The sequence below is a fragment of the Hibiscus syriacus genome, unplaced genomic scaffold (genome assembly GCF_006381635.1).
Source record: "Hibiscus syriacus cultivar Baekdansim isolate YM2019G1 unplaced genomic scaffold, ASM638163v2 tig00110730_pilon, whole genome shotgun sequence".
NCBI classification, from domain to species: domain Eukaryota; kingdom Viridiplantae; phylum Streptophyta; class Magnoliopsida; order Malvales; family Malvaceae; genus Hibiscus; species Hibiscus syriacus.
The window spans coordinates 530,629-602,717 of NW_024062844.1; the positions used below are offsets into that span (position 1 = coordinate 530,629).

The 72,089-nt window shown below is 34.2% G+C and overlaps 3 protein-coding genes and 3 pseudogenes across 3 annotated transcripts in view; 4 read left to right on the forward strand and 2 right to left on the reverse strand.

Annotated features, from left to right (window-relative positions):
- The first annotated feature begins 29,188 nt into the window (after positions 1-29,188).
- LOC120139214 (EEF1A lysine methyltransferase 2-like) lies at positions 29,189-34,023 on the forward strand. Its single transcript, XM_039154522.1, has 7 exons — positions 29,189-29,533; positions 30,357-30,482; positions 30,724-30,924; positions 32,107-32,203; positions 32,842-32,945; positions 33,212-33,263; positions 33,645-34,023. Exons 1-7 carry the CDS (start codon positions 29,292-29,294, stop codon positions 33,870-33,872), a joined length of 1,050 nt encoding a protein of 349 aa, XP_039010453.1. The 5' UTR covers positions 29,189-29,291; the 3' UTR covers positions 33,873-34,023.
- A 295-nt stretch (positions 34,024-34,318) lies between these two features.
- Positions 34,319-37,832, reverse strand: LOC120139194 (annotated as a pseudogene).
- A 2,424-nt stretch (positions 37,833-40,256) lies between these two features.
- On the forward strand, positions 40,257-42,542 carry LOC120139198 (suppressor protein SRP40-like). The gene is made up of 5 exons (XM_039154510.1): positions 40,257-40,453; positions 40,815-41,167; positions 41,272-41,314; positions 41,935-42,384; positions 42,419-42,542. Exons 1-4 carry the CDS (start codon positions 40,327-40,329, stop codon positions 42,369-42,371), a joined length of 960 nt encoding a protein of 319 aa, XP_039010441.1. The 5' UTR covers positions 40,257-40,326; the 3' UTR covers positions 42,372-42,384; positions 42,419-42,542.
- A 15,978-nt stretch (positions 42,543-58,520) lies between these two features.
- Positions 58,521-60,322, forward strand: LOC120139202 (annotated as a pseudogene).
- LOC120139208 lies at positions 60,010-60,904 on the forward strand (annotated as a pseudogene).
- A 444-nt stretch (positions 60,905-61,348) lies between these two features.
- Positions 61,349-72,089, reverse strand: part of LOC120139209 — an 18,558-nt gene continuing 7,817 nt past the window's right edge. Inside the window, exon 2 of the mRNA XM_039154518.1 lies at positions 61,349-61,665. Within this exon, the coding sequence (XP_039010449.1) occupies positions 61,349-61,665 (317 nt within the window). The remainder of the gene's footprint in view (positions 61,666-72,089) is intronic.

Genomic DNA, 72,089 nt, shown 5'->3' on the forward strand with positions numbered 1-72,089 from the left:
GTTACCCCTTTTGATGGATCACCTATAATCTCACCATCCTTGACATAGTTGTACTCTCTTGGATAAGATACTTCCCTTTCTTCAATGGTTGGATTCTCGAGGGGATCATGAGTTCCTCATCTTTCATTTCTTCCTTTGATGATGATTCTCCAACGTTATGTCTAACGTCATTTATATTTATAATCCCTACATCATCGTTAACACAAGAATCCTTCATCGGAAGGGGATTATCATCGAAAACAACATGTATAGACTCTTCTACAACTAAAGTTCTTTTATTAAATACTCGATAAGCTTTAGAATTTAAGGAATAACCCAGAAAAATTCCTTCATCACTTTTAGCATCAAATTTGCCAAGGTTTTCTTTACCGTTGTTCAAAACAAAACATTTACATCCAAAAGGATGAAAATAGCTAATATTAGGCTTTTTATTTTTGAAAATTTCATATGGAGTTTTCTTTAAAATTGGACTAATCATTACTCGATTTACAACATAACAAGCGGTATTTGTGGCTTCCGCCCAAAAATATTTTGGCAAATTATTTTCACAAAGCATGGTTCTAGCCATTTCTTCTAAAGTTCAATTTTTCCTCTCAACAACTCCATTTTGTTGAGGGGTTCTAGGTGCTGAAAAATTGTGACTAATACCATTAGAATTACAAAACTCAATAAATCCAAGATTTTCAAATTCAGTGCCATGATCACTCCTAACACTAGTTATAGAGTAACCTTTATCGTTTTGGATTACTTTTGAAAATGTGATGAATTTTTCTAATGCTTCATCTTTAGTACATAAGAATAGAACCCAAGTATATCTAGAATAGTCATCTACCAAGACAAATGCATATTGTTTTCCACCCAAGCTAGTAGTCCTAGTTGTCCCAAAAAGATCTATATGGATCAATTGTAATACTCTACTAGTTGATACGTCATTAATGGATTTAAAAGAAACTCGCTTTTTTTTTTCCTTTAGCACAAGCATCACAGATTTTATCATTATCAAATTTAAGCTTAGGCAACCCTCGAACTAAATCACCTTGAATTAGCCGTTGCAAAACACTCATACTATCATGTCCTAGTCTCCTATGCCATAACCAACTATCATGGTCATCCTTAGCAACTAGGCACAAATTAGTCATATCAATAGAATCTAAGTGCACCATGTATATGTTTCCTATTCTATGACCAACAAGCATAATCCGATTAGATGCAATGTCAATGACTTTACAACCATTAATATTAAACATGACATTGAATACCTTATCACAAAATTGACTAATACTCAATAGATTATGCTTTAATCCATTCACATATAAAAACATTCTTAATTTGTATGGAAGAGGTATTACCAATAGTACCAATACTTTCAATGTGACCTTTTGAATCATCACCAAAAATCACTTCTCCTCCATTTATGGCGTTAAGCTCAATGAACCGATTTTTGTCTCCGGTCATGTGTCTTGAGCATCCACTATCAAGGTATCATGAATTTGGATTTGTTTCCCGTGCCTTGTAGCAATGCTCCTTTTCCTACAAACATAGATTAATTTCTAATTTTTGGTACCCAAATTCTTTTGGGTCCATATTCATTAGTTTCCAAAATCCTAGTCCCCTTAGGTATCCATTTGTGTAGGATATCCTTATCTTTAGTAGTAATGAGCTCTTTAGGAACCTATATACTTCTAACGATTTTTCCATTAGAGGTTCTTTGGGGACCTCTATGATTGTAGTTTTTAAAACTTTTTCTAACAAAGTTGGATTTTGAATTTTCTCCATTTTCAAAACGTTTTGTTCCAACTTTATCAAAAGAAGTTTTAAGATCATCAATTTTCTTTTAATGATCATCATTGACCTTTGAAAGTAAATTTTGCAAATCCAAAATTTCCTTTTCAAACTCTTCTAGTTTGATTTGCAAATCGTTGATTTTACTTTCAAGATCGTTGTTGGTTTTGGATATGAGTTTATTTTCAATTTTTAATTTTGAAACATCATTTTTTTTATTTTAAAAATAATTTCTCATAATCCGTAGCCAACCCATTATATTCCTCTAATAACTCATCATAGGATTAATCATCAAAATCAGATGAGTTAGAGGTTACCTTAGAATCTTCCCCGAATGCCATCAAGCACAAGTTTGCTACTTCTTGTTCCTCTTCATCGGAACCTTCTTCATCGCTCCATGTAGCCACATGAGCCTTGTGCTTATTCTTTGATTGACCCTTTCTCTTCAGTTGTGGGCAATCATATTTGACATGCCTCGGCTTTTTGTATTCATAGCAAATGATCGGGTCCTTCTCTTTTGGTTCATTTTTGAGGCCTTCATTTCGTTTGAATTTTCTTCCTCGGTAAGGTCTCATCATTTTTCTAAACCGTTTGGCAAACAATGCCATTTCCTCGTCATCGTCATCGTCATCTTCATCCGAATCACTCTCATTTTTTGTGGATTTGAGAGAAACTCCAATATTTTTCTTCTTCTCCTTCTCCTTTGGTGTCTCTTCAATCTTATCAAGGTCCACCTCATCTTCAAGCATCATTTCATGAGTGAGGAGTGAACCGATTAGCTCTTCAAGAGTTAAGGATGTTAGATCCTTAGACTCTATGATTGCCGTCTTCTTTGATTGCCACGATTTTGGGATGGAGTAGACTAACTTCCTCACAAGCTTTTCATTTGAAATGATCTCTCCATATGATTTGAGACCATTGACAATTGTTGAGAATCTATCTGTCATAGCTTTGATATCTTCATTTGGTTTCATCCTGAAATTTTCAAAGCTATGCGTTAGAATACTAATTTTAGATTTCTTTACCTCATCGGTACCTTAATGAGTGACTTGAAGTTTGTCCCATATTTCTTTGGCGGTTGTTCAAGATGAAACTCTTCCGTATTCATCTAGTCCAAGAGCACAAAATATGATATGGATGGCTTTGGAGTTGAGCTGGAACATTTTTGTCTCTCCTTCACTCCATAATCTTGGATGAGTGAGAGGCTTGAAGTATCATTCTTCTACGACATTCCATGCTCCCATGTCACTTGCTTGAATGAAGTACTTCATCTTATTTTTCCAATAGGCATAATTAGCCCCATTAAAAAATGAGGCTTGTTGACGGGCATCGAATCGAGACCAGAGTCGAAGTTTGAAGTAGAGGCCATTGACTTTGATTATCGATATAACTATTCCCGAATCGACTCAAGAAGCGATTAAACCTTCAAATGAGTTAGGCTCTGATGCCAATTATTGAGTTAATCAATTGAAGGAATCGGCCAAGAGGGGGTGAATTGGCAATAAAAATTTCGGTGAAAGCTTTTACAGAAAATTGAAAGAAATAGCACAGCGATTTCAAGTGGTTCGACTTTCTCAACCAAAGTCTACGTCCACTACCTTAGCTATCCACACTAAGGATTTTCCACAAATTCACTAATTTGTCTTTCTTTTGAGGACAAAGAGTAACCTTACAAACCCTCAAGAATTATACCCTAAATTCTTGAGAACACTCTCTCCCAAAGAGAACAATACAAATTTGCAAACTTACAAGGAAATCCTCACAAGGTAGATTGTTTGCACAATTCTAGAACAAAGAAAAGAACACTCAAGAATGAATACAATTGAGCACAATAAGAGTTCTTGAAAACAAAATGAATATTGAATGAAAAATAGGCTTAAAAAGCTCAAACTTGAGGTTTGATGCTTTCTCTTTGATTCTCTCTTGATTCTAGTTGCTTGATGTTTCTTGTTATTGATCAATGGCTTCTAAGCTTTCTTAAATACACTTTGAATTAGTTCTGAACGTTGGGGATCATTAATGAAGATAATATAGCCGTTTTAGTGTGAAATCAATTAATAAAACAGTTTGGAGAGTGGGGGAATCGGTACCCCTTAAGGGGAATCGGTTCCCTAAGTGTAAAAGTCAAATATTTCGACCGTTAAACAGGGGGAATCGGTTCCCTCTGAGTATACTGGAATTCTCGGTGCCAAACCATTCAGGGGGAATCGGTTCCCTCTGAGCAATCTGAAATTTTTGGCTTTGAGATGGTTCAAAATATTTTGTAAAATCGTTTTGAAATTATTTTAAGATTAAAACTTAATTTTACACTTTAGTAAGGATTAAAAATGACATTTGAAAGATTTGGAGTAATATTTTGATATTCGAATAATTATATCGAATATACTTAGAAAATCGTTTTGGAAAATCTTAAAATCCATTTAACTTAATTTGTTATATTGAAATATCAAAATGTTTTCAACACTAACCAGTTCTGACACATAGCTTCCTTGCAGACTGTCTCCCTTTTCTCTCTGAGTCTTTTTGGACTATAGTCGTACCTCGGCGTTTTTTACATCTTGCATTACAACACCTTTGTCCATTAATGCAGATTATTTGTGTGTAACTAACACCTTTTTATGGATTAATGACCTCTTTTTATGATGCAAATGCTAAAAAGACAAACACGAAAGAAAAATGTTAGCAAGATAAAAATATAAATGATGAAAGTAAAAATGAAAAAACAATCTACATGGGTAAAAGAACATCCTAGGTTTTGAAATGAGGTTTCAGGGTAGGCTCTAATTCCCTGTAGTCTCCTGGTTTAAGTTCTAAAAAAAATGTACCCGAGTTCTCCTTGTCGGTGCTCCATCAGGCTTGCCAAACCCTTAGTCTTCAGCCCATTACAAGCTTATGTGGACTAAGTTAAACTCGAGAGGATACATTCCCTTATGCCCATATGGAGAATAAATTCACATGAATACATAAGGTATATGAATCTCGAAGGTTACTTGCTAGGCCCATACGGATAATAAATTCTCACGAAAGCGTCATTTTCACCGCTACTTAAAAAATGAGTTTGAAGCTCGGGTATAAAGCCTTAGATGGAAAAAAGTTTGATAAGCTAAAACCATTGAAAAAATCGTCAGTACAACTATTTATTTCAAAAGATAATCAAAAGTAAGTAATAAGGATCGAAAAAGTTACCATAAAATTTAAACTTACCCTTTTCACTTAAGAAGACAACTGAAAATTAACCTTAGCTTGACTCACTTACCTGTCCCCAGCAGAGTCGCCAAGCGGTTGCGACCGTCTTTCGCGTGGGCCCGGAATCGAGCTTCGACTTGAATAGAATGGTTAGAGTCACCACTGATCAATTTTAAAAAAACTTAGGTTGATCGGACACCATCTTACCTGATCTGCATCTTACCAAAGATATGTCAGATACGGGAGTCGGTTACAGTCAATGAAGGATAAGCACCCTTGAACTGCCCTTTCGGTACTAATTAATTTTTAGTTGTCTTAATTAAGAAAATTGAAGGTTAAATTAAAAGGTAAAAATTGATCCAAACTACTTACCTTCAATAGATTTAAAAACGTACCCTTAAAAATGTCAAGAAAAGTATTAGACAAAGCAAAATGCGAATATCAAAAGAAGATATATATATTAAATTGTTATGCTAAATACTATTTGTAAGATTAAATGTATACGATTTCTCAAATAAAGAAGTGAAATAAAAAACATAAAAAATTCCCTAAAAAAGCTAAATCATTGAAAAAATAAAAATAATAAAAGACTAATCTCAAAAAAAAGGAAAAATAAAAAAAACGAAACAAATAAAACAAAATAAGACAAAATAAAAAATAAAAATAAGGAATAAAACAAATAATGGAATTAAATAAAAACACGAACAAAAAAGAAAAAAACAATATATATAGTAAAATGTAGTATTTAATAAATAAAGTAAAAAAATAAAAAAGGAAAAACAATAACGAAAAAATACATATATATATATATATACACATAAGAATGTTAGGTAAAAAAAACAAATAAAAAAACTTTAGGAGAAAAAGATAATAAAAAGAAACCAAAAAGAGAAAATAGTAAAAAAAATAAAAAATGAAAAATGAAAAATAAATAATAATAATATAATAATAATAATAATAATAATAATAGTAAAAGGGCTAAATTATAAGAAAATCAAAATTGAAGGTCAGTTTTAAGAGGAATTCATGATTAAAATCGATTTTGGGGCCAAATGAAAGTTTTAAAAAATGGGGGATCGAAACTGTAATTCCCCCTTGTTTCACAAAAACACGCGGATCCTAGAGGGGGGTCGGATCAGGTCTCACGGGTTTGGAATAAATACTAAAAACCTATAATACATTTCATTTTTCCCCTTAGCCTCAAAACCGATCAAAATGAGCCCTAGAAAATTCTTTGAAATATTCTTGATGTTCTTCATCTGATAAAGAACACCGCCTTAAAACCCAAAAATCGACCAGCCACCGCCTCGCCGACCGTCGTTCATCGGTGGTGGTCATAATTTTTTTACATGTTTCAAAAGATCTTTACCTCCCCTTTTCAAAAACAAACATATTTTTTGCAAAATAGCCTCGGGGAGGGCTAGATCTGAGATTGAAAATCTCAAAACCCTGCCCCATGTTCATCGGCGTTTCGAACCCAAAAAAAAGAGGAAAAAAAAGAAAAAAAAGAAAAAAAGCTACATGCAAAAACCAAAAACCTAACGAGGTAAAAAAAGATATCTTTTTTATTTCGATTCCACTTTCGAAAGTTTATAAAATTTCTTGCACTGATTGCCTTGTATTTCTTTCGTATATTTTCTAGTATGTGTTATTATGATTTTACATCGATTTATAGCCCTGAGATTGGCTATTTTTATATAGATTTAGAATCCTATTTGGACTCAAATGTTTCGGTTTTAGAGTCCCACTAAACTATTTTCTTTTTCTTTGACTTGGTGTCGAGGATTTCGGTGCATGGGGTTGTTAGATGCGGCAAGGACAGGTGAGGGATGAACAACTTCTCCAAGTCATCTCGACCGTTAGATGGTGGGTTGATATGATGGTCCCTGATGTGCGGCGCCAAAGGGAAAGGGTAAAAGCCTAGCCCAGATCTATTGTGGACCATTGGATCTCATCTAGATCCAACGGTGGATGCTACTGGCAGCTAGGGCAAAAGAAGAGCAATCATAACCCTCGTGATGGACCGGTTCGAGTCAGGTTGTCACTGGGTCTGGATCTCTGGTCGGTTCTGGACTGGATCCGAGTCTATGGGGCTTCATTTGTACTTGGGTTGCTGGGTTTAAATGTGTAACATGTGTATTTGGGCTTAGGGCTTGATTTTGTAAATGAAATGAAAAATAAATTAATATGTATAATATATGCTATATAATTATAGTATATAATATAGTATGTACATATTATGTAATATAATACATATACACTATATACTATAATAATAGTATAAATTAATATATAAATATTATGTACTAAAGTCGGATGAAAATGTGTGTCGACAGCTCCAAGGAATACTTGGCAAGATCTTTCCATGTCCTGATGTGAGAATAGTTCAGTTGATTGAACCACCAAATAACTGAACCTACCAAACTCTCCTAGAAGCATTGGATCATGAACTGGTAATTTCTGACATACCCTATCATCTTTCGACAAAACATAGTAATGTGAGCCGAGGGGCAACTGTTCCCATCGAACTTTTTGAAATCTGGGATTTTAAACTTGGGAGGAAGAATTAAATGTGGGACTAAACTTAATTCTAAAGCATCGACTCCATAATAGTTGTATTCTCCTTTAATTGTCTTCATTTGGTCTTCCAAATGCATGATCTTTTCCTCCATTTTCTTTGCTTTGCTCCTCATCAAAATTCAAAATACGGTAATCATTCGGATTATTTTGAGGGTTGGTTACTGAGGCTTGTGTTTTTGCTGCAAAAAAATCCCCTTGAAGTATTGGCAAGATTCCAGGTTAAATAACCAATTGTGGAGTATGTGGTACAACCACCCTTTCAGATGCCCCTTCCCTAGGAGCATTCATTTGATTCAGGCCAGACAACCTTGTAACAATCTGGTTAACCAATGAATCTTGGTTCCTAGTGATGGAATCAAAGGAATTTTATTGATTCTGACTTATTTTCTCCTCAAGCTCCTTTTGCAGTCTCAGCATGTTTTCTTCAAGCTGAGCAGTCCTTGCTTTCATCTTCTTTTTATTTGTGCAGGTATTGTGAGGATGAGGTGTGTCCAGTACTTGATGAAGTGTGTCCAGTGCTTGTTCCTTTTTTTGATGAGTCATTTTCTTTTAGTTAATTTGAATGTGAAGAAATGAAAATGCAAAATATGAAAAAATGCAAGATATATGTAATTTCTGAGGCATTGATCCAAAACGTGTATGCTATTATAAATAGTCTTTATTGGGACAAAAGTGTTATTTCTAAAAGACCAAAAACAATTCAAAGGTACATTCTAGATAGATCTTCTAGATCCCAAACGGCTTCTAATAAGTTGACAAGTCTTCTTACTTCTTCTGTCACTGGCTGAATACCTTGTCGAACCACCTCGCCTTCTCTTGCTAAACCATACAAGTGACGAGTTGTTTTCTATACCTGCTCTAGAAAGTCCTGAATGATTATATCTCTAGCTTTTACCTTTTACTGAGCCTGCTCCCAACAAAAACGCCACAGATGCCCTCCATCAAAGGGAACTATTTGGAGTTCATTTGCATGCTTCTTGAATTTGTCCACGATGACCTCCAGTTCAACTATAATTTTTCCATCCTGTTTATGTTGCCTTTGAATGGACTTTTCTAGATCAATTACATTGGTCTTCAACCGCTTGATTTGGTGCTGACTTTCTGATAACTATCTTTGGGAAGCCCTTAACTGGTTTTTCAGTTCTTCACTGTCATAATGTCCTTCAAATTTCCTTTTTAGGCTTCCAGCTTCATCTTTCCAATGTTCAGAAGATCTTTTCAAGCTGGTATTTTTTTGAACATGTTTTTGATATCCTTTTCTCAATTTTTCTAACTCAAAGCAGACTTTCTTCTATTCATTTTCTAATATGTCTACTCGGTCTTTTTGAGTATCAGCGTCCAGCTTCCACTAAAACTTTTCAACTTCTAGCTCTCTCGAGAATCTTTGCTTAAGTTACTCTTTTTTAGTTTCAAATTCCTTATTTTTTATTTCCATCTCAGATGGAACTAGTTTAAGATGCCATTCCATATAGTCTGGAGTAAGCATGTCTTTGGCAGTCACAATATCTATACGAAATATCATATTCCTGAGTCAGTTATATCTTTGACTTTCTTTTTGTAATTATCTTCATGATATGCTAACTCAGATACGGATATCTCATGTGTGACTGGAACAAACTGACGTGCCCCATACTGTCGAACTGCTAAAAGTGGAGAATAACAAACCCATTCCCCACAGCTCGAGTAACATTACTATTATTGAATCTCTACATCGATAAACAATATCACTGTGAGTCAGCCAAGGGGCTCTCCATACGATGTCTTTGTCCTGGAGGTGCAATAATACCTTTACCTATTTCTCATTTAGATCAGATTCTCACCATTTTTGTGTAAGGAATTCCTCCAAATGTGAATATGTCATACTGAGCTGGCGATAAGAAATCTCCTCAGTTTTCCAAAAATGACTATGTATCCAAACCTTAAGTAACTGTGTACATCCTATAAAACGTCCCCCACCAGTCCTTCTATAATGGTTTAGTGAGCGGAAAGTTTCAGCTAGGATTGCTAGTGCAGGGTTCACTTGCTTAGGCAATTGTTCGAACAATTCCACCTCAGCTACCTCAATGTATCCTAAAGTTTTTTGGAAGATAACCAAGCCATAGATTCCCAATGCAAAAAGATCGATCACCTTCATTCATCAAAATGATTCTTCATTAATTGCTTGATATGAGTCAAAGCAATTCTTTCTCCTTTTTCTTTGTGTTGAATCCAGTCAGTTACCCATTTTCATCAACTCCTGCGACCTTTGCCAACCCATTCTTGAAATATTGACTTTTGATGTATTTGATAAAGACCCGATCCATTTGATTCATTCGTAATGTAACAGGTAGTGTACTCTTCAATTGTGGGTACTATGTCTTCTTGGTTGAATGTAAAGTAGCTGAATCCCAGATTCTAAAATTGCACTAACGCTTTAATTAGAGGTTCATCTATATTGACATAAAACAAGTGTGCGATATCACCATATTGCTGGCAAAACTTCTATTTTCTGTCAGTTTTCCAATTGTCCCAAATGTTCCGCAACTCCTGAGTATCATTCTGTTTGAGGCTAATGGAAGTGTAGCCAGCCAGATCTGACACATATTTATCTTGCAAACTGTCCCATTTTTCCTTCTGAGTCTTTTTTTACTATAATCGTGCTTCTAAATTTTTGACGCTTGCATTGTAACCCCTTTATCCATTAATGCAAACTGTTTAAGTTTTAACAAACACTTTGTGAATCAACACCTCTTTAAATGATGCTAATGAAAAAAAAAATAAAACAAAAATGAAAGGAAACAAGTTAGTAAAATAGTAATAATAATCAAAACAATAATAAAAATTCCTTCCTCGCATGATTTTTACCCCACATGCCTTTTATTCCTACCCATACATGATCTCTATCCCGCATGCTATTTTCTTTGAACAAATCCTAACCACATATATTTCTAATACGCATGCTTTGAGCATTAAAACTAAAGCATAAAATAAATCAGACATCTTAGGTTTTGAATGAAGTTTTTGGGGTGGGCTCTAATTCCTTACAGTATCCCAATTTGGTTCTAAAATAGGTACCTGAGTTCTTCTTGCTAGTGCCCCATTAGGTTTGGCTGACCCTCAGTCCTAAACCCATCACAGGCTCATGTGGACTGAGTTAAACTCGAGAGGATACACTCCCTTATGTCTGTACGGAGAATAAATTCACACGAAAACATAAGGTATATGAATCCCGAAGGTTACTTTCTAGGCCCATACAGAGAGTAAATTCCCATGAAGGCATCGCTTTTACTATAACACCGCAACCCCTATCCAACCCGAATACGAGTCTAAGATGTCACATTGACTTTTCAAAACCTTTTTCTTACAAAATAACTGAACATTTGAACTCATTTTAAGAAAATATGATCTTATATTGTTGAATTGTGTTTTGTATAAAATTTACAATCAAAAATGTATTTATGAACAGTAAAATACATATGAACAGAGCCGTATGAACAATAATAAATAGTGATTAACAGTACCTGCTACAGTACCTGAATGTTAAAATTTTCCATATTCAAAGAGGGGAACCGATTCCCCTGCTACAGGGAATCGATAACCTGCTACAGTACTGCTACAGTACTTCCGTAAAATAAGTATAAATTTATAAAAATCAAAGTTTTCATTCGTATAAAATTTCCATTTATATATACACCTTTAAAACATTACAAAATTCAATCATATTATTTTACAAAACCGATTAAAACGTATCAGATTCAAATCTTTTATATTATTACATGCCAACTAAATTCTTTCTAACAAAATGCATGTAATTCGATTCACATTTCTGATCTGATCTTAGATAAGGAGAACTGACATGTCTTGTTCCTCTTTACTTCTCTTTTCGCTTTCCAAACCTACGTGTGAAATAATCACACGCTAAGTCGATGACTTAGTGAGGCATATAAAAACATGTAATAAAAACCATAAAACATTTCATATATCAAAATGCATACATGCACATATACCATCATATTTCTATTCATGTATCAAATCCGCACATGTACATATATAATTATCTTCTTCCTTGTCATTATCCTATTATTATCATTAATACCTTTTATCATATTATCATATACTTATCATTTATACCCATCATATATCATTTCATAAAGAAATACATTTAACCTCATATAATTCATGTAATACAGTTCATACAACTAAAAACATATATCCTTTCATATAACCAATACATGAATCCTGTAATTTATTCCATATAACAAATCACATATACATATCACATTCAATATATTTATTTAATTTCTTTATTAGCCCATATACACTATTGAGAACTGAAGGTATGTGAGTACATTGAGGTTGTGCACTAATGCTGTCACCACAGCTCGTATAAGTCCCACTGAGTGGCATATGAAATTTGTCCCGAATGACCATTGTATTGTCCCGAATGACCACTATATTATCCCAACTGACCATTGTATTGTCCCGAATGACCTATGAAACCCTCGACTCTTGGCATGCCACATATACCTATAGCTCTCGTATCATATAATATGGGCATTGTCATTTGTTCATTTCATATCACTTGTTCTTTCTCTTCTGTCACATACCACATGTATGTATAAACATCTATCTCATGACATTTAACATATATCACAAGTGCATATAATCACGTATTACATGTAATCATTTATATCATTTCATATGGTTATATCATTTTTCATTTATTCATATATGTATGTCATATCTTGTCCACCTATGTTCATATATATATATATGCCACATATACTTTGAATCATCTTTTCCAATACCCATATAATCCTTTCCTATAGTTCATATTTTATTTCCACATATGGCATATCAAATAAATCACATAGCACATATAAGCATATATCAGTTCATATAATCAAGTATACATACATTTCATGTATTCACATCCTTATAATCAATACTCTATACACTATAACTATTGGAAATAGACTTATCACAAGTCCAATTCCTTATAATCCTATAAACTAAAATGCACTCATAAGAATCATATAACACTTTAGGAGTCACTTCTTACTATATCAGTTCATATAATCAAGTATACATACATTTCATGTCATTCACATCCTTATAAGCAATACTTTATACACTATAACTATTGGAAATAGACTTATCACAAGTCCAATTCCTTATAATCCTATAAACTAAAATGCACTCATAAGAATCATATAACACTTTAGGAGTCACTTCTTACCATAGTAACTCTGTCACTGGCTCATCGCAAGCCAATGTTTTTCGATAGCACAAGTACAATTAAATTGCACTCACCTTAGCCTTGCTTTGATTCAATCCCAATCCTTTGATTATTCTGGAACTTGTTTAGGCTCAATATCTACATAAATATAACATTTCAAAACAACTATCAGAAGCCTAAACCTTAGACTTGATGTTAATAACTTAATCCGATTTAATGAACCAAAATTCCATTTTTCATTTAGGGGGAATCTGTACCCCCTGCGTAATCTGGAAATTTTGTTCAAGTCCAGAAATCACTATTCATTACACAAAAATTCACTATTTTTGCTTCAATTCTTCATATTTTATCCCCTTTTATATTCTTAGCTCAAATATACATACTTAAACTAATTTATATCCATTTATTTCATCTTAAACCTCAAAATTCTATTCTCCATATAGAAATCAATAATCATACCAAATTTTCAACATGTTCTAATTTCAATTCTATCACTTCATATCTCTTAATTAAGATGATGACAAGTCGAATTTAACTTCAAATTCAACTTATCAACTCTATTTCAAGATTTCACTCAAAAGCTCCAAATCTTTAATCTTCTCTAACACCTTTATCTTTTGATTTTAAGATAACTTAAGCTTTACTTAAGTTTAGTTATCATCTAATGATCAAAACTAACTCATAAAATCAACAAATAATCAACTAAAAAGAAACTCACCTTTGCTCAGCACGTTGGAAAAGAAGAGAGCAAGAACAAGAAAAGTTTTCCAGATACTCTCCCCCAACATGTTTATCTCTTCTTAAAGAGATAAAAAAATATCTTTTATGACAAATGACCATTTTTTCCTTTAATTCTTTGGATAATTACTAACGACTTTCAGGAAATATCCCCAATTAAATCATTTAACTATTCAACTATTCTACTTTGATCACCAAATTCTGAAATTTTATAATTTGGTCACTAACCCGTAGTTTGGGATGATACAAATCTCCCCTCCTTTTAAGAAAATTTGTCCTCGACTTTTTATTTCACACTTTGTTAAGAACATATCTTTTAATTCTCTCATGTTGTTTTCTTTATTTGATCTTTCCTTCCTTTAGTTCTTCCCCTAACTTTTCCCTTATTCATTCATCTACTGTCGTTTATCATATAAACAGTAACCGGTAGTCTCATCCATTTCTGTCTTTTCTTTCCTTTGATTTTGCATTTTCCTTTGATCTTTCTAAAATTCATACAATGTCACTCATCACGTAGACAATAACATTCATTCTCTTCACTCCATATCATAAATCAATCTATTTCTTCATTAATCTATAATTATCTTATAACAATACAAAACTTTTATTCCATCATCATTTGACCAAAAACACAACTTTAAATCTTCTTCAAATGTGATTAAACATATATTTTATGGAATTAAACAATCTTTTCACATCACCTTACACACTTCTTGTATTTCTATATCGAACTTATCCTTTACACTTCCATATAACCTTTATCATACTTAACCAGGATTACTGATTTTCATCGCATCTTCGTAACTTTGATAATCCTTTTTATTTATACTGAATCATATTCTTCACCATCTCTTGTACCTGTATTTTTTTTCAAAGCTCTCTTTAAAACTTGTAAATACTCTTCTCTTTGCCTTTATCATATCTATATGATCCAAATACATAATCATATTCAGATCCATATCATACTTGATTAACTCGTTTTATCTTTTCTTCCAATCTTATTACTTTATCACCTTTACTCTTACAATTAGTCAATAACAACTGTTCAATCTAGGGCACAAGCCCTCATCAATTAATCATATACCCTTTTTTTCCAATCAGAGTTATCTCAACAACAGTTTACTTAACTTATCAAATCCACATTCATTCTCATGTATCATAAAATTTCCTTTGTTTACACTCAACCTTTCAACTTCTTATAGCTTATAAAATAATAACTGGTGTACATATTTCTTTAAACTCTTTCCGAAACAATAATCATATTAATGAATCTCCTATTATTCCTATTATAACATTTGTTTACCATATTTTAGCTCAACCGCATAGCAATTAAATTACTTCATCTAACTTTTCCACTTTAGGATAGTGGAAATCCTTTAACATTATTTGGTTGCACATTCAATTTTTTAACACAATCCTTAACTTTTTAATCTAGGGTACAACTCTTATCAACTTGGTCATATACATTTTTCCACATAAATTTTCCTCAATGGTATCTTACTCAACTTTTCAAACTTGGACTTTTACTCACACACAATATTATTCCCCTGTTTCAAAATCAAACATTATAACTTCCTTTATTTTATAAATTGTTCATTGACATACTCATTCTCAAACTTTTCTATTACTCTTTATATTCTCTTGAACATTCAAATCCTTATCTCCTTCACTACATCACATTACATAATTAAGACATATAATGTATTCGGATTCACTTCATATTTAGTTATCATAACATATCAATATCTTATAATTCAATACATTTCCATCACATAATTTTTTTAGCCATTGCTAACTCTTTTCATCTATAATGCAAATCTCATATCATATACACACTCTTGCTTATACACAATACTATTTACCATTCTAATATTCCTTTTCACATATCACCTCTTCAATACATCTTTTGTGCTATCATAATCTTCATTTCATTACTTTAATCCTTTCATTACCCTTTTTTTTCTTATGCTTTTACATTCCTATCATATCATTTATACTTTTCCTTCTTTATTATTTTTAACCTTTATATCAATCCTTAGTTTCCCTCAAACATACAAATCATTTAACCTTAATACATTCACAAGCACACTACTTTATTATTCAACTTATTTCTTTTAATCAAAACATAAACATTCATCAAACTATCCATATATATATATATATTCTTTCCAGTCAAAATAATTCATTCGCTATTTCCTTCACTTATCAAACCTTCATTATCACTTGATCAGAATATAATTCCTTTGGTTCGAATTCAACCATTTCATTTACCTTTGTCTTATAACTGATCACTGATATACATATTCTTAAACCATTCCTTGGTCTTTTAATATTCTCCAATTAACATCAATCTCTTCCACTTTATCTTGTCCATGTTGTAAAGAAACTATTCTATTTCAGAACGATAAAGTTCCTTTAATACTATAATTTTCAATCCATCTGAACTGATTGGCTTTATTCCCTAGCGGAGAATACAACTAATTCATATTTGGTTTAAAGTTGAAAATCAAAATCTCTATATTTCTTTGATGGTGCTTAACTTTATGAAGCACTAATTCTCTTAATCATATGAGATTTTTGTTCTCCAATCCTTTTATTATTAGCTCTCTCTAGAGCTTTAACGCGATCAACCATTTCTTGAAACGAGAACAATTTCAAAACCCGTAACACTCTTTTAATTTAAGGCACAAGCCCTAAACAACCAATCACATGTATCCTTCTTATCCTTTTTAATCAGAATCAACTCAGCAATAAATCTGTTTAACTTATCAAACTTACTTTCATACACATGCATATATAATTCCCTTGCTTCAAACTTATAATTCGAGCTTCATTTATTTTATGAACTGATCATCCATGTACTTATTTTTGAATTATTCTTCAAATGATAACCGTGTCACTTTATCTTTTAACATTCTTATGGTGACATTTGTCCACCATATTTCTAGCTTGCCCACATAGTAACAAAACTACTCAATTTAACTTCTCCAATTTGGAGAAATCAAAACCTTCTAGCATTATCTTCATATCATTTATCCAAAGGTCTGTAACAACAGAACATTTCTCAAATTCACCCTTGAACTCGGGTGCTCTTAACTCTTTTCGATACATTCATTCTATGAATTATAGTAGTATAAAATTGAAAAAATATCTTAATATCATTTAACATCATGAAACATTCTCTAATCTTGTACAAGCACGCCCTGAGGTTTTTCGCTCTTCTCCCTGCCTGGCCAGGGCCAGTGAATGCTATTACCTTCAGTCTATTGCCTTATGCTTCACTTTGGAAACTCTTATGATCATACATCTAATATAACATGATAATTTAATTCTATTATCAAGACAGTATACTCCTTACACTATCATATCAGAAAATTTTTCACTTTGAAAATACGATCATATATTGTTGAATTGTGTTTTGTATAAAATTTGCAATCAAAAACATATTTATGAACAGTAAAATACGTATGAACAGTTCCATATGAACAATAATGAACAGTGATGAACAATACCTGCTACAGTACCCGAATGTTAAAATTTTCCAGATTCAAAGAGGGGAACCGATTCCCCTGCTACAGGGAATCGATAACCTGCTACAGTACTGCTACAGTACTTCCGTAAAATACGTATAAATTTATAAAAATCAAAGTTTTCATTCGTATAAAATTTCCATTTATATATACACCTTTAAAACATTACAAATTCAATCATATGATTTTACAAAATTGATTAAAACATATCATATTCAAATCTTTTATATTATTACATGCCAACTAAATTCTTTCTAACAAAATGCATGTAATTTGATTCACATTTCTGATCTGATCTTAGATAAGGAGAACTGACATGTCTTGTTCCTCTTTACTTCTCTTTTCGCTTTCCAAACCTACGTGTGAAATAATCACACGCTAAGTCGATGACTTAGTGAGGCATATAAAAACATGTAATAAAAACCATAAAACATTTCATATATCAAAATGCATACATGCACATATACCATTATATTTCTATTCATGTATCAAATCCACACATGTACATATATAATTATCTTCTTCCTTGTCATTATCCTATTATTATCATTAATACCTTTTATCATATTATCATATACTTATCATTTATACCCATCATATATCATTTCATAAAGAAATACAGTTAACCTCATATAATTCATGTAATACAATTCATACAACTAAAAACATATATCCTTTCATATAACCAATACATGAATCTTGTAATTTATTCCATATAACAAATCACATATACATATCACATTCAATATATTTATTTAATTTCTTTATTAGCCCATATACACTGTTGAGAACTAAAGGTATGTGAGTACATTGAGGTTGTGCACTAATACTGTCACCACAGCTCGTATAAGTCCCACTGAGTGGCATACGAAATTTGTCCAGAAGGACCACTGTATTGTACCGAAAGACCACTATATTGTCCCAAAGGACCACTGTATTGTCCTGAAGGACCACTGTATTGTCCCCAAGAACCTATGAAACCCTCAACTCTTGGCATGCCAACTATACCTATAGCTCTCATATCATATAATGTGGGCATTGTCATTTGTTCATTTCATATCACTTGTTCTTTCTCTTTTGTCACATACCACATGTATGTATAAACATCTATCTCATGTCATTTAACATGTATCACAAGTGCATGTAATCACGTATTACATGTAATCATGTAGCTCATTTCATATGGTTATATCATTTTTCATTTATTCGTATATGTACGTCATATCTTTTCCACCTATGTTCATATATATATATATATATATGCCACATATACTTTGAATCATATTTTCCACATACTCATATAATTCTTTCCTATGGTTCATATTTTATTTCCACATATGGCATATCAAATAAATCACATAGCACATATAAGCATATATCAGTTCATATAATCAAGTATACATACATTTCATGTAATTCACATCCTTATAATCAATACTTTATATACCATAACTATTGGAAATAGACTTATCACAAGTCCAATTCCTTATAATCCTATAAACTAAAATGCACTCATAAGAATCATATAACACTTTAGGAGTCATTTCTTACTATATCAGTTCATATAATCAAGTATACATACATTTCATGTCATTCACATCCTTATAAGCAATACTTTATACACTATAACTATTGGAAATAGACTTATCACAAGTCCAATTCCTTATAATTCTATAAACTAAAATGCACTCATAAGAATCATATAACACTTTATGAGTCACTTCTTACCATAGTAACTCCATCACTGGCTCATCGCAAGCCAATGTTTTTCGATAGCACAAGTAAAATTAAATTGCACTCACCTTAGCCTTGCTTTGATTCAATCCTAATCCTTTGATTATTCCGGAACTTGTTTAGGCTCAATATCTACATAAATATAACATTTCAAAACAACTATCAGAAGCCTAAACCTTAGACTTGATGTTAATAACTTAATCCGATTTAATGAACCAAAATTCCATTTTTCATTTAAGGGGGAATCTGTACCCCGTGTGTAATCTGGAAATTTTGTTCAAGTCCAGAAATCACTATTCATTACACGAAAATTTACTATTTTTGCTTCAATTCTTTATATTTCATCCCCTTTTATATTCTTAGCTCAATATACATACTTAAACTAATTTATATCCATTTATTTCATCTTAAACCTCAAAATTCTATTCTCCATATAGAAATCAATAATCATACCAAATTTTCAACATGATCTAATTTCAATTCTATCACTTCATATCTCTTAATTAAGATGATGACAAGTCGAATTTAACTTCAAATTCAACTTATCAACTCTATTTCAAGATTTCACTTAAAAACTCCAAATCTTTAATCTTCTCTAACCCCTTTATCTTTTGATTTTAAGATAACTTAAGCTTTCTTTAAGCTTAGTTATCATCTAATGATCAAAACTAACTCATAAAATCAACAAATAATCAACTAAATAGAAACTCACCTTTGCTCAGCACGTTGGAGAATAAGAGAGCAAGAACAAGAAGAGTTTTCCAGATACTCTCCCCTAACGTGTTTATCTCTTCTTAAAGAGATAAAGAAATATATTTTATGAAAAATGACCATTTTACCCTTTAATTCTTTGGATAATTACTAATAACTTTTAGGGAATATCCCCAATTAAATCATTTAACTATTCAACTATTCTACTTTGATCACCAAATTCTGAAATTTTACAATTTAGTCACTAACCCGTAGTTTGGGATGTTACATTTACCCCCACTTAAAAAGGATTTGGAGCTCGGGAATAGAACCTGAGATGAATGATTTTTTTGAAAAATTCTAAAATCATTAAAAAACATCAGGACAACTATTTATTCGAAAATAATAATCAAAGGTAAATAACAAGGATCGAAAGGAAAAATTATAATTCATACTTACAATTTTTGCGTAAGAAGACAACCGGAAATCAATTTTGGCATGATTCTCTTACCTCTCCCCAACGGAGTCGCCAAGCTATCATAACCGTCCTTCGGGTGGTCCCGGAACTAAGTTCCGACTTGAATTGATGTGTTGGAGCCGCCTCGATCAATTTAAATTAGGTTTATCGGACACCTTAACTAACCATTTATTTGATATGTGTTTTACCAGAAATTATTTGGATTCGGGAGTCAATTACGGTCAAGGAAGAATTAGCACCCTTGTACTGCTCTTTTAGTACCAATTTGATTTCCCAATTGTCTTAATTGCGAAAATTAAAAGTTAAATTAAAATTTAAAAGTTCGATTTGAATTGTTACCTTTGACCAATTTAAAATTGCCTAAAAAAGCAAATTAATGTTAGAATAAAAAATGGCTAAATTAAAAAGATAAAGAGAAATAAATAAAATAATGTTAAATTTAAAATATAAATATTATAGAGGATTATACTAAAATAAATTGAAATTTAGGGATCAAAATGACACTAAAGGTGATTTGCATGAAGAAATAAAAAGGTTAGGGTGCCAAATTGAAAAATAAAAAAATATAAATAGGGGTTAAATTGAAATAATTCAAAATTCAAGGGCAAAATTACAACAGGTGACCAAAATGAATTACACATCAAACCTTCAAGGACTGTGAAAATAATTAAAGTATTTAGTAATTGCATATCAGTTCTCCCTATAAATAGCCTTTAAATCCCCATTTTCATTCATTTTTAACATTTCCTAAAAACAAACCCCCAAATCCTCTCAACTCTTTCTTCACCAACTTAACCGGCCTATGGCCAGCCACCCTCCCCGACGAGACACCGTCACCTGAAACCTAAAACCTACCCCTTTTGAAAGCTCTCAACACCCTGAGGCCGAAATCGACCCCCAAATACCAAGAAAACACCTCTATCAGTGTAGATCTAAGAAAAGACTTTCAGATTTACCTTTTTTCGGTGAAGTCTTTTCGCTTTCCCGACGACTGCTCTCCTTCCGACACTAGACCAATGATAACCTTGAAATTTTTTTATGATATTTTTTCTAACTATGCGAATGCTTTTTGCTTGACTTGCTCTCTTTTCTTTGATGTGCGATACCTTTGTTATATATTGCTTAGTTGCTCTATTTGTCTCTCTTGGTTTTTCTCTGTATCCTCTTGTTCTGTTCATCGGTGGCCTCTTGTAGCCTTCGAAAAGGGTTACTTCCCTTGAATTGGGTGTTATAATCCCGATTCCACTGGGATTTTGGGTGTGGCTGATTCTCTCGGCATGTTGTTGCTGAAAAATAGGGGAAGTTTTCCCCTTTGATCTGTTCGGGTTTTGCTCCGATTTGCTCTTCGATTTTACTATGATTTTTTATTTTGGGCATGTATTGCTCCCTTGTCGGCGCGTGGTCGTCACGCACCATATTTGACTCTTGATATCTCAACAGTACGACGCTCTTGCTAAATGCAAATCCCTAGCCCTGATGGGCCATGTAGACGGGCTTAGGACCTGGATTTGGACTATGGGATGGACTTTGTTGGACTTTTATTTGGACCTAGAAATAAACCGAAAAAATAATATTAATAATAATATAATATAATATAAAATAATAAATAATACTATAAATAATATATAATACAATAAATAATATGTACAATATATTTATTTTAAAAACTATATAACATATATTATATTTTCAAAAATTATATAATATGTTTTCAAAAACTATATAATATGTTTTCAAAAACTATATATATTATATATGTTTTTTTTTAAATTATTTTCAAAAGCCATATTTTTTATATGTTTTCAAAACTATATAATATATTTTCAAAAACCATATATTATATATGTTCCTATCTCTATGTAAAATCCAATTAGTGCGAGATTTTTATAGCCAGATACTTTCTTCTTGTTCTAGTAAAGTTTCCAATTCAGCTTTTAAATTAGACTCTTAATCTGAAAAGAACTCAAAATGATTTTGGAGTAGAGCTTTGTCAATCCCACAGAGACGAGCTAAAATCATCCATTTTTGCTTCTCGATAGCCCCAAACATCGACTCGTTCCACTCGACAAGCTTGATACGGCTATAGAGCTACTTGTATCGTTCTGTGCCACCTTAGACCTCCTTGGAAGAGAAGTAACTTGTTTCCCATGAACCTTCTCACTATGCGGCCTATCTCGATCTACTCTAGCATTCGAAGCAACACCTTTCTGCTGTCATGACGTATTCAACTTCTCTCCCTCCATAGTACTGAGCATAACAAGCTTCGTCCATAGTGTTTGTATTAGTATTCCCTCTCTGTTTTTCTCCGTCGGTTGGTTGCCACCATCCAGGGTCCGTAAAGTTTACCATCTACACGCGTAGCTAGATCTTCACATGAGGTTGTTACTTCAGTTTGGGGCCCACCCGACTCAACGCTCTTCTCTGTCGAATGTCTGTAAACCTCCTGTATGTGTCCATAAAACCTACATCAGAAATAAAAAGATGGTAGTCCTTCGTACTCCAGCTTTTAAACGAACTCATCAATCCCGATGCATAAGAGTATAAGTTTTGTCAAGTCAACTACCGCTGCGAGACGCGTGAACTTCCTCCTTTCACCTTTATTGGTGTTATAATCGACCTTTATCACCCGCCCAAGTTCAGCTGTAAGCACCCGAAAAGAGACTTCGTATAGTTCCTATAAGGCAGTCCCGGAAGACAGACCCAAACGATAACCTGATAGGGATGCTTCGTCGATGTTGAAAAGGTACAACTCCAAGGTTGAACAGCGAGGTACGAACCGAAAACCGTCCAAGGCCCCTCCATTAACACCTTCGTGTAATCCTCTTCACGTTAAAACCGAGCCAAAAAATAATCGTTGTCCAAGTCCAGGGATTTAAATAGCGTTGGCGGTCACATTTTTGATTACGTCGTATTTATCGCGATTCCGGACATAACGAATGCTATCGCGGTCACTACGGATGTCGCGGTCCTAAATTTTTTAAATTTCACACAATTTATACTAAAACATAATAATTATAATTAATGACCCACTTTTTCCATCTCACAATTTATCCAAAAAGGCATCCCTTCTCAACTTATTCCTAATCTGAACCTCCAAATCATCATCTCTCTTCACGTCACCATCCGCCAACTCCCCTTTCCTCCCATCCAATGCAGTCTTATACATACTAATCTCCCAATATTTTGCATCCAATATATCTTTATCAGTAAAATCCAGCAAGTCGATTGGATTAGTGGTTTCAATAGCAATTTATCAGTAAAATCTAGTAAATCGGTTGGATTAGTGGTTTCAACAGCAGTGGTTTCAAATGCACCATCATGGCCACCTAAAGAAACCTTACTTGGTGCCGCTGGATTCAATACTCCATCAATGTCTTGCTGCCTGGAGCTGCTATCTGATAGGTGAAGCTTCTACAGGAGACCATGCTTCTTCTTCTCCTCTCCCTCGTTCTCTGGCTTTGGTTCTTCAATCTTAACCTTGTCAAACTCAGTTACGAGCGCCTCCTCTAGGGGCTTCTCCTCTTCTTTCTTTCCCATGAAATCGAACAACTCTAGGTCCTTCGACTCCGCTGCTTCTTCACCGGCGACGCTGCTCTTGACCTCAAAAATCTTTTTTTTTTAAAGTCATGATTGAATAACGGGAATAACGTCCCGTTATCAATGCTATTTACCGTTAAATGTTAAATTACGACCACGACAGATTGCTATTATCGTGATTTCACTACCGTAAAATAGCGGTCACTATTGCGGTTGTGTTCCGCTATTTGAATCCCTGCCACCAACTAAAACTTGCCTTACACTCTCCATAGTCATATTCTTGTTCGAAAGAACACAATATCCAGTGGTCTTCCTAAGAAGACACACTACCACCGTAAGGCGCATGTTCTTATCAATCGAATCGTGAACTCGATTAAAGAATTGAACGATAAAAAACGGGTCATTTCGATCAATGACAATGTCTCCTTCATGAAAAATAACATCATCATCCCCAAATCCCGTAAAATAACTCATAACTGGTTCAGTATCTCCGATAACCATTGCCGCATACAACTAGTCGGAACGTCATGAATCAGTGGCCCACCAGTAAGCGTACCTCCATCTTCCTCTATGACATCATGAAGTCCCTTCCGAGTGACAGGAGCCCATCTTTGAATCTGACCGATCATCCCCAACCATAGGGGAGCCTGACCGCTCCAGCGATGTGGCCTTTGGATCACCAATAGCAGCCTCCTCTAGCTGCATAAAAAAAATCCACGCGAACCTAATACCTAAACCATCCGTTTTCGTCCGTTTTAGTAATTAAATTTTCAATTTTTTTTCAAAATGTATCTAACATTTAATTTTTGTTTCATTTTAGTATTTTCCATTAAAAACTTAACGCATTTAATACTTAAACTATCAGTTTTGGTAGGTTTTAGTTCCTAAACTTTCATTTTTTTCAAAACTTAACATTAAATTTGAACGGATACTAACATGAAACAAAAACTAAAATTTAATTATGATTAAAAAAATTGAAGTTTAGGTATTATAATGAACCAAAACTAATAGTTTAGGTTTAAACACATAATTTACCCTAAAATTCAAAATTTAATATCCATATATAGTTTAAGAATTTAATTTCAAAAAATTATTTTAATAATTTACTCACATTTTTTTAACTTTATCTTTTTTAAGATAAAATACGTGTTTACAATCTAAATTATTACTTTTGTTTCATTTTGATACTCAAACTTTATTCTTTAATATTTAATATTTAGTTTAAGTTTAAATTTAAATTTGGTATCCCATTGTTAAAAAAATAATAGATATATTGATATAATAGTTTTTATATGTTGAAAACATTTTGATGTTTCGATATAACAAATAAAGTACTATTGAATTTTAAGATTTTATATTCGGTTCAAAAATAATATTCGATTAAATTAATAGAATATCATAAATATTACTCCAAGTTTTCAAATGTCAATTTTAAACCTTACTTAAGTGTAAAATTGTGTTTTAATCTTAAAATATTTTTGAAACAATTTTTACAAATTATTTCGAACCTTAATCGGGCAAAAAATAATTTTTACAAAGGGACGTACCGATACACTCCTGTATGTACCGATACACCCCATATTTTGAATGTAATTAGTGTACCGAAACACAGTCGATGTATATATACACTCCTGGCTCCGAGAAACATCGAATGTAATTAGTGTACCGATACACATGGGATGTACCGATACACTAGGTCAATTAACGGTCGAAATATTTGAATTTTACACTGAGTGTACCGATACACCTTGATAGTGTACCGATACACCTACACTCCCAACAGATTTGTTAAATGGTATTCACACCATAACGGCTCTATTGACTTCACCAATGATCTCCAACGTTCAGAATCAATCCAAGGTGTATTTAAACAAGTCCTGAAGCCATTAATCAACAACAATTAAGAAGAGAAGCTAGAGAATCAAAGAGAAAGCATCAAACGTTAAGTTTGAGCATTTCAAGCCTATTTTTCATTCAATATTCATTTTGCTTTCAAGAACACCATTTGTACTCAATTGTATTCATTCTTGAGTGTTTTTTCTTTGTTCTAGAATTGTACAAACATCTTACCTTGTGAGGTTTTTTTGTAAGTTTACAGAATTTGTAATTTTCTCTTTGGGAAAGAGTGTTCTCAAGAATTTGGGCTATAATTCTTGAGGGAGTTATAAGGTTACTCTTTGTCCTCAAAAGAAAGACAAATTACTGAATTTGTGGAAAATCCTTAGTGTGGATAGCTAAGGTAGTGGACGTAGACTTTGGTTGAGAAAGTCGAACCACTCTAAATCGTTGTGCAAATATTTTCAATTTTCTGTAAGAGCTTACACCGAAATTTTTATTGCCAATTCACCCCCATCTTGGCTGATTCATCAATCGATTAACTTATCAATTGGTATCAAAGCCACACTCATTTGAAGGTTTAACCACCTCTTGAGTCAATTTTGGAAGAGTTATATCAATAATCAAGTCATCAATGACCTCAACCTCAAACTTCGACTTCGTTCTTGATTCTCAGCCCGTCAACAAGCCTTCTTTCTTCAATGGAGCTAATTATGTCTATTGGAAGAATAGAATGAGATACTTCATTCAAGCTAGTGACATGGGAGCATGGAAAATCGTAGTGAACGGATACTCCGAGCCATCCACAGACCTAAATATGTGGAGTGAAGAAGAGACGAGAATGTTCCAGCTCAACTCAAAAGCCATCCATATTCTATTTTGTGCTCTTGAACCAGATGAATACATGAAAGTTTCATCTTTTACAACCACCAAGGAGATATGTGATAAATTACAAGTCACTCATGAAGGCACCAATGAGGTAAAAGAATCCAAAATAAGTATTCTAACTCATAGCTATGAAAATTTCAGGATGAAATCGGATGAAGATATCAAAGCTATGACCGATAGATTTTTCGTGATTGTCAATGGTCTCAAGGCATATGGAGAGATCAATCCAAACAAGAAGCTTGTGAGGAAGATAGTTTATTCTCTTCCAAAAGCTTGGCAATCAAAGAAGACGGCGATCATCGAGGCTAAAAACTTAAAGTCTTTTAACTCTTGATGAGTTAATTGGTTCTCTTCTCACGCATGAAATGATGATTCAAAATGAGAAAGACCTCGAGAAGAAGGACGAGACAAAGAATGAGACGGAGAAAAAGAATAGTGTTCGAGTTGATCTCAAATCTACAAAAGATCAGAGTGATTCTGATGATGATGACAATGATGAAGAGATGGAATTATTTGCCAAACGGTTCAGAAAATTAATGAAGCCCAACAGAGGAAGAAAATTCAAAAGAAATGAAGGCTTCAAAAATGAACCAAAAGAGAAGGACCTGATCATTTTCTATGAATGCAAAAAGCCCAGGCATGTCAAATACGATTGCCCGCAATTAAAGAAGAATGGTCAATCAAAGAAGAAGCACAAGGAACACGTGGCTACTTGGAGCGATGATGATGAATCATCATATGAAGAGGAACAAGAAGTAGTGAACCTGTGCTTGATGGCCACTGGGAAGATTCTCAGGTAACCTCTAACTTATTTGATTTAGAAGATTATTCTTATGATGAGTTAGTAGAGGAATATACTGGGTTGGCTTCGGATTATGAGAAATTATTTTCAAAATACAAGAAAGATATTTCAAAATTGAAAAACGAAAATAATCTCATATCCAAGACAACAATGATCTTGAAAGTAAAATGAAAAATTTGCAAATCAAACTACATGAATTTGAAAAGATGAATACTGATTTGCATAATTTACTTTCAAGAGTAAATGACGATCATCAAAAAGAAATTGATGATCTTAAAGCTTATTTTGATAAAGTTGGAACAAAACGTTTTGAAAATGGAGAAAGTTCAAAATCCAACTTTGTTAGAAAAAGTTTTAAGAACTACAATCATAGAGGTCCCCAAAAAACCTCAAATAGTAAAATCATTAGAAGTATAAGGGTTCCTAAAGAACTCATTACTACTAAAGATAAGGATATCCTACACAAATGGATATCAAAGGGGACTAGAATTTTAGAGACTAATGAATATGGACCAAAAAGAATTTGGGTACCAAAAATAAAAAAATAATCTATGTTTGTAGGAAAATGAGCATTGCTACAAGGCACAAAATATAAGTTCAAATTCATGGCTCCTTGATAGTGGATGCTCAAGACACATGACTGGAGACAAGAGCCAGTTTATAAAGCTTAACTACAAAAATGGAGGAGTGGTAACCTTTGGTGACAACTCAAAAGGTTACATTTAAGGTATAGGTACCATAGGTAATACATCTTCCATACAAATAGAAAAAGTATTATATGTGAATGGGTTAAAGCATAATCTATTGAGTATTAGTCAATTTGTGATAAAGGATACAATGTCTTATTTGAATTAAATGGTTGTAAAATTGTTGACATTGCATCTAATCGGATTATGTTTATTGGTCATAGAATAGGAAACATATACATTGTGCATTTAGATTATGTTAATATGACTAACTTGTGCCTAGTTGTTAAGGATGAACATGATAGTTGGTTATGGCATAGGAGACTAGGACATACAAGCATGAGTGTTTTACATAGACTAATTCAAGGAGATTTAGTAAGAGGGTTGCCAAAGCTAAAATTTGACAAAGATAAAATCTGTGATGCATGCTCAAAAGGAAAACAAAAGAAAGTTTCTTTTAAATCCATTAATGATGTATCAACTAGTAGAATATTACAATTGATCCATATAGATCTTTTTGGGCCAATTAGGAATGTTAGCTTGGGTGGAAAACAATATTGTTTTGTATTGGTAGATGACTATTCTAGATATACTTAGGTTATATTCTTAAGTACTAAAGATGAAGCATTAGAAAAATTCATCACGTTTTCAAAAGTAATCCAAAACGAAAAAGGTTACTCCATTTCTAGTGTTAGGAGTGACCATGGTACTGAATTTGAAAATCTTGGATTTACTAAGTTTTGTAATTCAAATGGAATTAGCCATAATTTTTCAACACCTAGAGCCCCTCAACAAAATGGAGTTGTTGAGAGGAAAAATTGAACTTTAGAGGAAATGGTTAAAACCATGCTTTGTGAAAATAATTTGCCAAAAAATGTTTGGGCGGAAGCCACAAATACTGCTTGTTATGTTATAAATCGAGTAATGATTAGGCCTATTTTAAAGAAAACTCCATATGAACTTTTCAAAAATAAAAAGCCTAACATTAGCTATTTTCATCCATTTGGATGTAAATGTTTTGTTTTAAACAACGGTAAAGATAATACAATCTTGGCAAATTTGATGCTAAAAGAAATGAAGGAATTTTTCTGGGTTATTTCTTAAATTCTAAAGCTTATCGAGTATTTAATAAAATAACTTAGTGGTAGAAGAGTCTATACATGTTTAGGGGTTATTTCAAAATTTATGTTTTCTTTTTTAAAAATATATAGTTTAATTTTTTAAATATATATATATTTAAAATTATCAGATTATGAGACGTGTCGCTTAATGGGAAAACTAACGCCGTTAATGGCTCGGGCACTTTAAGGGATAATGTTTTGTAACATTAAACAACTGGATGGGCCAAAAAATAATATAGGCACCTATTCAGCATAAAATATATAGTTTGGACACTTATTTGGTCATTAATCCATATAATAATAGTATTGTTTATAAAAATTAAAAAAATGAAATTACAAAAAAGAACACTGAAAAAAATCTACTTAAAATCTCCACTTTTTCTACTTTCATTAAACAAATATCGAAGTCGTAAACAAATCAAGTCTCCATCTTCCTTGCTTCACTCACAAATTAAACTTTTTTTTATTTAATTAGCTTGAGATCGATGGCAGGAATGAGGTTTTCGCCTGAAGATTCGTCGGAAGCAAACCAGCATCTTTCGGCGCCGCATCAGCAACTGTTTCAGACCGGTCGAGAAGGGGCGTCCGACGATGACAGGTCGGTGGCTGCGGATTCATGGTCTATTAAGAGCGATTACGGAAGCACACTTGATGATGAGCAGCGCCACGCTGATGCCGCCGAAGCCCTCTCCTCCGCCGCCAACTTCCGTCCCGCTTCTGACTACAGGTTATTCTTTTGAGTTTTTAAGTTACTTGATAAATCAGGGTTTTGGAGTTGCAGAAACTGAATTCGGACCTTCCTTTCTTAGTTTTATGTTTTGTTTATTTGTTTGTTTATGTATTTTTTGGGAATGGTTTTGAACCTTGAGATTTGATCTACTAACAAGTTAAATTTTTGCGACAAGGTTAGATGAACATTTAACTTAGTTTGACTTTTGGATTGGAAAATTTCATAGGTTATTTTACCTTATCCTCCCAATTTATGGCTTGTATTAGTGTGATTTTCATATTATTCCAAAAATAAATATATGTGGATCCCTGCTATTGAAATGAAAGTAAAAGTTATTAAGCTTACCAATCTATAGAAACTTTAGTTCTTTACAGCCAAAAAGTTAATAGATCGACATCCAATATATAAAATATTTATTGTTATAGATGAATGCTATCAGGAAACAAGTTTTTTTCTTCTTGTTTGGGTACTTCCCCCCCCCCCCCCCCTTGAGGCTTCAGCTATAAAGAAATAGGAAATGGTATTGTTGAAAATCATATATGATGAAAAATGTGCTACTGAGTATAACGAAATACCGATTCAAACATAATTTATTCAATGAAAATGTAAAAGTGTTATGGCTCGAGTCAAGATTATTATTTCCCTTTATATCCGAAAATGTTATACTTTTATGGAAAGTGGAAAAGTTAACATTAGAACAGAAGCTTTTCAGGATTTTGTTTTTATGGATGGAATTCTAGGAGTATTATTTTTACTCATTGCTAAAGAAGTTGAATAGTGTATATTTATCAGGCCTGTATGGTTTGTGTTGTACATACAGTTCCGACAAGGATGAACCAGATGCGGATGCGATGACATCAATGCTTGGTCTTCAGAGTTACTGGGATGCTGCATATCTCGATGAGCTTGCAAATTTTCGTGAACATGGCCACGTCGGTGAAATTTGGTTAGCATTGCCTTAATAATGTTAATTTTCCTTCAGAATAGGCACGATCTATGTACTAATAGCCAAAATATTTGTTATTTATTTGCTATCACATAAATACTTATCTGTGTATAAATATATTAAATGGAATTTAGTAACCATCTTATAGGAAAATGACTGTAAGAACCTTTATTTGTGCTAATTTCATTTTGAGTCTTTTAGTTAGTTTTTGCTCTTCACCTTTTTACCTCTCTTTCCATAGGTTTGGAACCGATGTCATGGATACTGTTATTTCTTGGACCAAAAGCTTGTGTATTGATGTTTCCCAAGGTCACATCCTGAATCATGTTGGAGAGGCCAAGTCTCAGCCTGCTGAGCAGGATGATAAGCATTTGTCTTCCTGGAGTGTACTTGACATTGGCACGGGAAATGGTCTGCTCCTTCAGGAACTTTCTAAGCAAGGGTACGCTTAAGATTTTGCCTGTAATGGTATTTTATGCTACAAATATGAATTTAAGTAAAACTAATTCATGGGCTTAGAGTGAAACAATCTGTTGGCTTGCATATTGTTCTTTTTATTGCTCTTATGGTATTTGATAAGACATTTTGCTGTATTCAACATAAGCAGATGAGAGCAGCTCTTGGTCTTAGAATATTGAATTTAGGTTGGCCATAATATTATCAGATTTAATGGGTATGAATGAATGTTTTCTTTAGAAAAAGATGCAAGATTAATTAAAGATGGAAAAAATTTCACTTACATATATATGCATTAGTTATTGACATTTAATGATGCTTGTAAATGTGAAGCAATATAGATATATAAAGAAACCATGGTATTGTAACTAGTGTTTGAATATAGAAATGTAGCCATCGTGGCAGTATTACTTTAAAAATGAACTATTTTAATAACCAGAGAACATTTTCCCTATTTACAATTCCATGCGTATTATTAGGTTTAATTGCAACAGCCATACCCAAGGTATCAGCAAAATTTTAAATTGATTTAAAAACTAAAAAACATTCAGATTGATTCCTGAAACAAAGTATCATTTCAATCATGCCATTCTATTAGCTGTTAGCTTAGGTGTTAAATTCCTACTTGAATCTAAAATGTTTTTTTTCAAAACATGTATGGATTAATAATATGTTAAACACTTCAGTTCAAAGCTGCAGCCTGGCATTTAACACCAAAACTAATGGATAGGCCAACAGAAGGACCTAATTAGAATGGCACTCTAGGTTGAAGAATCAATTGAACGACACTTTATTCTGGATGTGCATCAAACACTTTATTCTGGATGTGCATCAAACACTTTATGAACTGTTACAATTAGTTATCATCTTTGTATGTGAATTCAATGATTGACTTTTTCTTCTTAAATTAGAGAGACTGTACATGACAGAGCACTCACCCAAAAATGAACTGAAAAGGCACAGAAAAGACTATTTCTGTTATTCCATTGTCTATCACTTCAGTGTTAGTTTAATCTTTTTAATTGTAGTCTAAATAAATATACTCAAATAATATATTTAGGCCTTTAATAAATGTTATGATAAATTTATGTGTAAAGAAACAAAATTTTCTTTTTGTTATTGCTTTGATAGTTATGGTCAGGTGAATGTGCTGCATTTTTTAATTCAGGTTCGCAGATTTAACTGGAACTGATTATAGTGAAGGGGCAGTTGACCTTGCTCGAAGCCTTGCAGATCGAGATGGATTTTTAAACATTAAGTTCCTGGTATGGATGGCTTTCTATGAATCTAAAAGAATTTTAAGTAGACTTTTTCCTCCCCCTAAAAAAAATTAGTGCTTATCTCTGATTTGAAATGAATTGCTCTATGGTATGTTTGCACGGGTTAATTCTTATGCTTTGTATATTTTTTTCAACGTACTTGTACATCAGCATTGTCTTGGTTCTTTCTTTATATTCTTGTTTAATTTTTAGAACTTCCTTATCCATTTGTCTTAATTAAGATGACCTATTTACTTCGCTTTCATCTGTTGTGAGAAACCATTGTACCCATTTTCAATTCCTGGGCAATCCAGTTAACCACATTCTTATTTACTTTTAGATATTTGTTTATCTTTAAACTTTTTTAACCTGGTAAGAGGTGCTATAAACCAAAAATAAATTGCCTTGGGGAAGTTTTGGCCAACAATGCAGTCCAAAAGACAATTGAGATCCATATTGAGAAGAACTGGATATTAATACTTCTAACACCTAAGAGGTAAGTGTGGAGTTGTAGGTTTCTTATGCAGAAAATGGAGCGTAAAAACATTCCTGTTGGAGTTGAATTCCTACATAATTGATAACTCTGTTGGCTCTTTACTGTTCTCAAAGCATCTTGACAGTTACCCTGTTCATTTTGTCCTTAGGTTGATGATATTCTTGAGACAAAGTTGGATAGACAGTTTCAACTTGTCATGGATAAGGGGACTCTTGATGCCATTGGGTTGCATCCTGATGGACCTATCAAAAGGTAATGGTGATTCCATCTCTACTAAAATATTCCCCTTTTGACTTCGTACAGCAATATTCATGATGAGTAACTGATTATTAAAAGTTCATGTCCATGCAGATAGAATCAAATGCATGGACTAGTGCAATTTGCACTTATGAATATGATAGGCATTAGTTAGTTAGTCCCCCCACCGCCACAAGAAAAAGAAACTAACTTTGGCTTCTACAGTTATGGCTGTCTATCAGATCACCTTTTTAAGTTTCCTTGAACTTTTTCCTTTTCAGGATGATGTATTGGGATTCAGTTTCAAAGTTGTTGGCCCCTGGTGGAATATTAGTAAGCACCTTACAGGCTTGTTTATGGTTTTATCTTTTATTTTTATTTTTTAAAATCTGTGAAATGTGGGCCATTGCATCGACTACTTGGATAAGATCTAATATAAAACTTTATCCCGAGTATAGTTTCGAGAAGGCTAGACTCTGCTAGAGTTTTCATTAAAAGAAATATACACCACCACCTATGTTACCAGGACTCAGATGTGTCGGATATGGGTAGTTGTTCGACATGGGTATTTGCAGATCTTTTTCTATGCATTTGGAGGGTCATTTCTCATACCCTTGTCTAACAATGTCAGACACAAGTACTTGAATGAAGAGTCGGAACAACATAGAGAGCAACCTTCACCCTATCCTTTTTTAATTTTAATGCTGTTTGCAGGTGATTACATCTTGCAACAATACGAAAGATGAATTGGTGCAAGAGGTGGAAAATTTCAATCAAGGGAACATTGCAACACCCCAAGAGCCAAATACAGTCAAGGACCAAGAAACACAGAACGACCACCCCCAGTTTCGATATCTGAATCATGTTCGGACTTATCCAACATTCATGTTTGGTGGATGTGTGGGATCACGTGTTGCCACCGTTGCATTTCAAAGGAACTAAAATTGAAGGATGGAGTCTTTTTTCATGAACCGACTACACGTTGATTTGTCGTGGTTAAAAGCGGTTAAGGATCATGTATACACATTGGTGCTGAATAGATATTGACATTCGAAACTTAAATTTATCGGATTCTTCTCTATGTTTCTTTCAATCAAAGTGGTGTAACTTATGGTGAGATTATCCTAGGCAATCGAGTACCATGCTTGTTTTGTTTCTTTAGTGGTAAAGTGGAAAGGGGAAATCTGGAACAATCATGTCTTATAAGAATAGAATTTTAATAACCATTATATATTACTTCAAAGATTTTAATCAAACTCAAGATAAAACAAAGAAATATCGGCTAAAAATATATATAATAAATGACAATTACGCTTTAACTCATAATAAACAGAGTAATACATATGACAATTTTCAACAACCAACCAACCATAGGTCATTTACTTCCACATCAGTATGAAGTCCTATGTCAAACACAAGTCTTGCATCTTTGAATAGGGAAAAGAAATAGATAAATTAGTAAGACCAGAGGGACGAAAGTGGCTTTCCTTTCTGGCAACTCATGACATATTCCGATACCGTCTCCTTCACCTGTTTTTCCACATCTTCCAAGGACTGGGATGTGTCTATAATCTGCAAGGGTAACAAGAAATTACAAACACAAGGCTGATAATATTCATCCACTTGGATAACCGAAATCCGAGTAACATAGGTTTAATCATGCATCTAAGGCCGAAAGTTTTTACACTAACCACCACAAAAATGGAAGCAATAAAATGGAGGGAAGAAGTTTGATTACACAAGCTGTAGCTTTTCCCCCCTACATGTGCACCATCACAAAATCCAGGTGTAATATTTAATACTATGCGTCATAACTCCAAAACAAACCCAGTAGTTCACTTCAGAGCGACCATGACTAAAGTTTACCAGCATTCAAACCAGAAAAAAAATTCACAAATCAAAACCAACCATGATGAGGCCATGCATCTTGTTGCTATTACTATATGGCATAAGATGAAACAAACTATTACCTTCCAAGAAGAATCTTCAAGAAGCTTATAGTGTTGGGCAACTTTCTTCTGAAACTCGAGCTGCTCTCCACCATATCCTCCTCTTTCCGCAGCTTTCTGATAAAAATGAAATTTAATAATTTCGTATTACATATATGCACATATGTATGTTCTCCTGAAGGTATGGTATGTATATGAACTTTAATCAATTAACGTGCGAAAAAACATGAAGTTCAAGATCACCAACCTAAGGACGAAATAAGATGTTCACTACAATGTGTAATGCAAACTGCATTGGCTCTTTCCATAACTTTTATTGAGCTTTATCTTGTTTCATTAACACCCGGCTATACAGTCGACCTTTTACAGAGAAATCAATCTTTAAATTACCCTTTGTTAATGAACTAAGGACAGAAGTTTCCAATGAAATTATATTTGGATCGTTAATTTCATGGGAAAAGGGCACTTTTATACATATAGGTTTAGGTGGGGGAAGATGGAGTACTGTAAATAATTGTTGAAGCCGGAGATCTATTGTAATCAGATTATTTTGAGCAGCTGGCAGTGTAAACAACAAAAAGAAGCCTCCAATTATCAAACGATGAAATATTCCACGGCATGAACAAATGGAAAATAAAATATTTGTCCTATATTACTCGAACTTAAATGCAAATGGAGGACATAGGTTTGTGTCCAACACAGTTTTGTTCAGTTTTTTTCAAGATTATTATGTATTGGGAGGATCCTTATAAGATCAAATCACCATACTCGTGTCCGAGTATATGTTGTACATGGATGCTGAACACTGGTATTTCAGGAAAATTGAGAAGTCAAGAGTAATGTAATATTAGTCCCATTACATAGCAAACTTCAGGGAGTGTGTAAGAGTGAATAATCAACATTATAATAACCCAACCAAAATCTCAAATCTGAAATATTTTTTTCTAAAAAAACTTCGGGTTGAAAACCAGAAATGGTTGCTTAATATATAACCAATCCAATTCACTAGTTTTAACATAAGTGGTTGCATGCATGACTAACCTCAGGCGGTATGTCGAGGTACAATACCAGATCAGGAGCTATTAGTCCAATTTCTGGTGCCTGTAATAAAATACCTTATTTTATTATTGATAGCCAAGCTAGGAAATACCTTAATACAGAGTATATGCTAGCTCTTTTGTCAGTGTGCGTATACCTTACACCATTCGAAATCAAGTTCTTTAGCAGATGAGAAAGCAACCCCAGAATAAGAGTAACGGTCTGCTATAAGGGAGGTTCCAGCTTTTAGTTTCGATTCCATTATTGATCTGCAAATGATAGTAGATTTACGAGCTTGTGTTATGCTGCAAACTAATATCAGAAGTGTGCATACGCAGATATCAGATTCATTGGGAGGAATATTTGAGTGGTTCATATGCATATACTGTGTATCATATTTCCTTGTATCTATCACCAAAATATGACATCAGAATTTGTCCTACTTGCTTAAAAGCCTAGAAGTTTTGATAATTTCATCTGATAAACATTCAAAGATCAGCTTAGTCAGGGAACTCTATTCCGATAGTGTTACTTTGCCGACTCGTGCAAATATCAGCCCACCTGTCATTCTTGCAGTGCAACCAAACAAAAACACGTGAACATAGTCAATGGATTACCCAAAACCCATGTTTTGGTGTAGTTTTTTTTTTCTTCATATTAACCTAAAAAGTGTAGGACTTTAAGCTTTGTTGCGCCGATTCTATTTGTTAAGAAATTGCTATATCCGACTCTGACACCTAAGCCCAACATATATCTGCTGTGAAAATAAGGCAAATGAAGATCCGAGAAGATAAACATATGAAGCAAAGTCTGAGAAGTGTTGGTAAAAGTATCATCCTTTCACAATAATAGCAAAAAATAAAAGTTCCAACAAAAATGATTAAACCAGAGGCTAAATCTTCAAAGATAGCAGAACTTGTTGAAAAAAAATGCAGTATTGCATATCCTAGAAGAAGACCAAAATATGAGCATGTGGAGATGGGTCAGTGCAACTTAAAGGATTGTTCTCTCCGACCAATATGGCTAACAGAAGTTCTAATGAAAGGAATCAAACCGAACATCAATAAACTTCAAAGATTGCACAACATGCTGATAAAAAGTGTGTGATATGGATAAGAATCTGACACAGGTATCTTCCTTGAAGAGTGATATTCCCATATTCATGTTCAAAATGTGCCAGACATGGTACTTCAAGAAACGTCAAGTGTATGAGATATCTGTCAAGAACTAGAAAACAATCATAGAGCATATGGTACATGCATTTCCTACATGTAAACATTTTTCTAAAGCAGAATATAATGCAATGCATAAATGTGAAAACGAACCTCTTCTCCCACCGATTTGCACTGAAAAGTAGATGGATTGTGTGGTCATCCAGATGCGATTTATTACTCAGATATGCTGATATCATCTGCCCAACGCTCGTGTTTCTGTCGGGGAATCCCCATAACTCAACCGGATACCCTAATCCCTCCAAATATGAAAGCAGTCTCCCACATTGCGAAGTTTTCCCACTACGATCCAATCCTTCGAAAACTACCAAGGCACCTCTAGATTAACTGCTTGCATCCATCAAGCTACAATTATCATTTTCCATTCTAACAAACTTAACCGAACACCTGGACGAAGATTTGATCTCAAATTAAATGGTCTACTCCCCGCCAAAGCTCCGAAATTCCTGAAATTCAACAACTAGTAATAAGATTAAAATATCAACTGCATGCAAGGTTTTATTAAAGTTTAATAGTCGTGTTTATTTAGTGTTTAATTCGAGGAAAAGTGAAGTGTGCATTTTCATGAAGTAAACTATCAAGTTGTGCAGACAAAGTTGGAGTACAAGAAATAGAAAAAGAAAATGTAAAAAGAGAAACACTTACAAAGACTTGGAAACTGTAAAATTGCACTAATGTATCATGCCCTTAATAATCCTACAAACTGTAATCAACAAATCGAAGAATTAAGCAATGTAATCTAATAGTTTGAATTTTCATTTTAAAAGAAATAACAATAATGCTTCATGCTTGGCCTTGAGCAGCATATGAGCCTAACTGAGTTTATTTTTAATTAATAAAAATTTTCAGCTCGAGTTTGAAGCTGATTGTAGGGATCAAATTCATTTTTATTTGGTAAAAGAATCTAATCAAGCTCAAGCAATTCAATATTTTCCTAAACTCGAATTGGAGCCAAATTTTATTAAGAAAAAAACCCAGGAAATTGGGAAAAAGATATATACGAAAACAAGAACAAATCATACAAAACATCACGTATAAGATTGAAGAACAAAGATTTATTAAGGGGAAAAAAAAGGAAATGGGGAAAACTGTGTAAGTATCTGAGATGAAATTAGGGAAGCGCATGAGATTCGATTCAGACTGGTTCATTAGGGAATGGGCATGAGACTCGAACTCGACGGATTCCGACTCGATCGGGTTGGATCTTTTTTATTTTAAATTTTGGGTTTAGGTCAGATCATGTCGTTTTTTTTAAAGTGATGTTCGGTCCGGTCGGATTTGAGTTAGGGTGAAAAATATCTGATCTTAAAAAATAATTTTACCTTATATATTTAAGAATAATTATAATAATACCCTTTTATATATTATTTTTTTAAATCAAATCATTGTTTTTATTGAATAAAAATAATATTTTTTTATTATTTCGAGTTGAGTTGAATCGATTCAGATTTTATCTCAAAAAATCGGGTCGAGTTCAGATCAAGTGAAAAGTATATATTTTTCAGTTCAAATCGGATGAATGATGTAAAATTTTCAAGTCGAATCTGATTGACCCAAACCCAACTCATGCCTATCGATGAAATGCAGCCATTAGAGATAAAAAAAAAGAAGAGAAAATAACCTCATTGACCAAAAATGCCTTATAATATACGATTTTAACCAACTTTTTTTGGATTTGCCAAAATGACCAACTAAATCGCAATGCGATCGATAATTCGCAACGCGATCTCCGGTATCGCAAATCAGTTTCCAGATTCGCAACGCGAACTTGGACATGCGATAGTCCAAGTTCGCATTGCGATAGTCGAAGTTCGCGTTGCGATAGTCCAAGTTCGCATTGCGATTTACATATTCGCATTGCGATAGTCCAAGTTCGCATTGCGATAGTCGAAGTTCGCGTTGCGATTTATTCCAAATTCGTTGCGATAGTCCAAAATCGCAACGACTAGTGGTATTGCATTTGTTTCTTAAGAATTTTCTCTAAAAAGATAGTATTCGCGCGGACGTGTCGAATACACGTATTACCACGACCACGACCACGACCCGAGACGAGACGGACGGCGGCGGCGCGCGAGAGTCCCCTTGTTCTCTTTCACTCAACAAGGAAGTGGGAAAGCCAAGCTTTAAATACCATTCCCAATACTATGTGGGATTGAGCATTACCAACACTTGTTTCCAATACAATGTGATTATTCAGGAAACAATTAACAATCATGCACCTTAAAACAACTGAATCAGCAACCAATTGCATTAGTATTATACGATTAAATATGTCATAATTAAAAGTCAATCTACAATCAATTGCGATTATTGCAATTTTAAGCAAAAACATTCAAAAATAATATCACTATTTAAGGCTCAATCCCACATAGTATTGGGAACAAGTGTTGGTAATGCTCAATCCCACATAGTATTGGAAACACTATTGGGAATGGTATTTAAGGCTTGGCTTTCCCACTTCCTTGTTGAGTGATAGAGAACAAGGGGACTCTCGCGCGCCGCCGCCACCGCCGTCCATCTCGTCTCGGGTCGTGTCGTGTTGTGTCGTGGTCGTGGTCGTGGTTGTGGTAATACGTGTCTTCGACACGTCCGCGCGAATACTATCTTTTTAGAGAAAATTCTTAAGAAACAAATGCAATATCGTCGTTGCGAACTTGGACTATCTCAACGAATTTGGAATAAATCGCAACGCGAACTTGGACTATCGCAACGAATTTGGAATAAATCGCAGCGCGAACTTCGACTATCGCAACGAATTTGGAATAAATCGCAACGCGAACTTCGACTATCGCAATGCGAATATGTAAATCGCAATGCGATAGTCGAAGTTCGCGTTGCGAATCTGGAAACTGATTTGCGATACCGAAGATCGCGTTGCGAATTATCGATCGCATTGCGATTTAGTTGGTCATTTTGGCAAATCCAAAAAACGTTAGTTAAAATCGTATATTATAAGATATTTTTGATCACTGAAGTTATTTTCTCTAAAAAAAAAAAAATGGAGAGGGTTTCGAAGGAAAACAATGAAGACTTTATTAAAAAAAAAAAGTGAAACCTTTTGCCCGCGCAAATGAAAAAGACAAAAGTACCCCCATTGACCCAATTGGACAAATCCCGACTCTTTCCGTTGTCTCCGTTTGTTTCTCGAGAAATTCTTCTAGGGTTCCAATTCCAAAAATGGCAAATAACAGCAATAAAGAAGAACCAGCCACTGCTCCAAAGTCTAATTGTTGGTACAATATAAGTTTGGGATCATCCTTCAAGGACCAACACCAGCCTTCCTCCAAATTTTGCACTTTGCGATGTAAGTTCTCGTTTTTGCTCTTAATTTTTTCTGGGTTCTGTTTGGTATCTATTAAAACCCTTTCTCGTTTTTAGTAGCCCACCTAGTTTAATCCTTTTGAATTAGAATATCGGTGATTTTCATATCCTTCCTTGAATATCCAACTTTGTGATTTCAGATTTGGTATTTACGAGATTAGAACTTTGCCCATTAGCTAGGAATTATACATTTAGGAAATTTTACTCGGTATCTGTCAGATATGGTTTATGTATCAAGATAAAGGTCAAATTTTCAAGTTGTTTTTATGCATTTGGAGTGCTATCCATTCTGGATGTGTCTGGAGAATCCGAAGCATTACATCTTTTGTTTGATTCTGTTTCAGATGAATTTAAACCAGCATCCATTGATAAGAACCAACCAGGATTACTCCACAAGTCTAAGGATAATCGAGTTAAGGTGGAATTTGAAAACAACCAGCCTGGGAAACCCAAGGTGACATTTGAGGGTGCCAGTGAAGATTACAAAGATAACGATGCGGTGTTGTTCTTCGATGGTGAGACGTTACGGTTGGAACGTTTACATCGAGCTGTGAAACGGTTGAGGCATAACCGGCAGCCTGGTGAGTCAGCATCCTTGGCTGCTTCAGCTGGCCCTTCTGCAGAATCTTATTCACCTCCACTTGGTAAAGGATTAAAGCCTGAATCTTCCAACAAAGTCCTGGTTCCGCCATTGCCTGTGAGTTTACTTGACCCTGCAATTTTATGCATCTTTTGGGCCATTACTGTTTTAGCTACAATATATTGACTTTTCTCTTTGTTTGTTTTCAATGTGATTTGCAGCTTCTGGTGGGACACATTGATACATCCGACTTCGAGAGTGGAGGTGAGGTTCTTTTTTCTTAAGAGAATCTAATATAATTAAGTTAGAGTTTCGTCATCTTGATTTTAATGGTCTATCTTAATTATGGTTCAAACTTAAACCGTCCTGATGAAAGCCTAATCGAAGGAGATTGTTTCTTCTATTTGAAAGAAGGTACTTGTCTAGGGTAGGAAGTATATCGTGTTTGAACGATTGAGTAAAAGAATAGTTTGCTCTTTCTTTTATTGTTTAATGTGGCTTGCAGAGTTCTATATAGTCTTTCTTGAACAAATAGGCACTTTCGGGACGTCTAAGTAAAGGTGGCATTTATCAGTCTAACATTGTCGATTAAACATTCCCGGTGATAGTTTCTTCTGTCAGAAATAAGGTATCCAGCTAGATTAGGAAGTTTTTCATGTTTGAGTGCCTTTCTCGAAAGAATAGGTAGGTCCGTCATTGTCGAAATCCTTTTTGGAGGGATAGAGGATTCTAAGAATTGAAATAAAGGACAATTATCTTTACTCAGCGTCAAAACTCCGGGGGCTGAGCTTTTACATGTTTATTAACCGCTTTGTATTTGAAGAACTTGCTTTTTGATAGTCATAAAACATGGCAAACTCTTACTTTGACTGCTCATATTGCAGAACCCAGGAAGGAGTCGTCAATTCCAAATAAACCAACTGTGTCACCGGATCGTAAAAGTTATGAATCGGAAGAACAGGTGGATATCGTCAATGACGATGATGATAATGATGGTCTGGGGATAGCTAAAGAAGATAATGCTTCTGAAAATGTTTCAACTGGTATCAGTATTGATATCAACGAACCACATCACAATGACATGGATGATGAGATTGCTGATGTAGATGTAAGTGATGATGAAGAACAAAATGTGGGACAGAGTGCAGCTGAAGCTCTTCGAGCTAGAGTAAATGCAGAAGAGAAAGAAGAGAAAGAAGAGCATAGCTCGAGCTCAAGCAGTAGCAGTGGAAGTGAGAGTAACGGTAGTGGGAGCGGGAGTGGGAGCAGTAGTAGTGACAGTGAAAGCAATGATGGTGGTGATTCAGTCATCTCTATTTAAGTGGTTAGACCAAGTAGCTGTATAGCTCTATGCTACTTGGATTGGAGGTGTCGGAAACATTATATTTCCGATATGGGGATGCTCAATTTTTTCTTCGAAGTTTCTTCATGTAATCGGCGAATCATACTGCAGCACTCGTGTCCAAATGCATGTCAGACAACGTTAACGAAATGAAGAAATGGTGTATAGGTGGAACTGATTTGGCATTGTTATCAAATTAGTGGTTGCCAAACTGGGGGTTGTGAACATATGGCAATTACTTAGTCTTCTATGCAGACATCAATGAACTAATGGGAAGCTCGTCTCGGGGTTTAACCCAAATGATTCTTAAGAGTTGGATTCTAGCTTCATTGGGAACTTGCATTGCATATTCTCTTTCTTGATTTTCCTTGACACACGTTCAAAATCATGTTGATATTCAAACCTTAACTGATATATTTTTGGTTAAAGAAAAGTAAACCAAATTGATAGAATTTTAAAGGCATGATGATAAAATGAACCCCCAACATTTGATAAAATTACAAGAAGGTTGTTCCGAGTCATTTTGACTACCTCAAGCTCAACGTTAATTATGGAAGGAACAATATTGTGATGGTGGAGGAGTTCTTGAGCATTCACGATGATGCACGCAAGTCTGTAAATGTTAGAGCCATTAATTCTCAGCATGAGCAAGAAGATAAACCAAACAAAACAAAAAAGGTCTAGGCCTTGAATCCCCTCCCTAGCTGTTCAAAATTTTTTAGGCAAAAATGGTATCAAAGGTCCATGTACTTTAAGAAAAACTAATGTGGTTCTCGTATTATTTTTTTCTCAACGTGACCTTCCAACTCATAAAATAAACTTAATTTGATCATTTGACCAACGTTTTCCGCCGGTAACCGTTACAATGATGATGTGTGAATTCACTGTGCTGATATGGTGGTCCACGTTTCTGACATGGCAGTTCATTATGGCTGATGATATGGCCAATGACATGCTAAATTAGTTTTTTGATTTTGTTCATGGGCCAAATTGATTTTTTTTAAATTTCAAGGGCTTATTTAATTTTAAAAAAAATATAAAAATATAAAATTATTCAAATATTAAAAAAATTAAATATAAAATACTGAAAATAAAAATTAAATTACTAAAAAATTGAATATACATATTAAAAATAGTATAATATTATAATTTTTAAAAATAATAAATATATATAAATTATAAGATAAATACATATCAATTATTAAAAATTTTAAAAAATATGTATTATAAATAACATATATAAACATATATGCATATTATCAATACGTATACAAAATATTCTTACTGGATTAATCGAGAATTATAAAATTTAAATTAGTCAAGACTTATAATTTTTTGATTGGTCAAAATATATTATATTTTCTAATCATTTTTTTGTAAGACTCGACTAATTCAAATGATAATTAGATAATAAATTTTGACATAAAATATAACTACAAAAGATAATAAATTTTGACTAATCCAAAATTTATAAGTCCGACTTATTTAAATTTTATAAGCGTCGATTAATCTAGCAAAAATATTTTTGTATAAGTGTTGATCATATGCTTATGTATTACATGTATATAGCAGGTATAATGTATCCATTTTAAAAACATTTTTTAAATTTTTAAATAATTTATTAGTTATCATTTTATATATTCAAAATAATCTTTTATAATAGTCGATTTCTTTCTTTTCCTCTCTCTTTCATTTTTTTCTTTACAATTTGTGTCAATTTTATTAATCAATCCAAAATTTTCTTCTTTAATTTTGTTTAATGATCGATGGCACTGGTTTTTATGCTGGTTGTTACCCGTCAGATATCTTCTTTCTTTGTTTTTTTTTTATTTTTTAATAAGAATAATTATGTCTTTGTGGCATGTTCTATGTCTTTATGACACATTTATCTCTACCTTTCTGGCACGTTTTTCTTTGTCTTTTGGTAGCTTACGATTTTTTGTCGTTGTTTTCGTTTATATTTTTTCTTAGGTTGATTTGATATTACCACGACTGATTAAGATGGGGCTTATTTGTTATCATGTTGATCTTTCCTACTTTGGACCCTTGGATTGATTTAGATACATGTTTTGCTTTCGTTTATAGTTTTCTCACGTCATTCGACTCTGATTTGCGATTTATCGATGGTCTTTCAATAGTTGTATACCCTTTTGTGGCTCGTTTGTCAATGCAGTCATATTTGTTCATTACTTTATTTTGTTTGAACTTTTTGGTTATGTTTTTTTTAACATTTTCCTTCTTTGATACTTATGTGTTCAAAGTTGCTAGTTTTGGTCTCCATGGTAATAGGAAAATACCATAATTATATTTTAGGTTTACATTTATGCTTGTAAATTTTCATTGTAATTTTGGATATTTTTAATTTTTAATAAAACTAGCGACTTTCTATTAAAAAATCATTTATAATAGTTTTAGTATTTTCAATATCAATATTCAATTTTTTTAATAATTTAATTTTTATTTTTATATTTAATTTTTGAATATTTTGATAATTTTATATTTAAAATCGAAAATAACTTTTATTTTTAAAAAAAATTAAATAAGTTGTTAAACTTAAAAAAATAATTTGGCCCTGGAATAAAACTAAAAAAATAATTTAGCTCTTCTGTTATGACATCAGCCACAGTTGACTGCCACATCGGTACTTTGAACTGTTACGTGAACATCGTAACGGTAAATGACAAAAAAAACGTTAATTAAATGGTCACATTAGATTTATTTTCTGAGTTGAAAGGCCAAAGAAAAATTAATACAATGGTTACATTTTTTAAAATATATATATAAACCTCCGATACCTTTTTGTCAAATTTTTAATAAGATGATTACATTTATCATGGCGTTGTCTCAGGAAAGGCAGACTAATATGCGGCTAATATACGGTGTGACCGGATACATTAAAAGATATTTAACAAAATCGGTTTAGCGCTAACGGAAATGTTGAGTGATAATAATGTTGTAGGTGGAAATCATGAATAAATATTAAAAAAATTGGCAACCGGCAAACTTAGCTTGTCGGTTTGTGTCGATACAAATAAAAAATGTATAGATCCATATCAATATAACAGGTAAAAATATGACAAAATTGGTCTCAAAATGACCAAACCGGTAAAGCGCTACCGGATATGTTGAAAGTGTCAATACTTTAATATAAGTATCGACACCTTTGGAATTTAAAAGACAAGCAGTAATAGCACCTATAAAGTGTCGATACTTTATAAAAATGTATCGATCCATAACAATATAAAAATGTATAAAATCGGTACCACGATGATAAAACCGGTACCACGATGATAAAACCGGTAAAGCGCTACCGGATATGTTGAAAGTGCCGATACTTTATTATAAGTATCGACACTTTTAGAATTTAAAAGACAAGTAGTAATAGCTCCTATAAAGTGTCGATACTTTATACAAATGTATCGATCCATAATAATATAACAGATAAAAATATGACAAAACCGGTCTCAAAATGAAAAAACCGGTAAAGCGCTACTGGATATGTTGAAAGTGTCGATACTTTAATAAGTACGCGTAATAAATTATCGATACTTTTAAAGAAATAGGTAAATATCCTATCGAAAGTATCGACACCTGACATAAAAGTATCGACACTTGGGTTATTGTATCGATTAAATATAAATAACATATTCGGTGAAAATATGAAGGGCATAGCTAAATTTCCTTTGAAAATAGATAGAACACGGACGAGTTTTTGAAATCGAAGTGTAATTGTTGCTGCATTTCAGAAGGCGTTTCTAAAACGAAGTTTGTTTGTTTGTTGATGCAGTCGTTTCAAAAAGTATGTTGTTGAAACCTTAGTTTTTTTATTATTACAGTAATCGAAAATAGAGTTTTTATGTGTTGTTTGGGGTTTTCTAAGTAAAGAAGCATTAGTGACCAATTACAGGTAGAAAGTGATATTCTAGGTAAAATATAAATATCGATACTTTTATTAAATATTATAAGTAGAAAATGATATTATAGGTTGTATAAATGTACTGATACTTGGAGTATTGAGTGTTCTCATTCGTATGAAGGAAATAGGGATTAGGGTTTTTGGGTTTGGATTGAGGATTTTGAATAGAAGCCAAGAAGGATTTGGGACCGATTATATAATATTATAGGTAGAAAATAAATATGGATACATGTTTATAATATTATAGGTAGGAAATGATATTGTAGGTTGTATAAATGTGCTGACACTTATTGTAGTGGCCATTCAAATTCTTTTGAAGGAAATCGTTTTACTACAAGAGTAGTTATCGATATTTGTATATTGAATAAAGTGTATGTAATCAGTATTTGATTTGATTTGCGTAAACTGATATATGAAGGAAAAATGAAGTCACAGGATCTTGGAATTGTTGGTGGTGAAGATGACTTTGAAATTGAGGCCGAGAGTCGAAAGCAACCAAAGGTTGGATATATGTACTTTTAGTAAGTATCAATGTCTTTTTGTTATTATAGTTGAAATGGTAATTGGATTAAAGTATTTAAGAACTTTAAATTGATTACAAAATTTAAATGTTGACAGTATAACTGAATGCCAAATTGATGAAGGAATGTGGCAAACACATCGGTTCGGTATGTAAATTGAAATTGACATTGAGTATTATTTAGCGTTAATGTATTGATTAAGAAACGTTTATGCTTAATATTAGGTGAAACATAATGTGTTGGAGAAATGAAATTCAATGAGTGATGCTGAGAATGAACCTTATATCACACAGTCAAAGATGGATAGTGAAGAATACAAAGAATGGAGGAAAGCACATGAGAAGAAGGTATTCATTAAACTTGTAAATACGTTGATACAAGATATATAAAAATAATAACATTATGTATTATTAAAAAATGTAGGAAGTCTCGACAAGGTGTAGCATAAAAAGGGTGAAATCATTAATTGAACACCTTAAGGAGAGGGATCAGTTGAATATGGTGATTATTCATTTCCTCTGGGTGTCCTATGTGTTGCAGCCGTCTTGGGGGTACGAAATGAAGGCAAAAGTGTTGTAGAAGTCTGCAAGAGAAAGAACTGAAAAACACTTGCCTCCAATTATGGTTTGAAACAGAAGATGACATATGTTGAAATTGAAGAGGATATCAAAAGTGGATCTTACGGGGGGATGACCTGAAGGCCCAAGTTCTATTGTACCTTATCGGGATCTTTCTTTTTCTAACGGGTGATACCTCAAAGGGTGCATAACAATCTTAGATGTAAATGAGTTGAAGAACGTTTTTCTTTTTTATATAAAATGATAAATTTTATTATAAATGCAGGTTGCACTGTTTGATTTTTGGTCGGGTTGTGATAGTGTGCCGGCTTATGAAAGAACCAGAATGACGCGCATCTGTGCATGGGGGAAGGAAGAGGTGGTTAGAGTGATGGCGAAGTTGAAATTGGATAGACCGAGGAAATAAGAAAGAGTAACAAAAGTAATTAAATAATATTAAGAATATAATCAATGTCTTAATATTGTAATTTAATTTTGAAGGTTATTGGCAAGGAGGTAGAGGAGGCAGTGGAGGCAGATGAGGCGGAGGAGAAGGAAGAATAGATGGTTGTAGGGGATGACGGTAAGGGGGATGACGTGAGGAAAAACAGAGTAAATTCGACATTTTGATGTTTGAATTGACTGATATAAAAAATTCCTTTTTGATAATCTGCAAAGACAATCAAGAGTCGAAGAGACATTTGAGAGGCATAAGGGGGAAGTGAAAGGAAAAATAGATGGAGTGATGAAAGAAATTGAGGTGTTGAGGGGTGAACTTAAGATGGTGACGGATGGAAAATTTGATGGAGTGGTCAAGGAGGTTGTATAATTGAGAAGTGAACTTACGGGGGTGAAGGGGGTGGTTGAGAAAAACTTGGATGAAGGGGAAAAATAAAGGGTGAAATAAAAGAGATGAAGAGCTATGTAGAGTAAAAATACGATGAACTGAAAAAATATGAAGAAGAAAAGATGGAGGAAGAATAAAAGATGGAGGAAATGAGGAGGAAGGATGTCGATGTGATCTATACATCGAAGAGTGTTATAGATACAAATTTGGATTCGAAAATGTCCTGCACCCCAGAAGAAGAAGCTGAAGGTAAGTTGAATAAAAGAAAACTTAATTTGATTTTTATCATGTTGTTGTGACAAAAAATTGTATGCAAAAGTGTAGGTTGAAAAAGCGGATATTCCAAGTGGAATTGATGAGCTCGAAGCTGCAATGTGTGATTATTTATGGAATAGTGGGTTAGAATCGTCGTAAGTGAAATATTGTTTTGTGAGTGATTTTTAAATATTTCATGACAATATATTAATCCTAATGATTCATACAGATATTCTGTAATCGCAATGGGAAATCAATACGCTAGTGTATCTGACATTGCAACGTTGAAGCCTTCGAAAATGGGTTGGTGGTGTGGTAAGTAGAAAGTACAAAATGTTAAAACCTATTAAATATGTTCTGATTGTGTAATTAATTTTGTTAGGTTATTGATTTGCTCGCCTGAACAGTATGCTACGATTCGAAAAAGTCACTATGGAGGATTGGATACCTTCCATACCACTTAGCAAAGTAGTGTTATAGACGGTAAATTAATAATAATTGTCGCGTAATTGCAGCAATAGGCATTAGAGGCCAACAACAAAGTAACTGTTGAGGGTATTACGAGCTTTTGGGGTCCTATATTGGATAACTATGTGAAATTCACCAACTGTGAGAAGGTAAGACACCATACGAATTGCAAATGATGTTTTTGGATATATAATGTTGAATTTTGTCAAGTTGTGTGTGAAATTTGTTGCAGATCATGATCACAATAAACTACCATAATTCACATTGATATTTGTTGGTGTTGGATATGGTAGAACGTATTGCAATGGTATATGATAGTCTGTTTACATCTGAAGCAACTAAATAGAGAGTGAATTATGCTAAGAGATTGGTATGTATAAAAGGAAATTATGTAAATTATAATGCATACTTTGTTTGGATCATAACTTGATATTTTTTAATGTTGATGAAAATATTAGATAGTTATAATAATAAACGCAATTGGGTAGAAGCATGTGGAGCATAAGATGAATGAGCAATTGAATGGGTATGAGATGTTATCATAAATAGAAAGCTTAACTTATACAGGTTTCATAATTGACATGTGTGGTATTCAAATTTTGTAACAGATATGATTGTGGCATTTATGTGATGATGCGGATGTAATCGATCGGTTCTAGAGGGGCAACTGGTGATTTTGTAAGTGGAATTAAAAATTAGTTTGTGGGTTAAATTGTTAAAAGTCATAGATTGAATGTTGTGTTTACAATACTTAACGTACTGACAATTTGAATATAGGTTGTTGGACATTGGGATCGTATGCGAATATTAAACGATCTCGTAAACCACAATCAAAATAAACTAAGAGAAGGGATGACAAAATGTGCCATGAGACACAAGAATAACAAAAGGAAGTGATGATGTAAATGTAGGGTTAATTTTGTATAAGGTTTATAATTTTGTATACGATTTAAATTTTGTATGTGAATATAATTATGTATGAGATGAGAAAAGTTAGCAATATGTTGTTGTACATGTTTCTTATACACAGTAGGAGTCATGTTGATACTTACGATATATGGAGATCGCTGTCTGCATTATTCCAAATGTCACTAACATAATTGTCATCATGTGCGGGACTGAATGGTCATTCCATATTTAGGTATGTACAATAACTACAAAATTCAATAACTTTAAAGTAATAGGTAAATTTACAATGTAGGTGGTAAAAATAGACTTTTTTAATGACAAAATTAATAAATGCAAAGATTTGTTTCCAATATTTTGTCCAGTATGGTTCCCAAACGTAAAGTTTCCAAAAAAGTTTGTCGATACATTTATTGTAAGTATCGATCCCAAAAACATAGAAGCCAATTATTATAAAGTAATAGATAAAATATACCAGTTTAATGAGAGAATAGGTAACAGATGTGTCGATACATTTATACAAAGCATCAATCCCAAAAACATCGAAACCCATAATTATAATGTAATAGGTAATTTTTTAATGTAACATGTATAAATATACTGGTTTTATGAGAGAATAGGTCTACATAATGTATCGACACTTGTGGAATTTGTGTCGATACTTTTTGTCCAGAATGAATGCTCAAAAGCGGTACACGCATAAAGTGTCGATACATTTATAAAAAGTCTCGATCCCAAAAACATCGAAACCCATAATTATAATGTAATAGGTAATTTTGTAATGTAACCGGTATAAATATACCGATTTTATGTGAGAATATGTCAATATAATGTATTGACACTTTTGAAATTTGTGTTGATACGTTTTGTCCAGAATGAATGTCCAAACTAGCTGCACGCATAAAGTTTCGATACATTTATACAAAGTATCGATCCCAAAAACATCGAAACCTATAATTATAATGTAATAGGTAATTTTTTAATGTAATCAGTATAAATATACTGGTTTTATGAGAGAATATATCTACATAATGTATCGACACTTGTGGAATTTGTGTCGATACTTTTTGTCCAGAATGAATGCCCAAACTAGGTGCACGAATAAAGTGTCGATACATTTATAAAAAGTATCGATCTCAAAAACATCAAAACCTATAATTATAATGTATTAGGTAACTTTTCAATGTAACCTGTATAAATATACCGGTTTAATTAGAAAAGCGGTCAACATAATGTATCGACACTTTTTAAATTTGTGTCGATACTTTTTGTCCAGAATGAATGCCCAACGAGGTGCATGCATAAAGTGTCGATACATTTATAAAAAGTATCGATCCCAAAAACATTGAAACCGATAATTATAATGTAATAGGTAAATTTACAATATAACCGGTATAAATACATTGGTTTAACTAGAAAAGCGTTCAACATAATGTATCGACACTTTTTAAATTTGTGTCGATACCTTTTTAAATTTCGCATGTTTTTCCCCCTTCATTTTTTATAGATTATAATCGATACAAACTTCAAATCGAAAAACCCTAAACCTAAAGACAGAATAGAACTCTTCCACTCCGACGAATATCAGTGTTCTCATAACAGTTAGGATCAGATATTCAAGTAAATTTATCAATATTTTATGGGTTTGATTGATTTCCAGATTGGACTATTTTTTTCCTTAATGTGTTTGTGTTCCAACGTAACAGCATCCACACCCAAAATGGCTCCAAAACGTCAGCGTCAGAGGCGCAATCTTTCTCAAAGCTCTTCTCAACCAAGCTCTTCTCAACGACAATGATATGATCGCCAATAACAAAGACCCGGAGAAGTACCCAAGTGGCCCCATCACACGGGCAAGGGCTAAGGAGTTTCAAGCAGCCATGGAGAGTATGTTCACATCATGTTTAGAACGTGATGAAGAAGGAATAATAAGGGAGGAACACTTTACTTTGCTTATGCATGAATTTGCATGAGAATTTAAAGTTTGCATAACATTCATTGCATTTAATAAGTGTGTTGTTCATTCAAGCATGCATTGCATTTAAATCATCTAGTTCATTCATCAAATTAGTTCATTTATTAGATTAACTCTTAATTGTTTCATGCATGCTTTCAATTAAATATTGAATAAAGTTCACCTTTGCGTCTAGGTGCATGAGAGAAGTTGAATGGTTTCATCATATGCAAGAATGTTAGTCAGAATGTCTTCCAATTCTGGATGTGATACATATGTGTTTTGTTCTAGAAATCAATTTGAGATTATTCCTCTATCTCGTAGCTTTCCAACGCCTTTTGAATCACCTTAATCCGATATCGGGAGCTTGAGATATGATTGATTTATTGAAAACAATGCAGGCTGGAATTGTTACGGGAATTTTATGCATGGATGATTTGGATGAGTTTGAGCCAAGGGAGAGTCTTTTCAACTTCAGCCAAGTGACAAGCCATTGAAGGACTCTTAATTCACCTATTAAAGGCATTCAAAGCTGATTGTTATCATCTAAGTTCAAGGACTGTTCATATTCTTCAAGGGAGCATGCAATGAAGGGTGATTTAATTCACTTATCAAGACAATTTTCAGCATGGAATAGCAAGAGTCTTCCTTCCCTTGGACGAAATTAAGGCCAAATTCAGCTTCAAATTGTCTAGATTCATCCCAAAATGATCTAGAATATTCATCCAACTTTGAAGATAAGAAGATAAAGCACTCAAGTGCATTTTATTGCTAAATTGATGAGAATGTTTTCATCTTTTGAGTCTTTTCATATGCTTCTTAGAAATACTATAAATAGGCACCTTTGGGATCATTTGTAGACACACATTTTGAATATATAAAACATATTTGAGAGGTTGCTTTCATTCTTGTTCTCTTGTAGAACTTTATCGGCTTCAAGATAGTCTTGTAGTCTTCATCCATTTCCTTTTGTTATAGCGTTGGTTCCTAGCTCATATATAGCTAGTGGGTCGCGTTCCATACCCTACCATTTCGATTCCATTTTTTTTATATTGTTGGTTCTTAGCTCCAAATAGCTAACGGGTCACAATACGCTTTAACCTTACAACACTTACCACGACAACACCATTTGCCACGACAACACCATTTGCCACGACAACGCCATTCATACTTCACCATCTATTTTCATTATCATTAAACCACAACAACCATCACTCTTCCATCACCTTCAAACAACTTCCTCATTCTTTTCATTCCATCATTTCAATTATTATTTTATATCATTTCCTTCTTATGTTATATTTATGCAATTTTCAGAGTTCAAGCTATCATTACGGGGTTTCTTACTAGAATCACGATCGGGTATTCACATAAATGACTCAAAACATATAATCGAGATCATATCAGACAACCTCCTTCTCAACCAATTGCTTCTTCTGAGCAAATCAGGTCGTTCAAAACTCTAAACTTTAGATCCGATGAGGAGAAAGAAAGATGGCAGAGGAGTTTCAAAGTAAGGAAGATTCGTCCCGAACGTGTCATTGACTTGAGTTTCTTGTTCGATGATAAATATGGTTTTAGTTTTAAATCCACATTTACATCTTGGGGTTGACTTGAATTCCTTGGTGTAGAACCAAAATATTACCCCAACCTAGTTAGAGTATTCTGCAACAATGCTTCCTTCCATCGTGAGCCTAATAAGAGTAATATAATAGAAATTAATACCCATGTCATGGGGAAGGATATATATATATCTCTGGATACTATTGTGGAGGGTATAGGTGTACAGAATAAAGGGGATTCAGATGAAAATGATTTATATACTACAATACAACGAGTTGCTAGAAATAGCCCAATTCACCTAGATGTAGAGGCGAGAGTGTTTCACAAAATGCTCACTTGGTTTATTCGGTCTATTGGGGGAAAATATTCAATGATTCGAGACATCGATTATTGGTGGATAGCAAAGTATAGATCCAAAACAACTCCAAACATTGCTAAACTGATATTTAATTCAATTGTATATATGGTCACAAAGGGAACATCAATTTCAACTTCACTACCATATGGATGTGTCATCACCCATCTGTTGAATAAGAGAGAAGTTGATTTTTCGCATGACGCCCCTGTTTAATTAACCTGTAAGATTGACATGTTATTTATTACCAGAGCGGGATATGATTTTGTTGAAAATATCGGTTGGAAGCGTGTCAGTAATGTCGGATTAGATCAAGAGAGAGGGAGGAAATGAACCCCATTGGCCATGAAGACGACCAACCAATGGGAGATGCAATGATGGATAAGCTCTAGAAGCTCCAAAAGCTCCAGGTGGAGATGATGTCACAATTAAGACAATGATGGAATACATGGTCAATTTTCGGGAGCATATTAATTCCCTTGTGAGCGGAATGCGAGCCGATATTTCATCATTGCGCGATGAATTCTCCATCTTGCATGACGAATTACGTCAACGACATCAAACGAGTTAGGTAATTAATTATTTATATTTCTAAACATTTACACATTGTGAAATAGGTGATTTATTCATCATGGCTTCTAAAACATTCTGTAGTACCCACTCGAAGATTGGGACGTCTCGTCAGCGATTATGGCAGTGGCAAACACATTTGTGTTATGGTAATGATTGACACCGACAATATGCATAATTGGTCGACCATACAAATTATCTTTGTACGTTATGTCGAACGCAATTACATCACCGAAGCATGTGTAATTTGATCTCGATGTAGAATCCGACCAAATAAGATTATACAATTCCCCTGATTCGTCTACCGAGTATGCCATAAAAAACTCGGGATCATCATGTTTCTTATAATCAAAGTAAGCAACAAGCGTATTCACATCCCCATCGTCGATTTCCTTTTCTTTACCTCTTTGAAGTGCATTGTAGAGGTCTTTATGTGTAAATCCAACATTATGATATCTCCTTGCCTGCTGCGTTAAATAGTTCATTACTTATGACGTGCCAACACCGACCTCTTTCAATGTTGTTGCTTCATCGATATCAGCCTTACTTATAGCTCTATTAGAACACATAAATGGTGTCATAGTAGGTGTGCACAATGCATGATTATGTTTCTGATAAGACTTACTTATAACCCAGTGATCGTTTGTATTTGTTGCTGTAAGTACAACTCTAGCCTTGCATCCTATTCTTGTGACTGGCGTATGAGCACGTTGACGATCAACAGTATTGACTTTTGATACTCGAAACCCTTCTTTGGAACAACAAAATTCTTGTGTATTCACATTCCCTTTCATGTCAAGCCGTGTTCTTCCCCGACGTGCACTAAACTCGTGTTCCCGTGTGAATCCCTTGTAAAAGTACCAAGCTTGATCACGTGAAGAGAAGAACTGACCAACCAATCTATCAGATTCATCAACATTATGTACTTAATGACATTCCTCTGTTGGCTTAACATTGTCTGCATCAGTATGATCCATGGCAAAAATTTTGTTGTGCAAGTTCAGTGGTCCCAACAGGAGTTGATGGAGATGTAAGTAAGGTTCATTGAACAACATGTTTCAGTCGTGCTTTCAATAGAATGAGGTATTGGTAGTGAATAGTTGAAGCGTGAGTACAACATTAAATTCGCAGGACATATTTAGGTATGTATAATAACTACAAATTTAATAACTTTAAAGTAATAGGTAAATTTACAATGGTGGTAAAAATAGATTTTTTTATTGACAAAATTCATAAACTCAAAGATTTGTTTCCAACATTTGATCCAATATGGTTCTCAAGTTTAAAGTTTCTAAAACAGTGTCGATACATTTATTGTAAGTCTCGATCCTCAAAACATAGAAGCCAATTATTATAAACTAATAGGTAAAATATATCGGTTTAATGAGAGAATATGTAAATAGATGTGTCGATACATTTTATAAAAGTATCGACCCCAAAAACATCGAAACTAATGATTATAATGTAATAGGTAAATTAACAATATAACCGGTATAAAAATACCGGTTAATTACAAAACATGTCAACATAATGTATCGACACTTGTGGAATTTGTGTCGATACTTTTTGTCCAGAATGAATACCCAACCGAGGTGCACGCATAAAGTGTCGATATATTTATAAAAAGTATCCATCCCAAAAACATCGAAACCGATAATTATAATGTAATAGGTAAATTTACAATGTAACCGGTATAAATATACCGGTTTAATTAGAAAAGCGATCAACATAATGTATCGATACTTTTTAAATTTGTGTTAATACTTGTTGTCCAGAATCAATGCCCAAACGAGGTGTATGCATAAAGTGTCGATACATTTAAAATTGTATCGATCCTAAAAACATCAAAACCGATAATTATAATGTAGTAGGTAAATTTGCAATGTAACCGGTATAAATATACTGGTTTTATGAGAGAATAGGTCAACATAATGTATCGACACTTTTTAAATTTGTGTCGATACTTTTTTCAGAATGAATGCCCAACGAGGTGCACACATAAAGTGTCGATATATTTAAAATTGTATCGATCCCAAAAACATCGAAACCGATAATTATAATGTAATATGTAAATTTGCATTATTACCGGTATAAATAAATCGGTTTAGTTAGAAAATAGGTCAATATAAACGTTATCTATTACATTATATAAGCGCCACCTAATATGTTATTGTACTTGATAATATTTCTGGTTAAATGCCTATTTTATTATATAAACGCTACCTATTACATTATATAAGCACTACCTAATATGTTATTGTACTTGATAATATTTCCGTGTTAAATGATATAACATAACCGGTCTAAATTTTAATCGGTCACTTATTTAACCAAACACACCATTTTTTAGCCCTTTTTTAACCACCACACAACAGAACTTCTCATTTATCATTACCTTATTCGTCCAAATAAAATTATTAAAAAATAATGTGCACATCGATAAGGAGAGACAAAATAACGTGGAAAATGAAAGAAAATGTTTTTTTTAAATAATTCACATCAACATCGCACCATAGGCATGTAAACGAATAGAAAATTCATTGAACCATTTGTGAATCGTTCGGTGGAAAGTTTATTTATATTCGTTAATTTATTAAATGAATAAATATGAATAAGATTTTATTTTGTTTAATTAAATAAACAAATATGAACAAAAGGCTCATCGTTCATTTGCGATTGTGAACGTTTGATAATATGTCCGTTTATGTTCTTCCATTTATGTTTGTTTATATTCTCCAAACACGTTTGAAATATTAAGACTTAATAAATTTTAACCTTAAATATTTTTAAACTCAATTAATTTTAAACTCAAATAAAAATAATCAAATCAATTAAAGAAAATATAAATCTTAAAATTATTTGAAAAGAAAAAAAAACTCTTCTCAAGTATAAACCCAAATAATTTTATGTTCGTTTACATTCGTTCATCTGTGTTTGTTTATCATTTAAATGAATGAACATGAACAAACTAAATTTCTTAATGAACGAACATGAACAAGAAATTTCGTTCGTGTAGTTGTTTGTGTTTGTTTGTTTGTTTAATTAAAGTTAAATGAACGAACATAAATATATACTCATTCTTTTTCGTTCATTCGTGTTCATTCAGTTCGTTTACAGGCCTACGCCTTAATGATCAAAATAGTAAAAATATAGAATTAGTGAAAACTTTGTTAAAAATAACAATTCGGTCAACAAAGTACAAAGGAAATAATAGTTTGGTGATTAACTACGTAATTTATCCAAATTTTATTGGAGAATTTCAACTTTTTCTTTTACTCAATGCTGACCGTTTGGGCTGAAACAATGTGAATCGGTTAGGTAAAAAAAAGTTAAAATGATTTTTTTATTATTTAAACTTTATTTAATTGTTTGGTGATTAATCATGCAATTTATCTAAATTTTAATTCGAACAAAAGATACATACTAATAAATTTAACTACATCAATAAAAGAATTATAAAAGGGGTCAAGTTATCAAAAAACCACTTTCAAATTATAAATCAGAATCAAGTGAAACGAGAAAAATATTCACGAACACAAATAATGTATCCAAATAGAATTCGAGAGTCTAAAGTAGGAAAGATCTACATAATAATAAATAAACAACATTTTTATCAATCATGTTGATGTGAAATCCAACCTAAAAAAAGATAACAAAAATGTAACCAAAAATAGAAAAAAAATGTATAAAAACGGAGAAAATCGTATTATAAATATAGAATTATTAAAAGTTAAAAAATTAAGTTATAATACAAAAGAAAAATGAAAAATACTAGCTAAAGATAAAGAAAAAATGTTAAGACATATTTAAAATTTATTAATTATATTCTTTTAGTACAAATTTATTTATTTATTTATATTTGTAAATATTTTTCTTTCTATATATTCAATATATGTTTTTAAAAGATATTAACAAATTTGAATACGTATAATCTGAATAAATTATAGTATTTATTTATACCGGTGCCATAAATGCCTTGGATTTTTCCCTTACGAAAGGTAAAATTACATAAAAGAGAGGAAAAAGGAGGGAGAAAGCAACGCCTTTTCTTTCTCTTCTTCCACAGTATTTATATGTGAATGCTCTTCATCAACTTTAATTCTTTTCTTCTTCTTCAATATGAATTTTATCACTTTCTTAAAGATCCAATTACCGGGAACCAAATTGACTTTAAAATAAAAGGCTTCAAAATTCATATATATATATATATATACAAACTCGAAATCAGCCATGAAAATCCCATCTGCGTTACAATGTTTTAACCTCTGAAAAACCATTTGCAGCATTGCAAATCAAAGCAATTCCGTCGTTTTCATTGACCCTTTTTGTTGTAGAGCAAGAAAAAGATGAAATCAAATCGTCACATGATCAGTTTCTCCTTGTTGTTATGGGCAACTTTGTTGGTGAGTGTGGTGGACTCAGATCTCGCTTCCGCCAGGGCAGCGATGGTGGCTCTTCGAGCAAATGTTCGCGGGCGCTTACTTTACTGGAATATTTCGAGCAATCCATGTAATTGGACTGGTGTCAATTGCTCTTCAAACCGAGTTGTTGAGTTAAGACTCCCTGGAATGGGACTTTTAGGTCAGTTTCCAGTTGATGTGGGCAATTAAACTCAGCTTCAAACTCTTTCTCTTCGGTTCAACGCCATTTCTGGATCAATCCCTCCCTATTTTTTCCAAGCTTACAGCCCTTCGAAACCTTTACTTACAAGGGAGTCGATTCTCTGGTGAGATTCCCGCTGTTTTGTTTACTTTGAAGAACCTGATAAGGCATAATCTTGCCAACAATAATTTCAGTGGTCCGATTCCCGACAGTGTTAGAAATTTGACTAGATTGGGTACTTTGTATTTGGAGAACAATAACTTATCTGGGTCAATTCCGGATATTAATTTGCCTTCACTTGTGAAATTCAATGTTTCTTTTAATCAGTTGAATGGTTCCATTCCAAGAGGCTTATCAAGTAATCCTCAAAGTGCTTTTCTGGGGAATTCTTTATGTGGGAGTCCTTTGGTCTCTTGTAATGGTACTGAAAGTAGTGGCGATAATTTGTCTGGTGGAGCAATTGCTGGTATTGTGATTGGTTGTTTGCTTGGTCTTTTATTGATTTTGATTCTATTGTTATGTTTATGTAGAAGAAAGAGTGGTGAAAAAATTGATGAAACTCGCGGAAGAGATGTTGCCCCTGCACAGCAGCCTGTGGTTGAAATTCCTGGAGATAATGCAGCAGGGGAGAGTGATAGTAGAAGTAGTGGGTTATCTGGGATAGCAAAGGAGGAGGCTAAGAGTAGTGGGGTTAAGAATCTGGTGTTTTTTGGGAAGCCGTTGAGGGTGTTCGATCTTGAGGATTTGTTGAGGGCATCTGCCGAGGTATTGGGGAAGGGAACATTCGGGACGAAGAACAAGGCCACCTTGGATATGGGGATGGTTGTTGCAGTGAAGAGGTTAAAGGATGTGACAGTATCGGAGAAGGAATTCAAGGAGAAGATGGATGTAGTTGGCGCCATGGAACACCAGAATTTGGTCCGGTTAAGGGATACTACTTTAGTGAAGATGAGAAACTTCTAGTTTATGATTACATGCCTATGGGAAGCTTGTCTTCACTTTTACACGGTGAGTATTTCTTTTGCATTGTGTTTCTTGCTTCTTTGATAGTGTTATCATTGCTGTTCTTCGTTGTGCTTGCCGGAAATTGAATCTTAGCATGAATGTATTTAGCAATCCTGCTCATTTGTAAGTATCAATTCGTGTCGGGTCCAACATTCCCTTTTGGAATTTCCATTACCTACATCTTATAGACGAATTTTCACTGTCATTAGCATTGATCATAACATAAGTGGTACAATATACTTCTATGGGATTCATTGATTTCCTTTATGTCTCGCTGCGTTTTCTGAATTAGGCATTGAGTTCTTTAGGATTGGATAGTCATAAGTTTGGCATATTATTATTCAGGTAACAGAGAAGCCGGTAGGACTCCGTTGAATTGGGATACAAGGTCCGGCATTGCCCTCGAGCTGCCAGAGGCATTGCATACCTCCATTCCAAGGGCCCCGAAATCTCCCATGGAAACGTCAAATCGTCAAATATCCTACTTACGACATCGTACGAAGCTCGAGTATCTGATTTTGGTCTTGCTCAACTTGCTGGCCCTATATCGACTCCCATACGTGTTGACGGCTATCGTGCTCCGGAAGAGACGGATGCTTGTAAAGTCTCCTAAAAGGCTGATGTCTAAAGCTTCGGTATATTGCTTTTGGAATTGCTTACCGGAAAGGCACCAACAGATGCTTTATTGAATGAGGAAGGCATAGACCTTCCAAGATGGGTCCAGTCAATAGTCGAGAGGACTGGACTGCCGAGGTGTTCTATCTCGAACTTCTGAGATAACAGACTGTTGAGGAGGATATGATCCAGCTCCTACAGCTTGCCATTAATTGCACTGTCCAATACCCTGCCAATCGTCCTTCAATGGCCGAGGTGACAAACCAAATCGATGAGCTTTGTCGGTCTAACCCGAAGAAAGAGACTCATTAAACCCGCGATGCGTATGATTGATCTTCCCAGCAGGCTTCCTCATCTCAGACATGTGCTCCGCCATATTTCAGTAAAGGACTGAAAACAACAACAGCAATCTTTTATTTATTTGGCCCGTTTTCATTACGCATAGAAACAGTTGTTATATTTTGTGTGTTCTTGGGTTCATTGTCTTTAAGAACAGTTGCATTTTTAATTCAATATGCATGGTTTGAATATCCGAAGAAGGATTCGGTTTAGGTATAACTAGAGAACATGACGGATACAAGATTTTATATTAAATTATGAATATAGGAAGTTATATTAGAAGCTTAAAGGTTTAAAATTATAAAATTAAAGAGACGATTGCACCTTCTGTCTATTTCTGTTTGAGAATATATTCAACAAGAATTTGAGATTGATCAACTAAGTTATTATAAAATTTAAAATTTTTTTTGGTACAAAAGATAAGAGGAGAAACGACACCGTTCCATTACACCCTTAGGGTTTCTTGGCCTTTCTTATTCGACTCTAATAGCTGAGAATGCTTTCAGGTGGCTCGTTGAATTCCTTTTCTCCCTCTTCTTCGCCGAGCACCATTTTAGCTACAGATATGTTTCTCTCTCTTAGTATATGTATGATTTCCTTCACTTCAAGCTCCTTTAGTAAGTTTTTGCACTCCTTAATCATGGATCTGATGCGCGGATCATCTGCTTCATTCTCTTGAAGGATTTCAATCACTTTTCGAGAGTCTATTTCAACCTTCAACTGTCTCAGGTCCAGTGATTTCGCGTCTGTAAGCCCTTTCTTCAGACCCCATAGCTCTGCTAGCACATGATTTGAATTTCCTATGTAGATTGTGCATCATTTAACCAACTCTCCTCTACTGTTTCTTATCGGGCCTCCGGCTCCTACGAGTTTCAAGTATCGTAATGTTAGATTTCATTAACATTCCGGTTAAATAAAGTTTAGAGAAAATAACCTCAGTGACCAAAAATCTCATATAATATACGATTTTAATCAATTTTTTTTGGATTTGTCAAAATGACCAACAAAATCGCAATGCGATCGTTAATTCGCAACGCGATCTCTATTATCGCAAATTCGTGTTACATTTCGCGTTGCGATAGTTGAAAATCGCGTTGCGATGGTCTACAGTATCGTTGCGATTTTCCCAATTCGCAATGCGAATAAGTAAATCGCAACGCGAATTAGGAAAATCGCAATGCGATACTGACTATCGCAATGCGATACTGACTATCGCAATGTGATACTTACTATCGCAATGCAACGCAATACTGACTTTCGCAACGAGATTCTGACTTTCGCAACGCGATTTACATAGCGTCATTCGTATTAACGCGTATTTTTTTTTCAAATTCCAAACACGAATTTTTCCTTAATAAATCGAAAACTGAACCGTCCACAGTAATCGCAACTCATAACCTCAAACCCAAAATCACAACACTCAGTCTCATCTCCATCTCTCACTCTCTACGGCGAAATCCGTCCCCATCTCCGAAGATTTCCGTCCCCATCGCCGGCGAAATCCCTCACAACCATTCACAGTCAAAAATCCCTCACAATCATTCAGAAATGGAAAATCAACCTCCGAGGGTTAGTTTTGTTTTATTTTTATTTTGAAAATTTTGCATTATTTTAGGTTTTTCATATTGAGATTGATGATAAGTTTACTGGTAATTTCAATAATAGATTAACCATTTCACTTAGATTTCTTATTAAATTCATTCGATTGCTGCCAATACTGCTAAACTGTTTAGCCTGTGAAGTTAGTATTTGTCTTTGTTTTGTCTTTTGGTTGAAGTAATGCAGAAGAAGAATAGTTTCGAGAATGAAAATCGCAACGCAGAAATAACTATCCCAACGCGAAACCAAAATCGCATTGCGATTTTCATTTCGCGTTGCGATTTTCATTTCGCGTTGCGATTCTCTCGTTGCGATAGTCATTTCGCGTTGCGATTCTCTCGTTGCGATAGTCATTTCCGCGTTGTGATTCTCATTATCCCGTTGCGATTTTCATTTCAACCAAAAGACAAAACAGTGTTACAAATTTTAGTTTCAAGAATAAACTACTATTTATGTTTATTATTTTTGGTATATCTTGACAGTGTAGTTTTTGGTATATCTAACTTGGTATGTTTATTGTTTTTGTAGAAATTTTTTTCGGCTTCATTGACATTAAGGAATAAAGTTAGCCTAGCCACTACAATTGCTTCGAAGCTTTCACCTGCACAAAGAAAATTGTTTGAGGAAACCTGCTTCGGGCCATGACTGAGAGTACAGCATCCGGGTGGAGATGCTAATTTGACCCATTTGTGGCTTCAGACATGACTAGCGATCTACCCGACAGTATACAACGTGGTGAGGAAGAGATATGGTTTCATTTTCCACCGGCGTATACTTGTTTTGGGCGGAAGGAGTTCTGCTTAATCACTGGTCTACGATTCGGACACGTTGATGTAGGCCGGTACACTCGTCATATCACCCGCCCATCATGGTTATCCAGGGTTTTTCCTAATGAGTTAATAGAGAAGCCGAACTTACACGTCGACGACATGAAGAAATTGTTTAATAAGAAAGATGATTTTACTCGGATGAATGACGTCGATGTTGTCCGAGTATGCCTTCTACTACTTTTGTATGCCGGCTTTTTAGCAGAGAGGCCAGACAACCTATTCCTCAGAGCTAATATTATTGGTAGAGGACCTAAATGCATGGAATCTGTTTCCGTGGGGTTCGTATATATGGAAAGCTACCTGGACTAAGTTGTCGTCTGCCTTTGATGACCGTAAAAGTTTGCGGGGCGATGGGTCGAAATACACTTTGTCATGCTTTGTTTGGGCCTTTAAGGTAAGAATTTCTATATAATATTTTCAAAATTATAATTAATTATTTAACAATTACTAATGTTTGTTATTATATTGTTTGTAGATTTGGATATTCGAGGCCTTTCCCCCCATGAAGACATATGCAATAAAAACTTCAAATGATATTCCCAGGGCTATTTCCTGGAAGAGGAAACGTCTGTTGGATTGGGAAGACTTAATACCATATGCGACAATAAATAATGTAAATTAACACAAATACTATCATATATAAACAAGTTATTAATAGTAGACGTTTAACTTTGTTTGAGTTTTTATATTTTTAGGAGGCCAACATTCCATTAATGAGACTGACACCCACGGAGGCTGAGCTTGCCACTGATTGGTGGCAAGCTAGTCAGCGTTTTCTTGATGGCACGAATGATGAGCAGCCTCCACTTCCTCCATTTCGAGAGCCATCACCTCACCCAGAGCCATCACCTGATTGACTCGACTATACACCTCTACAACGAGAGCCATCACCTATCCCGTCACATCATCGAGCCTCTTCTCCACCATCACCTCATGATAGGCAACCGGCAAAGATGCCACGACTTCTATCTCCCTGTTCTCTACCTCCACGGGATGAGTCAAGGGAGTTACGTGATGAGGTCAATGCCTTGCGTGAGGAGATCGGTACTCTACGCGATAACGATGGTGCATGGCGTGTGGAGGTGTCTACTTTACGTGGTGAGGTTGCCGCTCTACGTGAGATGGTAGTATCGTTGCAGAATAAGGTTCATACTCTACGCAACGAGGTAAGTTTAAGATTTTTCATATTTAACTTGATGATAAATTTACTCGTAATTTCACTTAAATTAACCATTTCACTTAGATTGCTTAGTAAATTTATTCGGTTGCTGCCAATACTGCTAAACTATTTATTAACACTGTGAAGTTAGTATTTGTCTTTTTGTTTTGTCTTTTGGTTGAAGTAAATTTATTCGGTTGCTGCCAATTCTGCTAAACTGTGTATTCTTTAACACTGTGAAGTTAGTATTTGTCTTTGTTTTGTCTTTTGGTTGAAAGTTTGAAATATATTTGTCTTTGTTTTCACTGTTTAAATATCATGTCTGTTTATTTACTGATATTTGTATTTAATTATTTAGCGGACCGATAAGGTGGATGCTTTACGTCGGGTTTTTCTTGCACGACAGAGTTCACGCATCAGACGGCGTGCATATGCTATTAAGTCTCCGTATACCCCAATAGTGCGAAGACACCGCAAGAAGAAGCCTGACTCGCCTGTCATCCCTCAAGAGTCCACTCCTATCATTGAAGAGGCCCCTATCATTCCTCGAGAGTCCCCTCCCATCGTTCAAGAGGCCACTGTCATCGTTGAAGAGGTCCCTCCCACCATTCAAGAGCCCGATTCACATGGCGTCACATGTAGGATTCTTGAGAAACCCTCTGACGTGCCAGACATGATGGATTCAAGTTGGCTCTCGTATGAGTTACCGGCCAGTACCATACCGGTATCTGAAGTGGAGAGGAAACAACTATCGGACACAATTCTGGATAACACCCTTTGGGCTAAGACCGTAGTTGATTTTTATCTACATGAGCGAAGCCAGGGGTGTTTCACTGACATATGCAAGCTCAACGATGATATCTATTTGTTGCTTGATCGATCTTGGTGGGGCGTATTATTAGGGGTCGAAGACAATGGCTATTTCGATGGAGGGGTAAGTCTTATATTTTTCTTATATTTTAATTTGATTATTTTTTGTAAATTTATGTAAGTTACTAATATATGTCTTTTTTTGTAAAACAGCATATCGATGCGTGGGTGTCACGTCTTCTAATAATTAGGAAACTTAAGGAAAATAAAAGAAATACACGATATACAATTATGCCGACGTCTTTTAACGCCGTTCACTTGAAGAATCAACGAGATGAATCATTTGCGTTGGGCAATGGACAAGCTAAACTTTATCCTGCATGGTGGGAGGTCGATAAGGTTAGTGTTTATTTTAGATTGAGTTTAAAGGTATTCATAAATAAGTGCGCAAATGAATGAATTATTACTCATGATTGCAGGTGTTTATCCCTGTTTTGGAACGTAACCATTGGCTTCTCGTCGAGCTTCAGATCCCATCCCTTAAGGCAATAGTATATGACAGTATGATAAATTACATATCATTGGCTGATTTAAGAGATATTATTAAGGGATGGAGCTCTTATTTGGCTAAATTCTTGGATGCGATAAATTATTGGACTCGTTCTGGAAACAAGAAGCCAAAGAAGCTCAATATTACAGTTAGCGGAGACGAGACCGCACCACAACAAACGAAAGGACCCAGAGGGGATTGTGGTCCTCTCGTATGCTTGGCGTTGGACCGTTTGATCACAGGAAGTATAAAGTATCTACCTCCCACCGATATAGATAGAGTTGCAGTAGGCTTGTGGTTTCGACATTATATGGCTAGATCGATATATACGAGACGCTGCCTACCTGCATTCGCGTTATAAAAATGTCCATAAACAATTGGTATGTTTATAGGCTTGTGGTTTGAAAATGTTTGGTTAAGTACCTAGAATTCAATAATTTGCTGTTTGTAGGTTTTAGATGTGTAGAAAGTGTTGTTTGAGCAAATGTTTGGTTTATGCAGGTTAATCTCAGAAGTGAGCTGCGTGAAAATGATGTATGGCTGCAAAAGTTGATTCAATAGTAGAAGTGTTATTTTCTCTAAGAATTATTGCTTATTTTTTGATTGTTTAATTGATTTGTAAAAGGTGATTTGTAAAAGTTGATTTGTTTAATTGATGTTAACATAATTCTTATTTGTGCTTGTTTAATTGATTGAAATGTAATGATTGATTTTGTTGATTTCAATCTGCATTATGTTGAAGGCAAAATGTACTATCGCAATGCGAAATGAAAATCGCAACGAGAGAATCGCAACGCGAAATTAAATTCGCGTTGCAATTTTCATTTCGCATTGCGAAATTAGCGTTGCGATTTTCATTTCGCATTGCGATTCTCTCGTTGCGATTTTCATTTCGCATTGCGATAGTAATTTCCGCGTTGCGATAGACATTAAGATGATTGCCTATTAAGTGATAACAACTGAACAGATTATAGCAATTTTCAAACTCAAGTTACTAATACATGCCTAACTGAAAATGTTAAAAGTTCACACATAAAATCTACATAATACAACGTTTGCATTTAAAAATCACCTAAGTTAACAGTCCCAAAAGGTGAAGCCAGTTGTGATTGGGATTTTAAAGATGATTGCGATTTTGATTGCCTTTTTCTTGACACCATATGACCTTTGGATTTTGATGATGATCCATATTTTGGTAGAGGAAAAGATGATTTTGATGGCACTGGTGATCCACATGTCAACCTTGTATGACCACTTTCCTTGCATCGACTACATGTCGATCTCTTCTTCTCTTCACCCTTAGACGGTATACGATCGTGACTTTTTGGTCGGCCAGGTAGCCTTCTGTCCATGGCTGGTGGCAAAATTGTTTGTAAGTCATCTGGTATGTCCCACTCAGAAGGATGTGGAATAGGGTAAACAATCTCGGCATAAGTTTGTCGATATACTTCTGTAGTGTAGCAATCCATATCGTATATGCTTGAATCATCTTGGTTTAGATGAAGAGCAACTTTTATAACATGGCCACACGGATAACCAGATGTTTGCCATTTCATACAACTACACGTCCTTGCATTTAGATCGACAAGCCCATTTAAGTTATTATCCAGTACTTCAAACAAAGTGTTTGAACATGGTTCAACTCTCCATGACGTTGACTTCACAACACGTTTCGTTATCTTTTTTTCAGTCTATGGTGTAACACGATGTTCCAATGTTACTGTAAATTTAAATAAATAATACTTAGTAAAATATATGATAAGTTACGAATTCAAAGAAATAATACCTGTATGGTTTCTTTTCTTGTAGTACCACTGTTGAATAGAGGCTCGAAAAAACTCCATTAACATAGTAATGGGTAATTTCCGGGAATGACGACTTAGAGTGTTGATTGATTCTGCACTATTAGACGTCATGAAACTATATCTTGCTCCAAGTTGATGTACTCTTGACCATCTTTCAAACCCGACATCTTCTAGTGTTTGAGCACACTGAGGCAAAACACGTCTTAAACAGTTTATATGCTTATTGAAATCCACTTCCCGATAAGCTTTTACAGCCTTCCAGTATGTCCATTTGTGCTTTTTTATACCAGCAGACCTTGATTTTAGATTTCTATACAAATGAACACCACAAAGTCCATGAAAAGCATCTGGAAAACACCTTCTAACAACGTTGTCAATTGAGTTTGCCCTATCGGATATGATTGTCAGATTGCTAATAGGACCTATGTAATCCCTAAGATGCCCCATAAACCATGTCCATGAATCAGAGGTTTCAGATTTGCCAACCCCGTAAGCTATTGGCAATATCCCATTGTTAGCATCCATGGCTACTGCTAATAAGTTTACTCCAAGGTATCGACCTTTCAAATGTGCTCCGTCAACTATAATAAATGGGCGCATGCAAGTAATAAACGAACGAATCTACAAAATAATATACACAAGAAATATAATCATTTAAATGTGAAATGCATGTAACTAACAGAAATGAGTCAACATAATTATATTGATTTACTAACCGCAGCACCAATGGCGATAAACAGCAACTCAAAGCGTCCATCTCTATCTGTTTTGATATGAGTTACCGACCCAGGATTTTTCAGCTTTAAATTGTGACAATAAGCCGGCAGTTGGGCAAACGATGCTTCTGGCGACCCCCTCAACAATTCAAAGGCATAACATTTGGCTCTCCAAGCTTGAGAATATGATATACTAATCTTGAACCGAGCATTCATGTCAGTCATAATTTCATGTCCCCGATATACCCTGCCATTCAAAAACATTAACTCAGCCAGAAAACCACCCAACACCTTTTTGTTTGCCTGTCTATGGTGAGGAAAAACTTGGGTTCTTGAACATGTATGTTTATCAATAAAAGTCCTAAATTGAAACATTTCGCAATCTTTTATCCTCTTTGCAATCATACGCCACGTACAGTTTTTGTCAATCATATACCTTGTTTCGAAACGATCTTTGCTTGATTTGTTAACTTTTAGTTGATAGCCATCTTCCACACATTTCGTATACAAAGCTATCTTCAAGTCTTCCTTTGTATCAAAACAATCATCTTTCTTGATACGAATAACTTTTGTGTAACAATCAACTGCTTTCTTTACCAACTCTTCTTCCGGTATCTGAAGTAATTCTGGCATATTCCAGTTATACTCTCGTGGCATTTTCTTTTCTTCGGGGACTTTTTCTTCTTCAGGATTATATGAATTACAGAATGGATGTTCAACATGTTCATTCACAGCCTCCACTTCCTCCTCATTATCATCAACAACATCTTCCTCGGCAACGGTTGTTTCATCATCAAAATTCGGGTATTGACCAATATCAAAATCATTACACGCAGGGTCTGTTTCTTCTTCTGAAACATCATCAAAATCCGAGTATTGACCAATATCAAAGTCCGGTTATTGACCAAGATCAAATTTCGAATACTGACTAGTACTCACAATTTTTTCTCTTGGCTCATCATCGTCTAATTGGTCAATACGAAAACCGAAATTTGGTGCTGAAAGTTGATTGGGATTTGGATTAGAGAAAGGTTGTGGGTTTTGAGAAAAACTTAGTTGATTACTACCCGCTACTGACCCAACAATACTACTTCTAGGTTCAACAACATACAATGTAACATCATCACTTGAAACACTAATGTAAGCAACGAATCGTTCAAAATCTTCATTGTCGGTTAACAAATAAACTTTACCATTCCTCTGATAAGATAGCCTAAATCCACTTAGGGGCTCTAAATTCAATTTCTTTGAAACACGTAACATTAGAGTTTCATAAGTTAACTTTTTTAATGACAGTTTTAGTTAAAGATTCATGGGTAAAGGCATATATTGTAAAACACCATGAACATTCTCCCATGACCCTCCAAAACACCAAATCTATCCAAACATGATCAACATCAGATGATTTCATGGTTGTAAATTAATTTACTAAACAAACGAGCTGCGAAACTAAGACCTGTTGCCGGATGGGGAAGGATGTAGGAACGGATATAGGAACGGATGTCGCCAGAGAGAGTGATAGATGGAGATGGAATGAGTTGCGATTTAGGGATTTAGGTTATGAGTTGTTGCTTCTGCGTAGATATATACACAAAAAATTTGTGTTGCGAAACTAAAACCTATTGCGAACTTTGAAAATCGCATTGCGATTCTGTATTATCTCGTTGCGAAAGTAAGTATCGCGTTGCAATTTTCCTAATTCGCAATGCGAATAAGTAAATCGCAATGCGAATTTGGAAAATCGCAATGCGATACTGACTATCGCAACGAGATAATTCTGACTTTCGCAACGAGATTCTGAAAATCGTAATCATCTTCAAAATCCCAATCACAACCGGCTTCACCTTTTGGGACTGTTAACTTAGGTGATTTTTAAATGCAAACGTTGTATTATGTGTATTTTATGTGTGCACTTTTAACATTTTCAGTTAGGCATGTATTAGTAACTTGAGTTTGAACATTGCTATGATCTGTTCAGTTGTTATCACTTATTAGACATTCATTTGACTATCGCAACGGGGAAATCGCAACGCGAAAATGGCTATCGCAACGCGAAACTGGCTATTGCAATTCGAAATGAAAAATTGCAACGCGAAAATGGCTATCGCAACTAGAAAATCGCAATGCGAAATGAAAATCGCATTACGATTTTCTCGTTGTGATTTTCATTTCGCATTGCGATTTTCATTTCGCATTGCGATTTTCTCGTTGCGATAGTCAGTTTCGTGTTGCGATAGTCTATTTTGCCTTCAACATAATGCAGATTGAAAATCAACAAATCAACTATTACATTTCAATCAATTAAACAAGCATAAATAAGAATTATGTACACATCAATTAAACAAATCAACATTTACAAATCATCTTTTACAAATCAATTAAACAATCAAAAAATAATAATAATTCTTATTTCTTCATAAATAATTGAATCAATGAATCAACAACTTTGTGACCCCGTACATCCATTTCACGTAGCTCACTTAAGGATTAACCTGCAGAAACCAAACATTTGCTCAAACAAGACTTCCTACACATCTAAAACCTACAAACAGCAAATTATTGAATTCTAGGTACTTAACCAAACATTTTCAAACCAAAAGGAGTATATATGTTAACAAAACTTGCATTTGACTTACCAATTAACAATGGACACTTTCATAAGGCGGATGCAGGTAGGCAGCGTCTCGAATATATTGCTCTAGCCATATAATGCCGAAACCACAAGCCTACTACAGCTCTATCTCTATCGGTGGGAGGTAGAAACTCTGTGCTTCTCGTCGTCAAACGCGCCAAGCACAAGCATACGAGAGGACCACAATCCCCTCTGGCTCCCGGCGATTATTGTGGCGCGGTCTCGTCTCTGAAAACTGTGATATTGAACTTCTTTGGCTTCTTGTGTCCAGAATGAGTCCAATAATTAATCCCATCCAAGAATTTAGCCAAATGAGAGCTCCATCCCTTGATCATATCTCTCAAATCAGACAGTGATATGTAAGTTATCATGCTGTCATACACTATTATCTTCAGGGATGGGAGCTGAAGTTGGACGAGAAGCCAATGACGACGTTCCAAAACAGGGATAAACACCTGCAATCATAAGTAATAATTCATTTATTTGCACACTTATTTATGAATACCTTTAAAAAATTTAAAAAATAAACACTAACCGTATCGACCTCCCACCATGCAGGATAAAGTTTAGCTTGTCCGTTGCCCAACGAAAATGATTCATCTCATTGATTCTTCAAGTGAACTACGTGAAAAGCCGCCGGCATTATTGTATATTGCGAATTTTTTTTATTTTTCCTAAGCTTCCTTATTATTAGTAGACGTGACACCCACGCATCGATATGTTGTTTTACAAAAAAATACATATATTAGTGAATTACATTAATTTTTAAAAAAATTAATCAAAATCATATATAAGACAAATATAATACTTACCTCCCCATCGAAATAGCCATTGTCTTCAACCCCTAATAGCACACCCCACCAAGACCGATCAAGCAACAAAAATATTTCATCGTTGAGTTTGCTTATGTCAGTGTAACACCCTTGGCTCCGCTCATGTAGATAAAAATCAACTGCGGTCTTAGCCCAAAGGGTATTATCCACAATTGTTTCCGGTAGTTGTCTCATCTCCACTTCAGATACCGGAAGGGTACTAGCTGGTAACTCATACGAGAGCCAACTCTCATCCATCATGTCCGGAACCGGTGGGGGTTTCTCAATACTTCGATATATTACCCCATGTG

What these genes read in the sequence shown, in the direction of transcription:
- LOC120139214 (XM_039154522.1), top strand. Translation starts at nt 29,292, where the DNA reads ATGGCAGGAATGAGGTTTTCGCCTGAAGATTCGTCGGAAGCAAACCAG. An exon ending in CAGGAACTTTCTAAGCAAGG is followed by an intron (nt 30,925 to 32,106) that starts GTACGCTTAAGA and finishes TTTTTAATTCAG; the next exon opens with GTTCGCAGATTTAACTGGAA. An exon ending in TTTTAAACATTAAGTTCCTG is followed by an intron (nt 32,204 to 32,841) that starts GTATGGATGGCT and finishes TTTTGTCCTTAG; the next exon opens with GTTGATGATATTCTTGAGAC.
- LOC120139198 (XM_039154510.1), top strand. Translation starts at nt 40,327, where the DNA reads ATGGCAAATAACAGCAATAAAGAAGAACCAGCCACTGCTCCAAAGTCT. An exon ending in CAAATTTTGCACTTTGCGAT is followed by an intron (nt 40,454 to 40,814) that starts GTAAGTTCTCGT and finishes ATTCTGTTTCAG; the next exon opens with ATGAATTTAAACCAGCATCC. An exon ending in TCCTGGTTCCGCCATTGCCT is followed by an intron (nt 41,168 to 41,271) that starts GTGAGTTTACTT and finishes TGTGATTTGCAG; the next exon opens with CTTCTGGTGGGACACATTGA.